The sequence below is a fragment of the Electrona antarctica genome (genome assembly GCF_951216825.1).
Source record: "Electrona antarctica genome assembly, chromosome: 15".
NCBI lineage: Eukaryota > Metazoa > Chordata > Actinopteri > Myctophiformes > Myctophidae > Electrona > Electrona antarctica.
In genome coordinates, this window is record NC_136796.1 from 37,550,203 (window position 1) to 37,622,291 (window position 72,089).

The 72,089-nt window shown below is 42.4% G+C and overlaps 5 protein-coding genes across 11 annotated transcripts in view; 3 read left to right on the top strand and 2 right to left on the bottom strand.

Annotated features, from left to right (window-relative positions):
* Nucleotides 1-1,558: 1,558 nt before the first annotated feature.
* On the top strand, nt 1,559-3,637 carry bet1 (Bet1 golgi vesicular membrane trafficking protein). Its single transcript, XM_079522153.1, has 4 exons — nt 1,559-1,753; nt 2,411-2,517; nt 2,626-2,682; nt 2,833-3,637. Exons 1-4 carry the CDS (start codon nt 1,735-1,737, stop codon nt 2,986-2,988), a joined length of 339 nt encoding a protein of 112 aa, XP_079378279.1. The 5' UTR covers nt 1,559-1,734; the 3' UTR covers nt 2,989-3,637.
* A 192-nt stretch (nt 3,638-3,829) lies between these two features.
* Nucleotides 3,830-52,512, bottom strand: LOC306938383 (putative acyl-CoA dehydrogenase 6). The gene is made up of 9 exons (XM_079522547.1): nt 51,368-52,512; nt 39,081-39,201; nt 17,953-18,082; nt 15,276-15,382; nt 13,277-13,444; nt 12,486-12,659; nt 6,409-6,570; nt 4,955-5,105; nt 3,830-4,410 (listed from the first exon to the last, which is right to left on the bottom strand). Exons 1-9 carry the CDS (start codon nt 51,617-51,619, stop codon nt 4,320-4,322), a joined length of 1,356 nt encoding a protein of 451 aa, XP_079378673.1. The 5' UTR covers nt 51,620-52,512; the 3' UTR covers nt 3,830-4,319.
* Nucleotides 51,533-59,767, top strand: tfpi2 (tissue factor pathway inhibitor 2). Of its 2 annotated transcripts, XM_079522548.1 has the most exons (6): nt 51,533-51,667; nt 53,760-53,873; nt 57,221-57,391; nt 57,773-57,952; nt 58,438-58,608; nt 59,257-59,767. In XM_079522548.1, exons 1-6 carry the CDS (start codon nt 51,610-51,612, stop codon nt 59,343-59,345), a joined length of 783 nt encoding a protein of 260 aa, XP_079378674.1. In that variant the 5' UTR covers nt 51,533-51,609; the 3' UTR covers nt 59,346-59,767. The 2 variants fall into 2 exon arrangements, with proteins under 2 accessions (XP_079378674.1, XP_079378675.1); XM_079522549.1 differs by lacking the exons at nt 51,533-51,667; nt 53,760-53,873 and adding an exon at nt 56,916-57,087.
* gngt1 (guanine nucleotide binding protein (G protein), gamma transducing activity polypeptide 1) lies at nt 52,565-54,636 on the bottom strand. The gene is made up of 3 exons (XM_079522550.1): nt 54,526-54,636; nt 54,191-54,292; nt 52,565-52,796 (listed from the first exon to the last, which is right to left on the bottom strand). Exons 2-3 carry the CDS (start codon nt 54,287-54,289, stop codon nt 52,668-52,670), a joined length of 228 nt encoding a protein of 75 aa, XP_079378676.1. The 5' UTR covers nt 54,290-54,292; nt 54,526-54,636; the 3' UTR covers nt 52,565-52,667.
* Nucleotides 59,768-63,131: 3,364 nt separating the features above from the next.
* Nucleotides 63,132-72,089, top strand: part of LOC306938961 (uncharacterized protein) — a 9,598-nt gene continuing 640 nt past the window's right edge. For 2 of the 6 annotated variants that reach the window (XM_079523369.1, XM_079523368.1), the window contains exons 1-13: nt 63,132-63,360; nt 64,746-64,883; nt 65,079-65,177; nt 65,285-65,356; nt 65,449-65,568; nt 65,746-65,814; nt 65,966-66,013; nt 66,126-66,197; nt 66,425-66,472; nt 66,585-66,656; nt 66,880-71,282; nt 71,460-71,620; nt 71,779-71,939. In XM_079523369.1, coding sequence (XP_079379495.1) covers nt 64,760-64,883; nt 65,079-65,177; nt 65,285-65,356; nt 65,449-65,568; nt 65,746-65,814; nt 65,966-66,013; nt 66,126-66,197; nt 66,425-66,472; nt 66,585-66,656; nt 66,880-71,282; nt 71,460-71,471 — 5,139 coding nt within the window. In that variant the 5' untranslated portion in view covers nt 63,132-63,360; nt 64,746-64,759 and the 3' untranslated portion in view covers nt 71,472-71,620; nt 71,779-71,939. Of the gene's footprint in view, nt 63,361-64,745; nt 64,884-65,078; nt 65,178-65,284; nt 65,357-65,448; nt 65,569-65,745; nt 65,815-65,965; nt 66,014-66,125; nt 66,274-66,424; nt 66,473-66,584; nt 66,657-66,879; nt 71,283-71,459; nt 71,621-71,778; nt 71,940-72,089 lie in introns of those variants that run through there. The other 4 variants (XM_079523370.1, XM_079523371.1, XM_079523372.1 and 1 more) reach the window with 4 other exon arrangements.

The window sequence follows — 72,089 nt, forward strand, 5'->3', positions numbered from 1 at the left end:
CCAAAATCTCTAGCTTGAACTTAAAAGGAAATAGCAGACTGACTAAGAGCCACACAAACATAGACTGTACTCTGTCACACCTCGCATCAGCATTGACCCAGAGCCACAGTCAATGACCATGTTTGGCACCCAGTGGGTCCCAAAATGACAGCAATACAGATTGAACCACATTAGTATACAAACACAGCAAAAAGGTTCCTACCTTGAGCAGTGTTCTACTTCACTTGATCAGTTGAAGTGATGGCCAGGGTCAAACTTTGGAACTCATCATAGAGAGATAGAGTACCCCTCTTTCTAGTCTAGTTCATCCTCGGACAAGCTCTCAAGCGGTGTCTCCTGTCATCGCCATCTTCCATGTATCTAGTTTTGCCAGTACATTTCCTCCCCGGCAGGGAGTCAATGGCGGTGACTGACCAGCCTCATTCTCCTGGCCACAATCTTCTCACTCACCCTTGGTAGCCACCTATCGCATACACATGCTTGTTGGTAACATGTTCATCCTGTATGAGGTTTAGTATTGCACATAGGCTAGCATTCTGGTGTAGCACAGTGGCCATTCTGGCCAAGGACTGGCAACCATGTGACGGACATAGTAATTAATAGTATAAAAATGCGACCTTCGGTCACAATAAAGAGGGTGCCCTCCTGTCAAACTCTGCAATGTTGTCTGGATAGTCATCATCTTGGCCCTTACCCATATGGCTCCCAGAGTCGGTTGTGAGGCACCTTCATAAACTTGAAGGTGGAATGGTGGATATCTGAATGAATGAAAGAAAGACATTTCAACCAAAGAGCTACTTAGGGGCTGTCAACAATGTTATCAACATTATGTTTATTGAAAGAAACTATTGAAAATACTAATGACTAAATCCTAATACTAAATTATACACAAATAGGCTATACAAATGATATAACCTACACACACACACACGCACGCACGCACGCACGCACGCACGCACGCACACACACACACACACACACACACACACACACACACACACACACACACACACACACACACACCACCTTATTTATGAACATCAATCAATCAATCAGACCTGCATGTGGTTGTTGTTAAGTTGGTATCTGTTGAATCCAATCATGTCCCTTTTGTCACAGATCTCTTTAGCAGTTTTAAGTAGCCTAACTCCTGACAATGCTAACAATTACTCAACTTCCATTTGGTGGAATGTTACTTATTACTTATTGTGTATTTATTTTTTAATTACTGCTAATATTTGTCAACCTGATTGTATATTCATTTCTGCAGGGCAGGGAACTATTGTGGACCCCTGAACAATTTAGTGGTTCCTAAAAATGTCAAAATTGTTTGTGAACCAAACACATTTTTTGTGTCTTTTCAAATTATTCGAGTCATGACTGAACATGGTGGACCCTATTGGAAACAAGTGTAATGCTTAATAATTGGGTCGTCCACTCACAGTTAACAGCCTTTGTATTGAGTTTGTGCTTGAAATGTACTGTAATTCTGCAAACTGTTAATACATTTTTCAATCAATCAAAAGTTTACCGTAATCGAGAAGTGGGCGTAGTAAACCGGAGTGCACTTTGCCCTGATCGGCCACCGTATGGTGTCGTGGCGTTTGCTGATGTACACACTGTGCAACCGTTAGCTGGCTGTGTTGTGTTTACTTTCGATTCACCATAGCCTATATAACATCACATTCTCACAAATAACGTCAAGCCGAGTTTGAGTATCTTTTAGAAGGCAAGATGAGGCGCGCCGGTTTGGGTAAGAGACGAGCTTCTATACTGTATTTATTATAGTCCTTTGTTTTCAAGTTTATAGCTTGCTAAAGAGAAATACCATTTAGCTAACTTCTGTTAGCTACAGAATATACAGACACAGTGGTTTTAAACCTTTTTCATATCCGGCCCATTCTTTTTTCCGCATTTAAGCCGCGGACCACTGATTTTGTCTCGCAGACCCCAAACTGAAGAATATTTTCTTGTCGTTGGATACCTTTTGTACACAATTCCATGCTGTATTGGTACCATAGATGAAGACATATGACATAACAGGCTAACGTTGATCAAAATGACAATTATTTTACATTATCTAATTGTGTAAACTTCTTGTAAATGAAGTAGCCTAATGCAGGTGTTTAACAATAATGTAACTCTAGCCCAAATTTTAAACTCTCGTAGATGTATTTATCGATTCTGACATTTTCTATCTACAAATGTCAGAATCGATAAATACATCTACGAGAGTTCAAACCAACTATCATAGTAACCACCTAAAAGTTGGAACCCCCTGTCCCCTCAAGGACCACTGGTTAAACCACTGTGTTGAGTGCTGACAGATTGTTTAGTTCAGCCACACTGCCTAGGGTTAGAAGTGTAATAATGTCAAGCAACGTTTATTGACACTGTAATTTTACTCTAGCTGAAGGAGGCCCTGGGCAATATACAGCAAGTGGCTACAGCGTGTACGAAGAGGAAAATGAACACCTACAAGAAGGTCTCAGGGCCAAAGTTACCGCTTTGAGAAGTGTAAGCATCCCTTCCAGCAATTATCCAGTGGTAAACCTCAATGGCAAACAATTATTTATGTCTACGATTATACTATTGTTGATCGTCAAACTGTCATGTGTTTTATAGCTGACGATTGATATCGGAACGGAAGTCAAATACCAGAACAAGATGTTAGATGACATGGTGAGTTTCACTTATACAAAACACTAATCATGTTAATGTAAGACACTATGTAAACAACATTCTTGTACTGTGTATTTATTGATGCGGTATTGACAATTTGACATCGGGCATTGTTTTTTAAGTCTTTAATCCCTCTTTCTCCACCTATAGGACTCGGACTTTGACTCTACGGGGGGCCTGCTGGGAGCCACCATTGGCAGAGTGAAACATCTCTCCAGAGGCAGCCAGACCAAACTGCTGTGTTATATGCTCCTGTTTTGCTGTTTTGTCTTTTTCGTGCTGTATTGGTTCATCAAGCTGAGGTGATCGGAGGAACCCGTTTGACGACCCACACATCTCCCTGCTGCTCAGTCTGTGACATGGATGTCTGGATGAGGCGACGATGATACTAAAAATACGGCTTTCTATGAACTATCTACAGAACAGGAATTAAAGTAATTTAGCAATCTCTACAATAACTTATAATGCCGGTTTGACAAAAGTACATTGTCAATAAATGGCTGTTTTCAGCCCATTGTCCTCTATCGATCCACAAATTAGCAGAGGTATGGACATTGATATCAAGTCACGGAATAGCAGAAACTTAAAGGACCACACTGGGGGCGAAATGGCATGTTTAGCCTATCTATACTCATGGTATATAGTTTGAGTTTGGAGAAAGCCAATTTGGAATACATTTAAGTACAGTATGAAAATGTACATTGTGGTCCTTTGGCTTCTGTTAGGCATGCCAATGATTTGACTATAATTCGGCCATTTGGTCAGTGTTGTGTACGGTAATATTGCTGTCCAGACTTTAATGATCTGATCCCCAGTATTAATGTATGTTTTATAGAATGAATGGAAATAATCATTCTAGCATCTGTAGGAACTGTTCGCCACATGTACTCAACTTTGATGTACATTATTAAATTTTTATGTAAATATTAATAAAGATGTTCTAATCTAGATTTAATATTAAGTCTGTTACAATTATTCAAGGAGTCTGACAAGGATGGTATGTCTTCAGCATTTATTTATTTTTTTTAATGGAGGGGCTGACAGGAAATGCAGTGAAGGCCGTCTGGATCGGGAGTCGAACCCGCAGCACACTGCCAGACTGGGTTACCAGCCAAGGTGCCTGGACCGCTGAGCCATGGCCCAGGCCCTTCAGCATTATTTTATACACACATTTCACATTAGTTTCCTATGCCCTATACTTTTATAATACGGTCATCAACTGAACAGTATCAAAATGTAGTTACAAATGTAATCAAATCTACTAGGGCACATGGAGAGATTGGATAAGGCCATGAAGAGAAAATACATACTGAAATCTCCATAAGGCCATGAAGAGAAAATAAGTACTGAAATCGCCAGTTGAATATTTACATTCACTCATTTAAGAAAACAAGCAAGGTCCAACAAAAATATATAAATGCACAAAACAACAAATACATACTCTATAGGACATGACAATTTGAAAAGGCATCTGAAAATACGTTTGGATGAGTTTTTTAAATCTAATGTTAAATACTGTACATTTGTTAGCTAATGTGCTACAGTTCTGATTTCTTCAATATCACTGAACTGCACTTGAGGTGATCCATTTAATACATTAATTATATTAAACGAGTAATCGTTCAAGTGATGGAAAATCACTTCTTGGGTAGGGTATCCATGAACTTGCAGATGATTCCCAGCATGACTTCATCAGCCCCTCCACCAATTGATATCAATCTGGCATCTCTGTGGGGAAAAAAAAAAAGATACAAAATATCAGCTAGGTTATTATTTTTTTACCCTCCCAATAACAGTTACTATATAATAATGCTAATAATTGCAGTAAATCCTTTTTAAAGAAATATACAATAACGAAAATTGGTTTATTTTTCTGAGTGAAATCAATTTTGTTATCTATATATATTTTGAGGGACGATAGCCGCTCCTATGTCCAGCGTTTAGTGTATGTGCCAACACAAACATGAAATGCCATTGACAATGAATGGACACTTTTGAGTGTTTGTGTAAACACAAACATTGATGACGAAGGTGAGGATGCAAATTCTGATTGGCCGGAATGAGATGATGTACGATCGCCCCTCACTTCACACGGGTGTGATTTTTTTTTTGCAATGCAGATACTTTTCTGTTGTTTGATTTACCCCATCACTAGAGGTCAGTGTTGTGTTAAATAAGCCTATATTACATGTTTTCTTTTAATCTGTATTACTTAAATAACCGTTGGACTTATTTACATTGTATTACAGTATATTGCTGTGGCCCTTCTTACCTGTAGAACCTGCTGATCAGTACATCATTGGTGAAGCCCATTCCTCCCCAAAACTGGAGACAGCTGTCACCCACTTCCCTGGACAGACGGCCTACCTTCAGCTTAGCCATAGATGCCAGCTTGGTCACATCGTTTCCTCTGATGTACAACACTACAGCAAGAACAGGCCAAATAGAGAGGAAGGGAAAGAGTAAGAAAAAAACAAAATGGAAAAAAGAAATAAAACAGACATGGTTTGAAACCTCTGTGAATCAGATGTGATGGCAACTTAACTAAAAGTAGGAACCACTGAATTCAGAGTGAGTAGAATAGAATAGAATAAATTGGGTGAATGAGGAGCAGGCAAACCAAAGCAAACAGTTTGATGTGTCTGTGGCAAGGCATGATTCTAAACTACGTCCGTCTATAGACAAAGACCCGGCCATGGTAACGCCCCGCCTGCCTCTGGTCTTCATCAGGTCTCAGAGACCTGATACATTTTGCACAAAGTTCTTAATTTGTCACTGCTGTTTGATCTGCAGCACTTATTTGTATGTGTAAACTTGGAAAAAAGGTCTCTTTTTCCCTTCATCTTTATCCTTTTCAGTATAATAATATTAGTTTACTATAATTAGGTTAATAAACGATAATCAACACAAACACCTTATTTAGAACACACCTAAATCAAATCATTTGATTTAGGTTTGCCTCTTCTACAAAAATAAAAGTTACAAGGGTGAATTCTGGTCTGTCGTGCGTGCCAAGCTGTCATTCTCTGTCCCTTTAAGTACGGCATTATACCGTACTCTACTTGTATAAGTTGTATTATTTCCCACCACGGAGTAACCTCGGTGTCACCAGACTATCGAAGGTCTGGTAAGATGGGCAGTGTTGGTAGGCCAATCAGAGGCAGGCGGAGCGTTACCATGTCTATAGACGGACATAGTTTAGAATCATGCTGTGGCAAGCAGGTCTTACTAAGTACATTTATACAAGTACGTACAATTTTTAGGTATTTGTACATTTTCAGTACTTTTACTTCTACTCCACTACATTTCAGAGGCCAATATTGTACATTTACTCCACTGCATGTATTTGACAACTTTAGTTACTTTGTAGATTTTCATTATCATTACAAAACATACATTAACCACTTCAGCCCTATAACATTTCGGCCATTTGAAAATATCAGATCTACAAGCTCACAATGTGCCGCATCACAACGCATTGTGAGCTTGTAGATGTGCTATTTTCGAAATATTTATGCATTTGAAAACATAATTTTAGTACTTTGAGTACATTTTTATGCCAATATTTTGTACTTTTACAGTACAAAAGTACTGTAAAGTACATTTTGAATTCCGGACCTTTACTTGTAACGGAGCATTTCTACATTGCACTATTTATACTTTTACTTATATACTTTTTCCACCACTGACTGGCGACAGGCCGGGTGATAGGACTCTGTCACTCACTTGTGGCGCGGTGGAGGAGGGAGCGCAGTAACTCCACCTCCGTTTGCAGCTCGGCCAGCCGGAAGTGGACCGATTGGTGGTGGAGGACAGGCATCTTGAAGATCTTCCTCTGCCTGGTGTACTGAATGGTCTCGTCTATGATGTTGTCCATCATGGTCACCGCTGTAAAAGACAGAGAAACAATGGTTAATATTGTTCCAATTTGAGCCGCTGGTTATTTTTTTGATTTGTCTGGAGGCCGTAACAATTATTCATTTTATGAGAAACAAAAATGGAAATCGTTATTTGTACAATAGTTATTATTATTATTATTGTCTCCACCAGGCCGAAGGCATGGGGAGAGAGTATGTTTTGCACTCCGTCCGTCCGTGTGTGTGTGTGTCCGTCCTTCCGTCCGTCCGTTACCAGCTAATCTCCGGCACCGTTAACCCGGTCGATGCCAAACTTTGCACACACACTCCCTGGATGCCAACGATGAACCTCTGCCCCACATTTTCCAGAACGGCCTGTTATAGCGCCACCATGAGGCAGCTTTTCACATATTTTACCTAAAACTGCACCGATCTGCGTGAAACGTTGCATGCACACTCCCTAGAGGCCAAGGACAAACCTTTGACCTGCATTTTCCGCATCTGCCTTTTATAGCGCCACCAGGAGGCCGACTTTTGTAAAATAGTCCGGGAGCCGTGGGGCTGAACGTGGTTTCGTCAGATAAAGTTTCTTTCTCAACTGATTCTTGTAGCTTGGGGTCACCTCTCACGAATTCAAAAGGGTGCCCAGTGATATCCCTTGGGCAAATTTAGTTATTAACCCCTTAATGCCTGAAATACTAACAAATCCCTGAAAATAAAGTTTTATGGTATTTCATGCGAATTACTTGGTCTATTACTTGGTCTAAATGCATCAAATTTCTTTCTACATGCATTTGTGGATGTGGATAGGCACAATGTAGTAGATTTATGATGAATGCATTATTAACTAGAACTGCACTCTGTCGAGTGCCTACTTGCTTGTTGCACACAAGTAGGCCTGGCCTACTAGTGCGCAAGCAGAGCGTGCAAGTATTGTAGACCGCTACAAACTTTCAAATCTCAGCCTTTCTGTGAAAGAACGTTTGCAATATTTAATTATTAGGTTTAGCTATTTGCTACGTACCTTGCTTTTGGAGGAAGAAAAGTAGTATTTTGAAGTATGGTAATGATTACTTGTGCCTGTTATGGCAGTGGTGTCAGATTACATACATGTATACATAGGGGCATTACCTTTAGTCCACCCGACACTGTAACATGTCATCGTTACGTCACCATCAATAACCATGAATTACACCCTGGCATTGGTACATATATTCATCACGTCATATGCTCATATGTCTATATATGTACATGTCTATATGTATGTATATGTAATTTCTGAGTTGATTAGTGGTATAATGTGGTTACTCGGGTGGTCTGATGCGTATGTCCCTTTAATCCACCCGACACTGAAACATATCATTATGTCACCATCGTAAACCAATTATACCCTGGCATTGGTACATATCTTCATCACGTCATGGGACATACGCTTCGTAGCATGACGGAAAACATACCTGCACGGTCTGCTTCCGTATGACCCGTGCCAGCATATGACGTCATATCATATGCTGCTAAGGGACATTGGTACATATCTTCATCACGTCATGGGACATACACTTCGTAGCATGACGGAGAACATACCTGCACGGTCTGCTTCGTGCCAGCATATGACGTCATATCATGTACTGCTAAGGGACATACGCATCGTAGCACCTGACTGATAACATTACTTGCACGCTCTGCTTGCGCAAGTAATTAATGCATATTAACCCCTTCATGCCTCAAACCCCCAAATCCCATAAAATATATCGTTTAAATGCATCAAATTAGCTTTCTAGAGTGTTTATCCGCATGAATGTGGATATGTACAATATATTTGATTTCAGAATAGGGCATTTTTAGATATTAACCCCGCCATGCTTAACACAGCAAAAGCCCATAAAATAGGCCTACAATAATTAATGCAAAAGCAACAAATTTGCATTCCAAAATAAATGCTTATTTGGAAGTGGTCATGTCCACCACACCTCCTTTCCTATGAATTAACTCGATCACTTATTACTTTATTACACTTATTACTTTTATAGTTTATTACACTTATTACTGCAGGTCTTTAGGTAGATTGGTAGGGCTCAGTGGCCTGATAGATCTGTCTTTTTCCATCCGAACTACTCTCGGTCTTATGCTGGTGTAAGATGGCCATCAACATTTTGCCACAAAGATGTTTAAAAGTGGGGGATCTATACATTCTCAATTAATCTGTTGGTGGTAGTGCAGCTGGTTTGAAGTACATGCATGACCTTTCCCATTCTTTTCTCCCAGACTAGTAGTCTAGTTTCCTCCATAGTTTCGGAACAGGACCTGAAGGTCCAGAATGCACTTGCTGAAATGCCTATAGCACAAGATGAGTGTGGAAATCAGACCTGTTTGTAGCTACAGTGATTGGAGGAGATATATCATGATAGGACATGGTATTTCTAGCTGACCCCCGTCTCCCTGGCATCTCTGCTGACTGACCTGATATTGTAATCAGTAAACCTATCTCGAAGATTAGGTAGACATCACCGTCAGACAGGTATGTGGTTGACATCAGCTGGATGGTCCAAAGGTCTGATCCATCAATGACAGTGACATCTGCATCAGCAGCATTCCTCCCGAAGTGACGTCTTCAATGTGGACAATCACTTCTTTTCAATGTACAGTATTTAAAGAATCGATTTTCACTCATCTTCTAACACTGTGCTCATGCTTCTAATCTTTTTTTTTTTTTTTGGGACTTGTCTTTCTACAACAAACAAAGTGCTGCCTCTTTTCCAATATGCATGTTCATATGTATACCTTGCTTATTCGATGATGCTGTTTATTATTACTGTTCATCGGTGTTGAGGACCTCCTCTAAAATGAGATGATGCATCTCAAGGGGCTTATCCTTTCAATAAAAGGTATATACATTTGCATTCCATCCTCTGTGAACATGGCAGTTAAGACTGGTGCCAGCTCATAGGCAAGGGCATCCTCCACATGAACATCACAGTCACTAGACAGGAGTACGATGACCATTGAATAGATATAATTTAGGTCATACACTTTGGAGTGTATCATTTCAATTGGATTTGGCTGTTGTTGCCACCATCTTCAACCTGAAAAGAAATATGCTACAGTTTCACTAATACAGATGGTAGAAAGCAGATTTGATACATTTGACTTGATTATTGTCTCATTCTCAAACTAGAAAAAGTGCCCTTCTGGGCACAGGTCTCCACCAGGAGGATAGGACTGTGTGAGATGTTTGGCAAAATGTTTAGTAGTAATATAAACATGTTTGCCTTGTATGGCAATTGGATGATTTGAGGCATTTTGTTCCAATCAACCTGTTGGTGGCGCTATAACAGGCCAATGTGAAAAGGGTGGGATATATTCCTCAGCCTAGTAAGAAAATGTGTGAAAGATTTCACGTAAATTGCATGCTGTGTTCATGATTTGAGGCTTTTGTTCAAAACGGGGCAATCGGACACACGGACGGACACACACACACACGGACGGAGTGCAAAACATACTCCCTCACCATGCCTTCGGCCTGGTGGAGACAAATATATTTTATGGCATGTTGGGGTTTTCAGGCATGAAGGGGTTAATAATATGCATTAATAAATAATGCATTAATCATAAATGTTATACATTTATACAATGTGGATTGCATATCCACATTCATAAACACTGTAGAAATCAAAGTTTATGCATTTAGACCAAGTATTTTGCATGAAATACCATAAAACTCTATTTTGGGTGGATTCTTTTGTGTTTCGGGCATTAAGGGGCTAATAACAAAAAATGCCCAAGGGATATCACTGGGCACCCTCTTGAATTATTAAGAGGTGACCCCATGCTACAAGAATCGGTTGACAAAAAAACGTTATCTGACGAAACCACGTTCAGCCAAAAATCACCCTTCGGTTTCCGGACTAAAACACATTTTTGGATATTACTCCTCCAGATTCTGTCCACAAATCGTTACACAGTATCTCTATGGTCATGTGCTCAAGTCGGATCTGTCCGATATTTCATATTCCATCCAATTGGCTATAATTGGCTTTCACAGTTTGCAAGATTGCCCCATTTTGAACAAAAGCCTAAAATCATGAACGCAGCATGCAATTTACGTGAAATCTTTCACACATTTTCTTACTAGGCTGAGGAATATATCCCACCCTTTTCACATTGGCCTGTTATAGCGCCACCAACAGGTTGATTTTTGCAAAACACATCCAATTGCCATCAAAGGCGTATGAAGAAATGGCACCCTTTTCACATTGGCCTATTATAGCGCCACCAGGAGGCCACAACCCGACCTGCCCTGGTGGAGACCTGTGCCCCGAGGGGCACTTTTTCTAGTTTATATATATTTCTTTAGATATTTTTGGGGGTATTTTGCCTTTATTGATAGATATACAGTAGCTTGACAGGAAACGGCGAGAAAGATGGGTGAGGGGAAGACAGGCAGCAAAGGTCGTCGGGATCGGGACTCAAACCCGCAACACGATGTCAGGTTTAGGATTAGCAGCCTAGGTGCCCGGACCGCTAGGCCGGCCCGGGCCATCACTATTATTCTTAAATCCCTGACTGCCATATGTTTCAGATACAATTGCCGTATTGTTATTTGAAATTAAGCCAAATTCTTAAAAAAGATCTATGACATATGTTTTACCATTATTCATAGATATGATCTTACAGTATATGACTCCATATCATCATTCAAGTGACATGGAGTCAATCATGAGGTACCACTGTTGATACCCAGCCCATCCTGTAGAAATGAGCTGGGTGCAGCTTACCTACGGTCTGTCTCAACGAAAAAGAAAAAAAAGGCGAGGAGTTTTGTGATGTCATGTACATACAGTACGTAGCAGCACGAGCTGTGATTTGTCTATTATTGACAGGACAGACATACGATACATACAGTACAACTCCATTCAGGATGTCTTGGCCTAAAAAAGGCAGGAGGATATAAATACATGACATTTACTGGCATAAATATGCTACATAGGTACACGCGCCTGGTTTGTGACAGTGTATGTGTGCTAGCCATCGGCCCCTCATTCGTTTGTGTCTGGACAAAATTAAATGAAAATCCGGCCAGACAGCCAGAATAACATATCATCTAGGGCAGACTTGGGGAATTGGTACATGACTGCAAAGGGAGTGAGAATTTCCCTGGTTGTACTCATCCTAAAACTTTTCTCATTAGCTTCCCGAAGAGGCTATATGACCCACGTTCTCTCTTCAATCAGGGACAGATAACTCATTTGGAGGAGTAATGGCTCGAGCAACATGACCCATGCCCCAGTTCTTTGGAAAAATGAGGATTTACCAGAAACGCGAGAATGAAGCCGCAACACCAAGCGGTAGCTTTTCCAATGATCTCAGCAGGGGGTAAACTAAATGAAAGGGCGGGGGGGTGGTTCTGGTTGAACAGAAAAGCTGCATGTGGGAGGATACAAGTGAAAGGAACATGATAGATAGAGCCTGGAGAGGGAGCTAGGGACGAGAAAGAGAAGGAAGATTAACCTATTTTGGGCGGGAACCCCTTTTGGTGTTAGCATTATGTTATGCTTTAGCTATTGAAAAATAGCAGATCTACAAGCTCATAGCGCTACGAGCTTGTAGGTCTGCTATTTTTGAAAAATCGAAGAACGACAGAAAACTGTCATTTTCTTCTTCTTTTTTTATATATTTTTTTTTTGCGGCTTACGCCTTTTATTGGTTTTTGAAGGGACAGACAGTAGGCTGACAGGAAACGGGAGAGAGATGGGGGAAGACATGCAGCAAAGGCCGTGTCGGGCTCGGTAGTCGAACCCGCGGCACACTGCGACTGGATTACCAGTCGGGTGCCCAGACGGTTACGCCACCGCCTGGGCCAGAAAACTGTCATTTTCAAACAGACATTTTTAGATGTGATCTCAGGTCAGAATGGGTTAAGGGAGCCACGGTACGAAGCTCACTCACCATTGGCCACAGCCCAGAGCCTCTCTTCCTGGAACTGAAGCATCTGATAAGTGAAGCCCATTCCCTCCTGGCCAATGACGTTCTCGCAGGGCACGCGGACGTCATCGAAGAACACTTCTGCCGTGTCCGATGACCTCATCCCCATTTTATCAATCGTGCGGGCGATGTGAATTCCTGCGGTATGAAAGTATAAGGAGGTCGAAAGAGAAAGCATCGTCATGCAGGGAACATTACAGTATTAGCAACATATTGCATAATGAAAACGGGGCTTTGACATTAAAGGACCACTTCACCACTTTTCCACCTACCTTCATATAATTGGTCCTCACTAATGTTCATGATAAAATACCACCATGTTGTTTCTACTCGGTCTGTGTCTCATAGGAGGGCTGTGGGCAGTTCAGAAACCCGTCCACCAGTGACATCAGATTTTTTTTAAAACAAGATAAAAAAATAAAACGATGGCTTCCATTATCGCATTGCAACTTTTCAAGAATAGAAAGCCTGCAGTTTCTATTAGCTTGAATTCCCCATCGATGATGTCACTGGTGGACGGGTTTCTGAACTGCCCACAGCCCTCCTAATGACACACAGACTGAGTAGAAACAAATGGTGGTATTTTATCATGAACATTAGTGAGGACCAATTATATGAAGGTAGGTTGAAAAGTGGTGAAGTGGTCCTTTAAAAGGGTATTGCAGTGACACATAAACAGAGAACAGTACACCATGTTGTACTGTGAGCAGGAATTATCAAGAAAATACTAAAAAAAAAGAGGACTTTGGTCTTACCAGGCAGGTTCATGGGGAGGCAGATGAGAGACTTGTTCCTGTGAGGGGCTCCGTCACTGGTGTTGGCCAGGAGACACATCCAGTCAGCCTGGGCACCATTGGTAGTCCACATCTTCCCCCCGTTGATCACAAATTCATCCCCCTTCCTCACTGCCTTGGTCATTATGCCTGGGAGGATGGAGGAATAGATGAGCGATTAGATGGATTAACCACCTAAGCCCTATATACTTCATTGTACAATGGACTGCGAAAATAGCCTCACTACATTACAAGATCACGAGTCGCGAAGCGTTGTGAGCATGTAGATCAGCTATTTCAGCTATTCCTTTTGTAAAATGTTTTGGAAAACCTTGGAAAATGTTCACCTATAGAGGGCATGCGCATGCATAAAGTGAATGGCAAATCGAGTGGCAAAGTGAGTTTAACATTGTTTAACGTCGTTTAATGCAATCAGATCGATCGTGTACACGTAAAAACGGCCAAAACCCCCGTATGCACGCACGCCGTCTTTATTTGCATTATGGCTCAAGACTAGATCAAATGGGCATGATTGGCGTGTAATAAATCATTAATCCAGCGTCGCACTTATGAAAACAGTGATGGAAACGTCACTAGGCCTCGGCCAGTCACCCTCTCCATCCTTAACGTCACTAGGCCTCGGCCAGTCACCCTCTCCATCCTTAACGTCACTAGGCCTCGGCCAGTCACCCTCTCCATCCTTAACGTCACTAGGCCTCGGCCAGTCACCCTCTCCATCCTTAACGTCACTAGGCCTCGGCCAGTCACCCTCTCCATCCTTAACGTCACTAGGCCTCGGCCAGTCACCCTCTCCATCCTTAACGTCACTAGGCCTCGGCCAGTCACCCTCTCGTCACTAGGCCTCGGCCAGTCACCCTCTCGTCACTAGGCCTCGGCCAGTCACCCTCTCGTCACTAGGCCTCGGCCAGTCACCCTCTCGTCACTAGGCCTCGGCCAGTCACCCTCTCCATCCTTTACGGGCGTCCGGAAAAAAACAAAGACAGCCCACGCTCAGGTCCCAAAATGCTCTGGCCCTTTCTAGGGTAGAGCTCTGCCTTCCTCTGGCGGTCAAGGAGTTAATCAATTAAAGAAATATTCGAAAAAACCTTTTTCACTGGGGTATTGTGTGTAGATTGATGAGAAAAAAAACGAATTTAATGAGGCTGTAACAAAACAAAATGTGATAAAAGTGAAGAATTGTGAATACTTTCCGGATGCACTGTATACTGTGTGAGACAAGCACAAGGCTCATATTGTTGGGCGAATACCAACAAAGTCGCCTTTTTACCAACTCGCTCCGGGCGTACAGCCGGCGGAACTGCTCATCCTGGTATTCCTAAAGTAACCTAAGTAAATGCTTAACGGTTAAACCTAACCTTATTCCGAACCTTAACCTCAGTAAAATGGTGCCAAAACCTAACCCTATTCCTAAACTTAACGCCAGTAAAACTATGCCTAACCCTAAACTTATTTCTAACCGTATTGTCAGTAAAACAAAACAAAGAATAGAAGAACCGCCGCACCGAGCGGTCGCCATAAGGTCGGCGGAAACAAACGAGGGCGAGATGGATTAGGGGCGACGGTACCCGTTACCATTTGGGCCAGAAGCCATGGCTTGTCTCAACGGTACCCGTTACCATTTGGGCCAGAAGCCATGGCTTGTCTCAACGGTACCTGTTACCATTTGGGCCATAAGCCATGGCTTGTCTCAACGGTACCCGTTACCATTTGGGCCAGAAGCTATTAAAGACAAGTCAGACTTAATCATGCGGAACATGATGATACTTATTTCAAATGGGCATCAGGGGGTCTAAAGGACAAGGACATGGTAATAACAGGGAACAGATGAGAGAGTGTGTGTGTGTGTGTGTGTGTGTGTGTGTGTGTGTGTGTGTGTGCAGCTGGTGAAATATGACTGTGTTTTGTTGTATGTGCTGGTGTAATTTCGGGGAGGAAAAGCCTGCTCGCAGGAGAGACCTACTGGAGACGTCCGAGCCAGCCCCGATTTCACTCACTCCCAGACAGGCCACCTTGTCTCCCATCACGGAGGGAAGGAGGAACTCTTTCTTCAGCTTGTCTGATCCAAATCTGCATGGACACACGCACGCACACACACAGTCAAGATGCGCACACATGCACAGAACTGCAATATAGAAATACTCTGTTACAAGTAAAAGTCAGAAATTAAACATTTACTTGCGTACAAAAGTATTGGTATCAAAATGTACTTAAAATACCAAAAGTACTCTTTATGCAGAATGTCCCATCTCAAGTTTTCAAATGTGAAAATAGCCGTTCTACAAGCTCACAATGCGTCGCGACTTTTAAAATGGTCAAAATGTATAGGGCTGAACTGGTTAATGCATGTTTTGTAATAATAATCAAGTAACTCAAGTTTTCAAATAATTGTAGTGGAGTAAAAGTGCAATATTTGCCTCTGAAATGTAATGGAGTAGAAGTTTTGAAATGTTTAAATACTCCAGTAAAGTAAAAGTACCTCAACAGTACATTACCAACCCACTCTGGGCGGGAACCACTTTTGGTGTTTTACCCCCTCAGGCCGGGAACCCATTTTGGGGTTCTGTACAGTATTCAAAAATGTAAAAAGGATTTAGAGGCGTTTTTAGAATCGGCCTTAGGCCTAAATGGGTTAAGTAAATGTACTTAGTTACTTTCCACCACCTGCAGAAAACACATTCCTGTGCCCCTGGCAGGTGTGAGGTTGAGCAACAGCAGCAAAGTGACTGTTGATGTCGAGTGTTGCAAGTTGCAACAAGGCTAAACAAAGCATCGTGTGTTTCAAATGGTTTGAGGGAATACAAGGACACCTATCTTGGAACCCCGCCGCCTATTTTTATATCCTTATTTTGACTTATTGGCCTGGTTGGTTGCAGAACATTACTGTACAGTACGAAGTTGTACAGAAAGCAATGTGGTTGGTGTATAATAATATGCCCGTTAGTATTATTTATATATTATTAATATACCAAGATCATATGCATGTGTAAATACACTGACGTTATCTTTTTGGCACTCATTTCTCTCATTTAAAAAATAAATAAATTATTACTGTGTTTTGAGGGGCGCTAGCCCCTCCTATATTCAGCTAGTGTAGATTTTTGTCCTAACAAACATTAAATGTCATTGACAATGCATGGAGAATTTACGTCATATGTAGACGAGCAAATCGGCTAATTTTGTCCTACACAAATTCCCATTGACAATGAATGGATGATGTACGATGATAAGAGCACCCCTCACTTCACACGGGAGTGATTTTTATTATTATTAGTAGTACTAGTAGTAGTATTATTGGTATTATTCTACCACCAATGCTGCTGCATTGTCTGAAGGAAGCCAAACTAAAATAAGATTTACTCAGTCATGCAATAACGCACAACCTTGGACCTTGAATACTTCCAGACTAAATGGCAGCTAGATGGCAATGATGAGTGAGATAAGATTTGATCGTCTGTGTGCCAGCTAGCTCAGTTTCATGAAAGAATAGCCCATGGTGTTCATCGCACAGATACAAAGTTGGAAAGGGAGTGATTTCTGGGGCACAGGAAGAGGGGAAATTACTTGTATTGCTTCACCCAGTAGATGGCTGCTCAGATGGCTCAGATGATCGCATGCAGGGGAGCTGTTACGAGATAAGTCTATTGCTGAGAGATACTTGTAACTTCTACACAGACTGGTTGAGGCGAGAGTCGAACCGACGACCTTCCGATTCCCAGATGGCATAGTATCATAATATCACAATATCAATATTATTGAGTGGTGTAAACCACTCCTACAACTGGCTTTGTTAGTGCAGAAAAAATGAGCATGGTTGCTATGTTCACCCTGTTCACCCGGGTGTGATTTCATTACGTCAGACATGATTTTGAGTGGTGTAAACCACTCCTACAACTGGCTTTGTTAGTCTGTGAAGAAAAAATGAGCATGGTTGCTATGTTCACCCTGTTCACCCGGGTGTGATTTCATTACGTCAGACATGATTTCATTACGTCAGACAGGTTATATAAGACCTTACACCACTCAGTTCACACGGGTGTGATTTTATTATTAATGCCCAGTATGGTGAAAGTGTCATGTACAGCAGTGGTTAGAAAACATGTTCATGTCAAGGACCCCCAAATTGACACTAATTAACCCGCGGACCCCCATTTGAAAACATATATGCCAGGGGGGATGCGCACTAAGATTAGACACACTAACAGTCCGACACGCGGAAACAATGGTCGGACTAGCGCTCGAACTGCGCTGCTCCCGTGCTCGCGTTTATGTTTAGGTTAGGGTAGAGAATTGTCAAGGTCGGACTAATGACTTGACCAATGACTAGTTTAGTAGATTTTACATCTCTAGCTGTGATTCTCAACCAGTTTAATTTTAAGGACCCCCAGTTTAACATGAATTAGGCTAAACAGACCACCATTTAATGGCATCTCCATCTATGGGACCCCGATTTAAATTGTAAAATCAATGTTAATTTAACTCAGAGAGTCTACAGGGTCCATTTGGTTCCATTTGTACACTCTCAGAGTTACAGACCCATTTGGTTCCAAACTATCATCTAGCTGGGGACCCCCTGGAACTCCCTCAAGGACCCCTGGGGGTCCCCAGACCCCACTTTGAGAACCACTGATGCACAGTACCTGGCCAGAGCAGGAGTGGCCATGTCAGTCTGAACGCCAATAGCCATTGGGATGCCTCCGCAGCGGATGTTACCCAGTTCTTCTGACACTGCCACACTGTAGCTGAAGTCTAGGCCCAGTCCTCCATAGTCTGTAAAGGATGGGCGCACACACACGCACGCACACACACACACGCGCACACACACACACTTTACTTTTGCTATGTTGTAATACAACAAAACATAAGTATTAAAGGTGCTTTGATCTTTACAGGAAATGTGAAATAATGGGTGTCTGAAAATGCCATTATACGTCCCATTTCAGCACAGTCCATACTGTGCATCAGGTCCATAATGGAGTTTAACAATGCATTAACAACCGTGTACAAATCTCCACTTCCCACATGCCATTGTCTCACACACACTCTGGCGTCGTACCACCTGACCTTTCTTTTGGTCTTTCATCATCCGTTACAGCATTAGCTGTGAACTGGCACAGCCCACATCCCATAGAGAAATGCACTACGCAGGCTACTAAGTATAAGTGTAATGACGCGAGCTTACCTTACACCCATTTTTGCATTGAATCTCAGACCTTCTCTAAAGTCCTCGGCGATAAACACAGACCCTGCAAGTTGCTAGCATAAAACCTTGAGAAAAACTAAATCACTTGACATACAAAGACAAATAATGATGTGTGGGAACAACTCCAGTGGATGAAAGGAATGACGCGTCAGAAAACTGTATATAAAAATAAAATGTCACTGTAATCATGTCTAGCCTCCCTAAGTCTCTGACACAGTATAAATGGCGTGCAGGAAGATTGGCCTCAAGCTTAAAAGGGACGGGAACCCCTTTTGGAGTTTTAACTAAGCATTATGTTATACTTTAGCTGTTGAAAAATAGCAGATCTACAAGCTCATAGCGCGCCACTTGGTGGCACACTATGAGCTTGTAGATCTGCTATTTTTGAAAAATCGTGAAAATGTGCCTCAAACCACTGATATAGAAACATGAGTTTTTTCAGAAAAAAGACATTTAAAAAAATATATTTTTTTTAATTTGACGTCAGGCCTAAATGGGTTAATGCAAAAATGTAACCCATTTAGACCCGAGGTCGAAATCTCAAAATGCCTTCTGTGGGCGGGGCTACACTGGGGGCGGAATTGGCTCTGCAACGGTACACTGCCACTATAATCAATGGAACCTGGCTGCAGGTGTGCATGGTTGAGCGGACGAAGCTCTGCGCGTGAATCATGTTTTTACACAAGTGCTCTATTTTCCACCAGTGTGTCCGCGGGGGTTACGCAGCCCTTCACCTCGCCTTCAGAGGGGGGGGGGGGGACAAATTCCACAGGACGGAACAAATTCACCATTTGTCAGCCTTCTGATTGGTCCCTGACTGACTAACCAGCAGGCTCTTTCTGCCTCGTTCCGCCCTGGTTCTGCCTGGTTTATGTAGAATTAGCTAAAACATAATTTTTTGGAAAAAACTCAAAACAAACATGACATGCCCTGTCACCATGCTGCACCTGTGATGTTCCTGTTTACTGACACCAAGTTTAAAATAAGAATTGAGTGCACAGAATCTCAATACGAAGCAACTGAAAAACATGTTATTTCAATGGTAGTGGATGGAGAGAAAGGATTTTTGTCCAACCATGAAACGGCAACCAATGGGTGCGAAGAGGGTCACAACCACGGGCGGGACTTGTTAAAAGGTGAACTGTCGGTGAAGCCACCTAGCTACATACGGGTCCGTTCCGTCCCCAAGTGTTGCTGCTCCCCCGTAAGTTTTCTGAAAAACGTAGAAACAACTAACCCAAAAGCAATTTTGCACGTCTTGAAATGTAAAAGAAAAAAAACCCAAAGGGGTTCCCGTCCTAAATGGATTAACATGGAGGACAAAACCACTGCCACCATCATGACGTTACTCAAAGTACTTCAAATATCTCGGTGCCCCGACTTGCCTCTGACAAGGGGGAGATGGCTTCAATAGGCAGCTGTCCGTAGCTACAGTGGAGTGAGTACTGCTGCACGTGTACAGGGCCGAGATGTGGCTGCTCATAGCACAGCAGGAACAGGGCCTGGATGGCACTTGATGTCACGTGGGTCAGACCACATCAGAAACGTGAACCTCAGTGGAGGCCTCCCACAGGTCACAGACGAGGTCAGAGAGAGAAGGATGAGGCTGGCAGGACACTGTCAGGCACCCGGAAGCGGTAGCAAGCAAACACACAACGGGCCTCATTCACTAACCTGGTCGTAAACGTAGTGTACAGTATATTGCAAAAGTCAATACACAGGTGTATGCATCTAATGTTTGTTTGAAAGTCACGAGCGCGCTCCTGTTCAGATCATTTTGCATTGTTCCACGGCCCATTTAACACCATGAAAAACAGACCGGCAAAGTTACAACGCATTGAGTCGCCCTGCCTTGTACATCCGTTTCGTCTGGAAGCGAGTCTCTCTAACGTGCGTTGATCTGATCAACACATTTGTTGTGACATAATATTGTTTTTTGGCTGTTTATGTCTGTGGTGCCAATCCAGGATTTAGTTTATTGTAATAAGATACTACTAAAAGTATAAACCACAACCACAGAATCTCTTCAAAGCAGGCTACTGTGTCTATGCTAAGATGGCAAATTTATGGACCTCTAGTATAGTGCCCGTTTTGAATGGGGACGCAGTACCTGACATTTAAGATGACAGGTCGTCATTTAACGTTACGAAATATGCCCCCCCCCCCCCCCCCCCATGAACATGCATAATGGAAAAGAGGCAGCAGAAAGTTGTATAAAGACAAAGTCCAAGAAAAAAATAAAAAAGATTAGAAGCATGAGCACAGTGCTAGAAGATGAGTGAAAATCGATTATTTAAATACATTGAAATAAGTGATTGATCTGAGTCGAAGTAATTCAGAAAGCCATGTCCACATTGAAGACGTCACCTGAGGTCGGGAGGAATGCTGCTGATGCAGATGTCACTGTCATTGATGGATCAGACCTTTGGACCATCCAGCTGATGTCAACCACATACCTGTCAGACAGTGATGTCTATCTAATCTTCGAGATAGGTCTACTGTGATTACAATATCAGGTCAGTCAGCAGAGATGCCAGGGAGACGGGGGTCAGCTAGAAATACCATGTCCTATCATGATATATCTCTTCCAATCAACAATGTTTCTAGCCCAGAAGGCTGTGTTCTCATTTCATTGGAAACAGACTCCATCCAGGTCCCTTTCCAGCTGTACTATGAGGGTCAATGTATTGTCCCCATATGGCAACACTGACTCCACTCACTGTAGCTACAAACAGCCGCCTTTTGAGGTCTGATTTCCACACTCTCCTCATCTTGTGCTAGGCATTCCAGGCAAGTGCCATCTGGACCTTCAGGTCTTGTTCCGTTAAGGAAACTATGGAGGAAACTAGCCTACTAGTCTGGGAGAAAAGAATGGGAAAGGTCATGCATGTACTTCAAACCAGCTGCACCACCACCAACAGAGTTATTGAGAATGTATAGATCCCCCACTTTTAAACATCTTTGTGGCAAAATGTTGATGGGCATCTTACACCAGCATGAGACCGAGAGTAGTTTGGATGGAAAAAGACAGATCTATCAGGCCACTGAGCCCTACCAATCTACCTAAAGACCTGCAGTAATAAGTGTAATAAAGTAATACAAGTAATAAGTGTAATAAAGTAATAAGTGATCGAGTTAATTCATAGGAAAGGAGGTGTGGTGGACATGACCACTTCCATAAAGCATTTATTTTGGAATGCAAATTTGTTGCTTTTGCATTAATTATTGTAGGCTTATTTTATGGGCTTTTGCTGTGTTAAGCATGACAGGGTTAATATCTAAAAATGCCCTATTCTGAAATCAAATATATTGTACATATCCACATTCATGCGGATAAACACTCTAGAAAGCTAATTTGATGCATTTAAATGATATATTTTATGGGATTTGGGGGTTTGAAGCATGAAGGGGTTAATATGCATTAATTAATAATGCATTAATCATAAATCTACTACATTGTGCCTATCCACATCCACAAACGCATGTAGAAAGCAAATTTGATGCATTTAGACCAAGTAATTCGCATGAAATACCATAAAACTTTATTTTCAGGGATTTGTTAGTATTTCAGGCATTAAGGGGTTAATAACTAAATTTGCCCAAGGGATATCACCGGGCACCCTCTTGAATTCGTGAGAGGTGACCCCAAGCTACAAGAATCAGTTGAGAAATAAACTTTATCTGACGAAACCACGTTCAGCCCCACGGCTCCCGGACTATAACCCAAAAGCAGTTTTGCACGTCTTGAAATGTAAAAAAAACAAAACAAAGGGGTTCCCGTCCTAAATGGATTAACATGGAGGACAAAACCACTGCCACCATCATGACGTTACTCAAAGTACTTCAAATATCTCGGTGCCCCGACTTGCCTCTGACAAGGGGGAGATGGCTTCAATAGGCAGCTGTCCGTAGCTACAGTGGAGTGAGTACTGCTGCACGTGTACAGGGCCGAGATGTGGATGCTCATAGCACAGCAGGAACAGGGCCTGGATGGCACTTGATGTCACGTGGGCAGACCACATCAGAAACGTGAACCTCAGTGGAGGCCTCCCACAGGTCACAGACGAGGTCAGAGAGAGAAGGATGAGGCTGGCAGGACACTGTGTCAGGCACCCGGAAGTGGTAGCAAGCAAACAGACACAACGGGCCTCATTCACTAACCTGGTCGTAAACGTAGTGTACAGTATATATTGCAAAAGTCAATACACAGGTGTATGCATCTCATTTTTGTTTGAAAGTCACGAGCGCGCTCCTGTCCAGATCATTTTGCATTGTTCCACAGCCCATTTAACACCATGAAAAACAGACCGGCAAAGTTACAACGCATTGAGTCGCCCTGCCTTGTACATCCGTTTCGTCTGGAAGCGAGTCTCTCTAACGTGCGTTGATCTGATCAACACATTTGTTGTGACATAATATTGTTTTTTGGCTGTTTATGTCTGTGGTGCCAGACAGTCCAGGATTTAGTTTATTGTAATAAGATACTACTAAAAGTATAAACCACAACCACAGAATCTCTTCAAAGCAGGCTACTGTGTCTATGCTAAGATGGCAAATTTATGGACCTCTAGTATAGTGCCCGTTTTGAAAATCACTCATGAATGGGGAATGGGGACGCAGTACCTGACATTTAAGATGACAGGTCGTCATTTAACCTTACGAAATAGGTCAGCCGCCGTATAATGAAAACGGTCAACTCAACTTGGCAATGAAAAAGTACAAGGTAACAACACATGGGGCCCTGCACTTCCAGCCGACAGGGACAACGCCACCTGTCAGCGTACCTATCAGATGATGGATCGAACAGGGAGAGATACAGAGACAGACAGAGTGAGACAGAGGGAAAGAGACATGTTGTAAAAGCAAACAAGGGAGAGGAGGGAGCCAAAAAAAGAGAGGAAGCAGCTGTGCCGTGATAAGTCTGTGACAGCCCTGGAAACCCCTGTGGTTGACGATGTGGACAAAGGGAAGTGCAGTGCTTTCACCCACTTTTTACAAAACAGCTGGCTCTGTAGGTGAACAAGTAGGGAAAATAATCCATTGAGACCTGGAACGCATCCATGTCACGTTAGCGTTTAACCACATTAACCATTAACCCATTTTGGGCGGGAACCCCTTTTGGTGTTTTAAACATTGTTATAATTTAGCTATTGAAAAATAGCAGATCTACAAGCTCATAGCGCGCCACCGAGTGGCGCGCTATGAACTTGTAGGTCTGCTATTTTTGAAAAATCGTTAAAATGTGCCTCAAATCTTTCCGAAAATTGTCATGATTTAGAAAACTTTTTTTTTTAAATTTCGACGTCAGTCCTGAATGGGTTAAGCAACGCAGACGGACTGGGGCACGGACAAGCGAATAAAACATATGGGCTGCTGAGATCGATATGGAGCATATATTGTGTTCCTGTGCTTGGAACAGCAGCTGTTCCCTTGCGTATGTCACTGTTGTCACAGTGACATTTCTGTGTGCAACAAATAAGAGATGGGATATTTTTACTTTAAAACACTTCTGGTGTCATTTTAAATCAGGTTTAATTGGGTTTTAGTGTGTTCACCACAGACCGTTTTTATGTTGCTTGATTCAATATTTACTATTTAGATATATTTTTAGACACCCCTTCCTATATAAACCCATTGCAACTGATATTGTCCTGCCACACACACACTATCAATTCCCTGCTTTTATCTGAATTAGTGAATGACAAACTATTGAATTGCATCCTTTTCTTTGTTTTACACATTTTGTCCTAGAGAGAGAGAGAGAATGAGAGACATATACAGTATACACGCATGTAGTTTGATGTTACTTCATAAGACATACAGTTGGAGGCCATCGATATTGTCCTTTTCTTTTTGCTGAGGTTTGCGTAATCTGCACAAAAGGACAGTTAACCCATTTTGGGCGGGAACCCCTTTTGGTGTTTTAAACATTATAATTTAGCTATTGAAAAATAGCAGATCTACAAGCTCATAGCGCGCCACCGAGTGGCGCGCTATGAGCTTTGTAGGTCTGCTATTTTTGAAAAATCGTGAAAATATTTATATCCTCCAGTTTTAGAAAACTGGAGGATTTAGAAGGATTTTTTTTTAATTTTGAGGTCAGGCCTAAATGGGTCAAATGATAAGGGACAATATCGGTGGCACCCAACTGTAGTGAAGTGTATTCATGCCTCTTGATGGAGATTTGCACTTTACCGAGCGCACTCTTTTTTTTTAACGTGCATGCCAACACGTACTGTGTGTAAATAAGATGACACTACTAAAGGTTGTTGGGATGGCATCATGACTCAAAGGCTTGTGATAATTTATTAGACCACATTTCCTTAAAAAGGGTGACAACATGGCAACATGGGACCAGTGAATCACTGGTCCCTCACTCTCCAAGACAACCCTTAGCAACAATTAAAATGGATACACGTGTCTAACTGGTTTCTTACTGACGTCTTTTCATTGGGACATTGTGTTAAGTTAGCCCTGATGGGCCTCATGGCTCGGCAAGGCTTACTTGCAGATGAGCTTGCAGGTCTGCTATTTCTTTTTTTATTTGTTAAGATGTGTGCAAATCTTTGAATGTATACATACAAAATATTTTTAGAGCAAACATTTTTAACTCAAATCTTGGCTTCTCGGGGTGCCTGGAACAACATATTTTGAACAACATACACAACGACTCTTATTTCCTTGCTTGCTTGTGTGTAAGTGTCGTGCTGCGGCTGGCCAGCTGCAGCACAGTCGGAAAACGAGGAAGTGAGTTGATCAAATAGATCAACTCACTGGTACGGGTACTGGTTCGTCTATTTCTCGCTCAAATGTTTTCAAAAACATTTTTGAGTGCAATGTTTTGCTGTAAATGACACTGTGTGTGTTTACATGGCTGTCATGTTGGAAACAGCAGTAAATCAGCGGAGCACAGCAGTGGGTGCTCCAAGGGTTTGATTTGGCATCGGTCTGTTATAGAGCAGAGCGGTCATTATCCAGAAATAACAGACAGATTAATTTGGCGATTGACCAATCAGAATCAAGATGGGGTTCCAAATACATTTTCCAATGTTGAGGGTCCTTGACATGAGCACCACTGATATAGCAACATAAGTTTGTCTGAAAACTGTTGAGAAGTCTTAATGGGTTAATATTGTACAATTTAGAAACCAGGTTTGTTACATTTATTACAGAAATAAATGAGATTCAAAATGTGTCAATCTTGACATTATAGAAATCTTTGGAGATGATGGTATGATCTTCACTACTGTAACATTAAATATCCCAAACATTCCTCTCAGTGGAAACATGGTGTGGAATGCCAGGTTCGGTCCAGAAGGGAGGAGACGAGGCCAACGTCAGAGTGTGAACTGTGGATGTGAGTAGTGTGTTCCAGAGTTGTTTTTGACAGCAAAATTTTGATTTTAGTTTTAGTCATAGTCTCTTGAATAGTTTTAGTCACTTTTTTGTCACCTGGAGTGTTTTAGCGTTAGTCTAGTTTTAGTCAACTAAATCTACAGTTAATTTAGTAGACTAAAATGTATTTTGGCGGTGCCTTGATGCCGTCGTAATGGCTGATTTTACACTTGCTGAAAACAGCCGATCTACAAGCTCACGTGTGAGCTTGTAGATCAGCTGTTTTCAGCATGCAACCAAGTGTAAAATGACTTGTCTTTTACTTACACTGGATCTCTTCTCCACTAGTCCCTTCCTTTTTTTATCCCACGATTTTGCAACCCATTTTTTTTACCCAGTGTCAATTATCTAATGTCCTTGGCTCTACACTTCCTCTGCCAACCTTCTATGCTTCCTTCTATGCATGAGGAGTCCAAGCAGCTTCTTTTCACCTGACAGGGGGGAATTTCCCCGGCTGGACGTAGCATGTGGAAGGAACACGTTATTCCGACCAGTTCCTTTCCCCTCCATCAGGCGCCCCGGCTGGCCAGGGGGAGGTTGTTTTACCACTAGTCCCTTCCTAACATTTTAGTCTAGTTTTTATTTTTTTTTACAAAATGGTCAATATATTTAGTCTTAGTTTTAGTCATCATAGCTTAGCATTTAGTTTCCATGTACTTTTCGTCAGTGAACAAAGGTAGTCGACGGACATTTTTCGTCATAGTTTTAGTCGACGAAATCAACACTGGTGTGTTCACAGTTCAGCAGAGGAAACAGGCAGAGAGCCAAGGGTCATGCATGTCTTCTCCCATAAACTTTGTTGCTCGGCAAAACTGAACGTTCTGTGTTTTTAAAAGCCTTTCCTCACAGAGGGGAAGGATGGAGGGTGAGGGCGACCTTTCTGGCCTGTCACAGTGAGGGAGCAATGTTGCTTCAAAGGTTGTTCATTCTCAACGTTTTGCGCGAGTCTGCATCCTGCACTCAATCGACAAAGCATAATAGGTAGTTGAGGAAAGACAATGTAAGAGGAAGATATTTCGGTGTGTATGTTGTTAAGAAGCAAGCTGTGAACGAGTACCACCATTACAGTACAGTTGGGTGCCACCGATATTGTCCCTTATCATTTGACCCATTTAGGCCTGACCTCAAAATTTTAAAAAATCCTTCTAAATCCTCCAGTTTTCTGAAATAAATATTTTCACGACTTTTCAAAAATAGCAGACCTACAAGCTCGTAGCGCGCCACTCGGTGGCGCGCTATGAGCTTGTAGATCTGCTATTTTTCAATAGCTAAATTGCTCATGACATGCATGTATGATTTTGGTTTTATTTGAATGGATGTTACAAAAAGGGGAAGTCTTAAATGGTAAATTTATATAGCGCCTTTATCCAAGGCACTTTACATAGATTGTGCATTACATTCACCCATTCACACACCGATGCCGGAGGAAACCATGCAAGGCACCAACCTGCACATGCGCTGTCCCTCTGTTATACTTGTTCCTGATCCTATCCATCCTTGTTACTCCCAGACTTTCCGATCACACATCACACCTGACACTTTTCTCCACCCATTCCAACCTGCTTGACCTCGTTTCCTCACCTCTTTTCCACACTCTCCATTGCTCTGAAATGTTGACCCTAAATACTTGTAAGTCCTCCAGCTTCTTCACGTCTCCTCCCTGTAACCTCCAGTGTTGATTTCGTCAACTAAAACGAAGACGAAAAATGTTCGTCGACTACCTTTTTTCACTGACGAAATGGAAGCTAAATGAAAATAAGCTATGATGACTAAAACTAAGACTATATATATTGACAATTTTGTCAACAAATAAAAACTTGACTAAAATGTTAGATAGGGATAGTGGAACAAACAAAAAGGTAGGAGCGCACACCAGTAGTGGGGAGGTGCTGACCGCAGGAGATAAAACTTTGACTAAGAAAGGAAAGAGGCCGCACAGCTCGTGATGCCAAAAACTTTATTTTACCCATCTGGTAAAATAAAGTGTTTGGCATCGTGATTACGAGCTGTGTGGCCTCTTTCCTTTCTTAGTCAAAGATAGGGACTAGTGGACAAGAGATCCAGTACTAGTAAAAGTGCCCTTCTGGGCACAGGTCTCCACCAGGAGGATAGGACTGTGTGAGATGTTTGGCAAAATGTTTAGTAGTAATATAAACATGTTTGCCTTGTATGGCAATTGGATGATTTGAGGCATTTTGTTCCAATCAACCTGTTTTGCAAAAATCAACCTGTTGGTGGCGCTATAACAGGCCAATGTGAAAAGGGTGGGATATATTCCTCAGCCTAGTAAGAAAATGTGTGAAAGATTTCACGTAAATTGCATGCTGTGTTCATGATTTGAGGCTTTTGTTCAAAACGGGGCAATCTTGCAAACTGTGAAAGGCAATTATAGTCAATTAGGGTGGAATATGAAATATGGGACAGATCCGACTTGAGCACATGACCATAGAGATACTGTGTAACGATTTGTGAGATTTTTGGACAGAATCTGGAGGAGTAATATCCAAAAATGTGTTTTACAAAAGTCGGCCTCCTGGTGGCGCTATAAAAGGCAGATGCGGAAAATGCAGGTCAAAGGTTTGTCCTTGGCCTCTAGGGAGTGTGCATGCAACGTTTCACGCAGATCGGTGCAGTTTTAGGTAACAAATGTGAAAAGCTGCCTCATGGTGGCGCTATAACAGGCCGTTCTGGAAAATGCGGGGCAGAGGATCATCGTTGGCATCTAGGGAGTGTGTGTGCAAAGTTTGGCATCGACCGGGTTAGCGGTGCCGGAGATTAGCTGGTAACGGACGGACGGAAGGACACACGGACACACACACGGACGGACACACACACACACACACGGACGGAGTGCAAAACATACTCTCTCACCATGCCTTCGGCCTGGTGGAGACAATAAGTAATTTTACACTTGGTTGCATGCTGAAAATAGCAGATCTACAAGCTCACAACGCGTCGCTCAGCATGTGTAAAATTACGTCATTACGACGGCATCAAGGCCCGCCAAAATACATTTTAGTCGACTAAATCAACTGTAGATTTAGTCGACTAAAATCTTATGATATTTAGTGGACTAAAACTAGACTAACACTAAAACATTCCAGGTGACTAAAATGTGACTAAAACAAAATTCGCTGCCAAAAACAACACTGGTAACCTCACTGTTCCACTTGGGTTCCTCTCACGAGAGGTCGGACCAAAAACTGCCTAAAAATCGGCACCACCAGCACACTTCACCATTCCTCAGGCATCCTCTCATTCTCTAAGATCCTGTTGAACGACCTAGACAAAAATGTGACTGCCACCTCTCCTAGACACTTCCATACCTCTACGCCGGGTATATCATAACCAACTGCTTTTCCACACTTCATTCTCTTCACTTCAATGCCTTCCTCACTTCGTCTATGTAACTTACTGGTTCACCACGGTTACCTCTTCTACTCTTTGTTCTCTCTCATTTTCCTCGTTCATTAACTCTTCATCTTAAAAAGGTTATCTTTGAAAAACAAAGAAAGGGTCCCGCACACTGTCAGACACTTGCCAAAATGTTGCTCTTTATTGGGTCTTAACCAACTCTTCATCTTGACATCACACTTCCGGCACCTGTCATTTCCACATTTCCATCTCTATCCTTAATCACCCTAACCTGTTGTATGTCCTTCCCATCTCCATCTCTCTGTCTTGCCTACCTGTATAAATCAGTCTCTCCCTCCTTGCTGTCCAGCCTAGCATATATAACTCATGGCTTCCGCTCTCACCATGGCAAGACGTGTTTTTTCTAGCTCCTGCGCGTCTGACTCAAAGTCACGGTTATTTCCACATTTTTTCTTTCTCCTCCTATGGTGTACGGATTCCTATCTTAATATACCAAGGGGATTACATCGAGGTGAAATGGAGAAAAACAAAACCGTAAAAGAGGATTTTAAACCGGATTCTCACAGCGACTTTTACCTGGTCAATGACGAAGTCAACGGGATCATTGGAAAGCGGCCTGGATACGGTTTAGCAGCTATTCAATCCCTACTAGCACAAAGAGACAAACTCCAGATTAACAAAGGGAAGAGATCTTTCTTTCTCATTATTTTGTTACTGTCTGGCGACATCGAGAGTAACCCTGGTCCCGTGAACACACGACAAATGGCAAGACGGCTCCGGAGTGGACAAGTAACCGGAGAGAACAAAGGAATCGACACAACAACACCAATGCCGACCAGCCAGGCGACGACCAACAACAACAACACCGCTGGCATCCTTCATCACCACCAGCCAACCTGCACACCCATGCTGGATATACACGCTGATGTCCCGGCTGTGGATGCTACATTCGCAAGAGCCGAGCGCGTCCCAGACAACAGCAGGCGGAGTGATCTTACATCGACGGCAGTCGAGGCAAAAGACACGGACAACACCACCATCTACAGGCATGAAGAGTCTCCACATCCAACCAAGGGGGACAACGCGGCTGGAGACAGACACCGTGATACTTTACCTGCTATTTCTGCTGTTTCTCCGGTCGACACCATGGCTCAATCGGCCCCACCAGAGCCCTCAACAAACCTGGACGAGGGACCCCATCCCCCACTCCCGCCACCCCACGACGACCCCCACGCACCCCCCACCCTCCCCCCACGGCAACCTGCGGCTTCCACAGACATCAACAATGGCCCTCCGCTTCCCTACTTCACCACGGAGGAAATAAGCACCATAGTCAGAGCCAACGGACTTCATATCTTTCACCTGAACGTCAACAGCCTTGGACCCAAAATGGCTGAAATCAGGCATATGTTTCAATGCGGTAAGGCGAACATCATTAGCTTCTCTGAAACCAAACTTGATGAGTCAACCAAAGACCCAGAAGTTGAAATAGAGAACTATTCTTTGATCAGAAACGACAGAAACAGGCATGGTGGCGGCGTGTGTATGTATATTCACAAAGACACTGAATATGTTACTCGTACTGACTTACAGCATGATGAAATTTAAACTGTGTGGGTTGAATTAGATTTCAAAAAGGCTAAATCAGTATTAGTGGGCACCGTCTACAGACCGCCTGACCAACATGGGTTCTATGATATACTTGAGGGGTGCTTAGCTGAGGAGGAATGTGTAGAGAAAATCCTGATTGGCGACTACAATACAGACATGCAACGTAAGGAAGCACCTGTGTTTAAGTCATTCAGTAAGTTCTGTGATCTACATAGTGTCAGTCAGCTAATTACCCAACCCACTAGAGTGTGTGATTCTACTCAAACTGTCATTGATCTCATTCTGTCCTCGGACAAATCCAGAATCTCCAAGAAAGGGGTTATTGTATGTGGGCTTAGTGATCATTTTATGATATTCTGTACCCGCAAAATACAAAAACTTAAGACCGGCTGCCACAAAACAGTCATATCAAGGGACCTCAAAACCTACTCTAGTGAGGTCTTTAACCAAGTATTGGAGAGTCTGGATTGGTCCGATGAGCTTAAAAGCACACTTGTCGAAGAAGCTTGGCTTGGCTTCAAAACCAAATTTACATCAGTACTGAACAACATGGCTCCTTTGAGAACCACCAGGGGCAAAACCCGCTCGGAACCATGGATGAATTCGGACATACTGGCTGCAATGAAAGCCAGAGACAAAAAATGCTCTGAAGTTCTAAAATGCAAGTCAAAGCTAGCCAAGCGCTTCGACAGTGTTCGCCAAGCTCGTTTGAACAACCTAAATACACAACGAATCAAACTACGAAACAGTGTAACTGCCATGACCAAATCAGCTAAAAGTAACTTCATTAATGATAAAGCTCAGGAAAACAAAAACAATCCTCATGAGCTCTGGAAGCTACTAAACAATCAACTAAGCTATGGTCAGAAACTAAAAACCAGATTTTCGAACATAAACATCAAATCTGACAACACTCTCATCACTGACAACCTTGATGTGGCCAACTACTTGAATATCTTCTTTACAAACATAGCAACAACTCTGGTTAACAAACTGCCCTCCCACTCTGGGCTCTTTGGTGTAGAGCACATTACAACCTTCTACAAAAACCTAGGTGTTTGTAAAGACGATTTTAAACTAGTTATGGTAACAACTGATGAGATAATTAAGAAACTGAGTGCCCTCCAACCCCCCAAGGCCACAGGCCATGACAACATTCCCTCCAAATTTCTCAGAGACTCAGCCATCTCTATAGCTCCAATCATCACCCACATAGTAAACCTCTCCATCAAACAGGGACAGGTCCCCCAAGATTTCAAACTGGCCAAAGTAACCCCCTTGCACAAGAAAGGGAGTAAATTAGACCCCGGCAACTACCGCCCTATTTCTATTCTTAGTTCCATCTCGAAAGTGATGGAAAAAATAGTCTATGAACAGGTTGAAAAGTATCTTGCCACTAATAAATTATTGTACGAGTTCCAATCTGGCTTCAGAACATCCCACTCCACTGACACATGCCTTCTCTATTTGAGCGACCACATCAAACAAGAGGTGGACGCTGGCAAATACTGCGGCATGGTCATGCTGGACCTCCAAAAGGCTTTTGACACCGTGAACCACTCCATACTGGTTAACAAGCTAAAAGCAATTGGTTTCGATAGCACATCAGTGAGCTGGATGCAATCCTACCTGGAGGGGAGAGAACAGATGGTGGAAGTGAACGGAACACTGTCCCCCCCCCTCCCAGTGAGCTGTGGCGTTCCACAAGGAAGCATACTAGGGCCTCTACTGTTCCTAATATATGTAAACGACATGACTTCAGCCTGTGACTGCAACTTGTTCCTGTTCGCAGATGACTCAGCACTGCTGGTCTCGGACAGGGACAAACTGCAGGTTGAAAATGCCCTCAGCTCTGAACTCGGTAGAATCTGCACCTGGCTCGCTGATAACAAACTATCTTTACACCTGGGAAAAACTGAATCCATTCTCTTTGGCTCTATTAGTAATCTCAGCAAGGCAAATGGCTTCTTGGTTAGAGTGGGTGACAATGTTATCACACGTAAAGATGAAATTACCTACCTAGGTTCCATCCTGGAGGCTAATCTTTCCGGTGATAAAATGGCCACCAACGTAATCAAAAAAGTCAACCATAGAACAAGATTCCTCTACAGGATCTCCTCACTGGTCAACAAAAACACCTTGAAGACCTTAACAGGAGCCCTTGTACAGGGTTTCTTTGACTATGCATGCACCTCCTGGTACCACAGCACCTCAAAGGCCCTTAAAACCAGGCTCCAGACTTCCCAAAACAAACTGGTCAGGCTCCTACTTGATCTAGCCCCCCGAACCCACCTCACCCCTGCCCACTTCGACAGGCTGGAATGGCTTAGGGTCGACGACAGAGTACAGCAACTTGCAATGGGTCTGGTCCACAAGATTCGATACACCACCAAGATACCCATGTACCTGTCTAGATACTTCCTTAATGTTAACGAAGTCCACACCCACAACACCAGAGGGAGTGCAACGAACCATGTACAACCCAGATTCGGCACAAACAAGGGACTAAATTCTTTTCGCTCCTATGCCACCAAAATGTGGAACGCCCTACCAACTGTCATTAAGACATGCGAATCCCTTGACTCCTTCAAAACCGCTCTCAAAGGGCACCTACGGATGGCTGCAATTCGAAACTGGCCCCCGTAAAATCTGAATCCCCCCCCCCCCGCCCCCCCCCCTTTTTTCCCCTCACTGTATATATTTCTTTTCCCTTTTTACCTCCTTTTTGATGAATTCCTGTTCTGTCTATAGAAGTGTCTATTTGTACGTCTCTAAATGTTTTGATGATTTGAACATGGTGGACCCTGTTGGAAACAAGTGTAATGCTTAATTGGGTCGTCCACTCACAGTTAACAGCCTTTGTATTGAGTTTGTGCTTGAAATGTACTGTAATTCTGCAAACTGTTAATAAATTCTTCAATCAATCAATCAATCGTATGCCCTTTGTTTGGCCTTTGCCACATGACCTACCTTCACCTTACGCTGCATCTCCCTGTACTCTAAACTCTTGTCTACTCTCTTCAGTCCTCTCAGCGTTCCACCTCTTCATAGGTAACCCCATTTCTCTGTACACTATCCTGCACTTCCTCATTCCATCACCAATTCTCCTTATCTACTTTCCTTCCAAATAGGCCTTGCAAACCTCGCACCTTTGGTATGCAAATTCGGGGGGTGTGCCATTTTGGCTGTGATGAGTCACTACTATACCTGGCCAACGGATAGGCATACAGTGGTGGAAAAAGTACTTAAGTAGTAAAAGTACCAATACTGTCTGCAATTTAGAACTACTCCGTTACAAGTAAAAGCACACCAAGTACTCTCCTACCTGTAGAACGTGTATTATGTAACGTGTTATTGTGGAACGTGTATTATGAATATGAATATCTGAAATAATCACTTTCTGTTCTGTGTCTTGGGAACACATTTGCATAAGCTGGCGGAGGTGTTTCAGTGCACAGAGAGCGAGTAGACAGTTGGAAGTCAGCACAAACAATGCAATGGGAAGAGTTGTCAGATTAACACAGCCACATCACAAGAGAATGATAGGATTCAAATCAAACTAGAAAAAGTGCCCTTCTGGGCACAGGTCTCCACCAGGAGGATAGGACTGTGTGAGATGTTTGGCAAAATGTTTAGGAGTAATATAAACATGTTTTTTTGTTTGTTAGTTTTTTGCAACAATTTTCTTCATTTTGTTGAGGAAATGCAGAGTGCCTGGTGGCACTATAATAGGCCAATGTGAAAAGGGTGCCATTTCTTCATACGCCTTTAATGGCAATTGGATGATTTGAGGCATTTTGTTCCAAAAATGTGTTTTACAAAAATCAACCTATTGGTGGCGCTATAACAAGCCAATGTGAAAAGGGTTCCTCAGCCTAGTAAGAAAATGTGAAAGATTTCACGTAAATTGCATGCTGCGTTCATGATTTGAGGCTTTTGTTCAAAACGGGGCAATCTTGCAAACTGTGAAAGCCAATTATAGCCAATTATGATGGAATATGAAATATCGGACAGATCCGACTTGAGCACATGACCATAGAGATACTGTGTAACGATTTGTGAGATTTTTGGACAGAATCTGGAGGAGTAATATCAAAAAATGTGTTTTACAAAAGTCGGCCTCCTGGTGGCGCTATAAAAGGCAGATGCGGAAAATGCAGGTCAAAGATTTGTCCTTGGCCTCTAGGGAGTGTGCATGCAACGTTTCACGCAGATCGGTGCAGTTTTAGGTAAAACATGTGAAAAGCTGCCTCATGGTGGCGCTATAACAGGCCGTTCTGGAAAATGTGGGGCAGAGGTTCATAATTGGCATCCAGGGAGTGTGTGTGCAAAGTTTGGCATCGACCGGGTTAACGGTGCCGGAGATTAGCTGGTAACAGACGGACGGAAGGACGGACGGACGGACACACACACACACGGACGGAGTGCAAAACATACTCTCTCCCCATGCCTTCGGCCTGGTGGAGACAATAACTTGTACGTTAAGTCACGTTTAAGAATTCTAACCAAGTGCCAATTTCCCCTGTAAAAAAAATTAGTCTGCATTATATTACAGATAGGTGGGAGACAATTCATCTCCCTCCATCTGATGAGTCATATGGCAATCAACCAGATTAACTAAGTCCTAAATCCCAGTACTCAGTGAGTGAGTCTGAGCCTTCTAATTCAAATGAAGTCCAGACTTCTCAAAGCTTGCATTAGTCAGTGTTTCAGCACGGAAACGTTTCCAGTTGTAATACAATTATACGATACCATGACCATTTCAGAGCATATTAAACCCATTTAGGCCTGATGTCGAAATTTAAAAAATGTCTTCAAAATCCTCCAAAAACCTTATGTTTCTGTATCAGTGGTGCTCAATATTTCATGTCAAGGACCCCAAAAATGATATGTAATATGCCTCCGCCCCCCATCTGAAAATATGTTGTTCCAGGGACCTCCCCAGAAGCAAAGATTTGAGTTAAAATGTTCACTCTGTAATAATATATATTCAAAGATTTGAGGCACATTTTCATGATTTTTCAAAAATAGCAGACCTTCAAGTTCATAGTGCGGCACTCGGTGCCGCGCTATGAGCTTGTAGATCTGCTATTTTTCAATAGCTAAAGTACAACATAATGCTTAAAACACCAAAAGGGGTTCCCGCCCAAAATGTTAATGACAAGTGCTGCACACTTAACATGCGTATAAAAAAAAGAAGCAATTCATTTGATACTGACCTCTTTGTTAGAAAATCTCTATGATTTCCATGTGTCTCACTCTCATACTGTATCTCAGTTAAGGGTTATAACGAAACATCTACTCAGTTAAGGGTTATAATGAAACATCTAAAGTCAGTAAACTAAAGTATGATGTTACTTTGACTACCTGTATCGTCCTCTGGAGTGGGTTCTTAGAAAAAAGAATACGGTATAACACAACAAGCAGTGCCATGTATAATGTATTCATGTCACATAAGACAAAATATGTAGGTCAAGATACACTGAGAAATTTGGTTATAAGAAAACAGCTCCACAATGGGCCTGTTACAGCAAGTTGCCTTGAAGTCTATTTTTCCCAGTAGTGCACTTACTGCACTATCCTGCTTATATACCTGTACATACCACAGCTAAAGGAGTGTCTGTTGTTTACACTGTTGGTGCAAATTGCAAATAGTTCTGCCATATTAACTTTTTTTAATCTAAGCTCAACTAAGTTCCCATGCTCGTTCCCTTGGGCATCGTGCCAACATGCCTGGTATGTGTGCATCAGTGAGGATGGAAAAGTGGAGCAGTATATTTTTCTTTGGAAGAGGGAGTGGCAGCAATTGTATCTCGCCTTGCTGTGAGCTGCCTTGTTGAGCGGCACTGAGAATATTAAACATTATTTCACGTGATCTAACCTGTCACTTATGCATTTTCTTTGTATATATTTATATACCTAAATAATGCGCAACTGGGACCATAATAGCAAACATATGCTATATGTTATGCTATATGAATGTGTCAATAGTAAATACCTCTGCTAAGCAGGGGAGGATTATCCAACGGGCCTGTTGGGCCCAGGCCCAGGGGCCTCTGAGCTAAGGGGGGGGGGGGCCCTGAGCTTCAGCCTCCAGCTCAAGCTTAGGGGCCGATTCATACTCCTATTTTAGAGCCGAATAAAAGTCGGTTCGGCTGTAGAGCCTACAATGTGACGTCATTTGAGGTTCGGGGGGCGGGTACCGTCCTAAAGTCGGCTCTACGGTGCTACTGAAAATTTCTGACGAGCCGAAATCATTTCGGCACTACAGCGCCGAAACAGCGGTAAAATGAATCGGCCCTTAGGGGCCCCCAAAAAGTGCAAAGTTACAGTAATAACAGTTATTACCTTTGAACTTTTTGCCAGTAATGGGCTTATCATGTCAATAAAATAATCCCAAATGTCCTAAACCAGTGGTTTTCAACTGATTGTGAATGAAGGACCACCACCCTGACTTAGAATCAACCTGGGGACCACTGTTGTGTTGGGTGGGGATAATAATTCCCTAGTGACTCATCCAGACATTCCGGTGAACTTCTACAGAAAAGGGGAGTTAAAATCTCAAGAAGGGGAACATTCTTGAGATTTCAAGTTACTCCCTTGTCTGTAGAATTTCTTGACCTCCCACTTGTCCACTGCATCGACGGTCATCAATGTCACCAGGTCATTCAGGTCACTGTTTCTCAACTAGTAGAAAGAAAATGTAAAAAAAAAACTATCCTACAGTACTAAATGCATGGTCAGGGACCACATGCAATACCTCCACGGACGACCAGTTGAAAACCCGTCCTAAACTATCATATGATACATGTTACTGCAAGTGTTTAAACCCTCAGTTTATCCATAAGGGAGGTCTCCAAAAACAATGTTATGTTATCATATATTTATCCTGTATACATTTATACATTTTTCATTTATAGACAATAAAAACCTTGCTATGTTTGAAATAATGCCAATTTATTGTAGTAATAAGACGATCGCTTAACCCATTAGGCACTGGAACGCATCTGTGTCACCTTAGCTTTTAACCACTTTAACCCTTACTTTAAACTTACCTATTGAAAAATAGCAGATCTACAAGCTCATAGCGCGGCACCGAGTGCCGCGCGCTGAGCTTGTAAATCTGCTATTTTTGAAAAGTCATGAAAATGTGTGCAATTCTTTGAATATATATATTCTTTCACAGCAAACATTTTTAACTCGTATCTTTGCTTCTGGGGGGCCTGGAACAAAAAATAATCAGATGGGGGTCGGCGGCCAATTACATATCATTTTTGGGTTCCTTGACATTAAATAGTTTGAGAACCACCGATATAGAAACAGGTTTTACAGAAAACTGTCAGGATTTAGAAGATTTTTTTTTAAATCTGGTATTAGTTCTAAATGGGTTAATTTATATTCCATCATACTAGACACGACAGTAAAAAAAAAAAAGAAAAAGAAAACAGGCAATCTGTGTCAGCATGTCGCGACAGGGTTAAGCGGTTAGCCATCAGGTAATCTACCGGGTCTTAGTCCACTAATGCTGAAGGACTGTTTACTCAGCAGACTTTATGTCTCTGCCCTCCTCCTTCTCCAACCTGCAGACTGTGTGAATTTCCAATGTTCAACAAACACCCATATTGAAAGGCAACCTATTTAAAGATATCATACGATTCAAATCATACAATTGGCACACAGTATATTTGACATAATACTGTATATTAGCCAATTCATCTCCCTTTCATTTTCACTGAAATAGTATATTTATTGTATTATTTTTAAAACAATCGTATAACGTATAGTACTTCTTATGAGCCAATAGACAGATATATTTTATTCAAAATGTGTCTGCAAAATGTCTCAGATTCTACAGCTCAACATCTGGAACTGGAATGTAACAGGCAATTATTGCTGGATCTGGATGTGACAAACGCACATAATTACAGCGTAAAAAATAGACTACCCACAATATAATATACAGCATAAGATGAAGGGAATGATGTAAACAATGCATACTCGATCATCAAATGATGACAGGAAACACAATTCTTACGTTTCCTTTTTATGCCCTGTGTCAATATCGCCTTGATGCACCTTAACCGATTCAGGACGGGAACCCCTTTTGGTGTTTTAAGCATTATGTTATACTTTAGCTATAGAAAGATATTGTTTTACGTTAGACAAGTTAGATAATGATGTTACCTAGTGGTTTGGTGACTCCAAGAAAGCCAGCACTCCCCAGGATCTTGAAGACTTTGTGAGCAGGAAACTGTCCCTCTGCTTCCCACTGGTCAACATAGGGGTTGATATCCTGGTCAATAATCTATGGAGCAGGTACAGGAGAGGAAATGGAAATGTATAAGTAGGGACATACTGTAACATAACGACATACCGAAAAGTTGGTTAAGACCCTCAGTAAAGACATATGTATATTGTATAACTTGCATATAGTGTGTGTGTGTGTGCACAGATTAAAATAGGGTGCATTTTGCATCCCAAAACACAGTTTATAGTTAAGGGACGCAATAAAACAAAGACCTACTGTACTGTTTTTATTCTAGTTTATTTTACTAGCTTTAGTTATAATAATCATTTCTTCTTCTGTTTTCTACATGAATATAACCACATTATAACAATATAAAATGAAATGGGAGTTAAATGATGCAATTTGCAAAAATGGCAAAATGTGACTCCTAACGTGTGAGTGTGAGAGAGTGTGAGTGTGAGTGTGAGTGTGAGTGTGAGTGTGAGTGTGTGTGTGTGTGTATTCCAGTCAAGGTTCAGGGAGTTGTATTGTCATTCTATACAAGTACAGAACGGAACTTAGGATTCTCTAAGTCTAAAATCATAAAATTCATAAAAAGACGACACAGAGCCTAAAGTAAAACAAAAAAAAAGAAATTGCACAAGCCACTGATATTGTGTCAAATCATAATTGTGAGTGTATGTGTGAGTGAATGAGTATGTGTACAACTGCGTATCCCCAAGTGTAGCTTGTAGCTTTGCGGTATGAGTAATGTTTCTTAGCAGACCACCAAATGTGTTACAAAATTATTTACAGTAAGTCTATTGTGCACACATGTACATTTTGGGTGTGTATAAGCATACTTTAATAGCATGCTAACAATAAAATATAGAAGCAAAGGGCTATTTCAAACAGATAGGAAACTGACTCACTACTGGGCAGGTCCTAGTGGAAGTAGTAGTGAATGGAGGTAAAAAAAAAAGAAAAATATATTTTTAGACAATGCTTTCCTGCTGCACTCCAGCCTATGCATATGCAATCAGTGTCTGGCAGACTAGACTTTGTTTTGTTTTTTTTGCAACCGAATGGCTGGAAAATAGAACTTTAGAGTTTACGTAGTGCACATACTACTCTCCTTAATGATTATATGTGGTTTCAGTATTTATTTATGATGTATTATCTCTATTATTAAGGTAATTGTAGCGGCCAATTTATATTGGTGGTGGGGAAGGGGGGCAGGGCGGGGCAGGGGTCGCGAGACATGGTTAAAGCATTTTCGGGGGTCCCCAGCCAAATATCAATGAAGCAGACTGGGAACTGAGAGAAGAACCGTAGAAAAGCAGACGACGTTCTTAATTCAGAGCGTTTTACGGTAAGCAAGAACACCACAAGGTACAGTAATACATATAGGAGAAAACAGTACAATCAGATGGAGCAGTGTGGCTGCCGACAACTCGACAAGGCATCAAGGCCACCTCAGGTGACATTTCTACCGCACACGCACACACACACACACACGCACACGCACACACACACGCACACGCACACGTGCGTCATATTAGAAACATTTCACGAGGAGTGAAAAGGCGTCTGTGAGCTGGAGGCTTTGGGATGAATGGACCGTCGCTCTGGTAAAGGAAATGAGTGAGCCTCGATAGTTACCATGACTCACTGGATGCGTTCCTGGAACTGGTCCACAGCTGTGAAAGCACTTATTGGACTGACCATTCTGCTAGACACGAATGCACTAACATGCAATTATTGTTGTTGGAATTCAAGCTGATTCAAAGAGAATATAGAATACAACATTAATACATGATTATGAGATCTTTTTCAGTCTACTGACTTTGCAGCAAACAACCATATTAAGGTCAGCTTAGAGGATAAATGCTAATAACACCTTCCACCTATGAAATGTGCCAAGTCAACAACCTAGTTACTGTAGCTGGCATATAAAGCCACCCTGGCCTGCATATTGTAGCTTAATAGCTTTACAATTTAGGCTATTCAGCAAAATAATAATGTTCCTACTGTAGTACTAGGTATTACTATTGTTCATTTTTCTATGCGGTAGATTGACACACCCGTGTGAACTGAGTGGTGCAGATCCCCCCCCCCCCCCCCCCATTAGCAGGCAACAGTGCAGCACTATCTCTCTCTCTCTGTTTCTGGCACAACAGCGCCACTTTTGGTACTCATTGGTACTGGTGCTCATAGTCACACAAAGACATGAACACACAGTTGAACACAGACATTGCTGTTCCTTGGAGTGGTTGCACCACTCAAAAATTAGATCATAGCACAACACAAACACAAACGTGTTCATGGGCTATGAACCATGTGCAATGTCATTTAATTTAAGCATTGTTATGTTTTAGCTGTTGAAAAATAGCAGATCTACAAGCTCATAGCGCTCATGCCACGCTACGAGCTTGTAGATCTGCTATGTTTGAAAAATCATGAAAAAGTGGCGCAAATCTTTGAATATATATTCTTTCAGAGCAAACGCTTTACAAATATAACGGGGGTTGGCGGCCTATTACATTTTTGGGGTCCTTGACATGAAATATTGAGCACCACTGATACAGAAACATAGGTATTTCAGAAAACCGTCAGGACATTTTCTAAATTTCGAAGTCAGGTCAAAATGGGTTAAATACGTTTGCTACGGAGCAGAACTAGACACGTCGTACTAGTCTAGCTAGCTCTGGTCCAGGAGTTCCTCTAACGATATGGACCAGAGCTACGACAGGTCCATATAGACCCAGGCAGGGATGCATGCATGCAAAGTTCAAACTATGTGCAAACTTGGGAGCAACTGTAGAAGTCATAGCCCATTGCAAAAATGCTATTAAACTAAAGTTAAAAAGGTACTTGTCTTTCACCACTGCACTACCAAAAACAAAAAATTGTTTTCCATTATATTTCACCTTTAACGCCAAAAGGCGCCCTTGGCGCCAATTTGCACCAGCCCGTTGAGACAAATCGTCTGAGACAAGTCTGCCTCCCAGTGTATACAATACACTATACAGTATTGAATACAGTATAGCCAAGGTCAGGTTCAGCCACAGGCATTCCCACCCACAGCAGTCTTCGAGAGTTCCCAAAAAAGGTAATTCACAACTCAACTTTTATAAAAGTTTTAAAAAACTATTACCTCACTCTCTAATATGGCATGATCAATAACCATGCACAAGTTCAGATCGATTGGTCAATCCACTGAAGAGAATGGATGGCAGACAGAAACATGGCTGGGCAGTTTTCTTCATTTTATATTTTTATGGTAGGGTTTATGAATTGATTGCTGCTGTGTAATTTTGTAACAAACAAATCACATAAGTGCCTTTATTAATGAGTGACTACTCGTCTACCTGTCTCGAGTTCCGAGGTAGTTAATGGACAAGACAATAAAGACATCACTAATAGCATCGTTAATGGCCAAAAGTTACAGCAAGGGCAAGGGCACCCCAAGTACTATAGACAATTAAAAGCAATCATTTAAAATCATGGCCAATTAAGCAATTAATCGAACATTTTCCAAAGTAGAGGAATCTGAATGAGTCATTGTCATAATAGAGCTATCAAAATGCACCCCATCAAAATAACAAGAAAATAAATCCAGCTACACTAATCCAAGACGATGGCCATGGAGTTCGAGACAGCTTTGTTCTCATGTCTCATAGCACACGCAAGCTCAAATGACTCAACATTTTACACAACAATTGCTAAGTATTATGCGAAGGACGATAGCTGCTTTCCTCACCGTTAATGCACTTGCACAATCTACAGTTAATATAAAGCTGTTATTGCGCAACATTTCAACCGCAAAATACATGACTTCGATTTTTCTTTTTTAATTAATCATATGCATTTATTTTCCTGCCGTGGCGCTAGTGCTCGACCGGCCTTTGGTATATTCAACTTGACACCAAGCTATGGGCGGCGGTGGTTCAGGGGTAGAGTGGCCGGATGGTAACCGCAAGGTTGCCAGTTCGAACCCAGGCTCCCCCAGATTTAGTGTCGAAGTGTCCTTGAGCAAGACACTGAACCCCTAATTGCTCCTGATGTGCTGGTTGGTGCCTTGCATGGTTTCCGTCGCCATCGGTGTATGAATGCGTGTGTGAATGGGTGAATGTAATGTACAATCTATGTAAAGCGCCTTGGATAAAGGCGCTATATAAATGCACCATTTAAGCTAAATTTGGAAAGTGGCAGCACTCCAAGAGTTATGCAGGAAAAGACTGGTATTGTATTATTTACCTTCAAAGCAAAGCTTGGAAGTGCTGGAAGAGTTACGTGTTTTTTCCAGGATTGCAAAAAGAACATTATCTCTTTCCAAAACACACAGACCAAACGCCTCTTCTAGCCAAGAAATATGAACAAGACTGAAAGTCTCAGACAGAAAGGTTTGGACTTTCCCCCCCTGTGTACTGCCCTGGAGTCCTGGACACAAAATAAATCAATTCACTTTGGGTCACAAGCCAAGTCCTTAGCCTTTTAAAAGATGCTGCATTGGCAGTTCACAACTTTGTGTTACTGCTTTAAAGCTGCTAAAAGCAATATGTAAAAATATTAATGACCTTTTTATTTTTTTGGTATTCAGACAGCCAGCAATTGGTAGAACGCTCAAAAAGTCTGTGACACATCTAGGGGCCGTAATCTGCATTCAAAGATGTTCCTAGAAGCTTTGTCATTGGTCGAAAAAAACCCGGTCGCCGTGACTAACCAATCAGGAAGCAGATCGACCAATGACAAAAGCTTCTAGAAAAATCTTTGAATGCAGATTGTGTCCCCTAGAAAGGCCTAGATGTGTCACAGAGACTACATTGTTTGGGAGCATTCTACCCATTGCTGGCTGTCTGAATACCAAAATAACAAGGTCATTAAAATGTTGACATATTATTGCTTATAGCAGCTTTAATGGTTTGGTAACATTTGCAATCTTCTGCACATTGCACATGTCCAGTTAAGTAGAAAGTTAAACAATGCAATCTCTGAAGCTCTCGCCACATTCATAAGAATAATTATTCTAGCTTTACAGTCAGAGAGCTCTATCCAAATCTCTGGTTTCACCTTCTTTTCAACATTAGATTCAACTGGCGACACAGGAGCAGGTCTTTGGCCACCATGCACTGTGCTCAACATCTATGTGATAGTGAAACATACTGCAAGTAGGTCGGGAGAGGCTTATTGTCACGTTGGTCTGTCCCCAACAGTTACAATGAGCTAAAACCCTGGGAGATGGAATGCTGAGGTACAGCACAAGACCTACCATCAGCTCCCAGTACTTACAGGCAGCACGACTTGCCACACCCAAGCCGTGCTACTCACTCATACACCAAGTTGGCGGCGCCCGGGATCGAAACCATGACGTCACACGGAGAGAGAGAGCCCAAAAGTTCGCTCCGATGTGGTTTTGTCAACATTATTCAAGTGAAATGATTTGGTTATGGTTTATTTAACAGCAACATTGGGCTAATGCTACCATGTACGACACAGGTCATTTACCCAAGGAATAATGGTTATATATTATCATCTGATCATCTATCGAATCGATACAGGCGACACGACAGACAGACAGACAGACAGACAGCAGTGCTGTGAGCAGTGTGCTCTCATTGGTCCTCATTCACAACGGCGTTTACGCTCATACCGTTACGTAACGTGAGCGGAGCGTGAGCGGACAGGCATTTACGTGGATTCCCACATTACGTGGGAATTCATGAACTTGAACGTGAACTTGACGGTGACGTCGGATGGTCGGAATCTCCGCTAAAAGCTGCGCCAGCTCAGAGGGTCGTGTACTGCTTGCGTAGATTTATTCAGAAGGCTTTAGTCTTCATTCTGAATCAATTAAAAGTCCCCAAATCTCAGATAAAATATGTAGGAATGTGTCCAAAACATTGGTCAGCACATAAAAAAATTATAGCTTATATAAAAGCCAAGTATCACTTGGATGCCTAAATGCATGCATTCTAGAGGCAGGTTAGCCTAGAGTCCCATACAGAAACTGCCCCTGCAAACCCGACACCTTTTTATTTATTTATTAGGATATTTCTAGCATGCGCGATTGCGCTGCACTTGACAGCTTTCTACTCGCAGTGCAACGCGTTGTGAGCTTGTAGATCGGCTCTCGCGGACTCGCGCTGCATGTTAAAAAACAAACTCACAATTATAATAAGAACATACACTTATCTGCATTCTGCACTGTACGAATTCATTGGAAAATGAATTAGCCCTATAAAAAAATAGAAGTCCACATTATTGCATCAGCGCGTGCAATTCGGCCAGTCATAGTTTTAAGCCAGTGCACCTTAATTAATTATAATATGGGGAACTTATAGCTGGGCTGTAGGCTACTACATTGATGAGATCAATCAAGTTTGGTGCCAAATGTCCCGCGAAATTCGCGAATCATTTTAATATGACATCATCATAAATGAACCTGCACTTAGATCTGACAAAGAGGAGGCTATACCCGCCGTATATGGTTGAAATTTTAAATAGCTATATAGGCCTATGCCTACGTGTCCATGATCAGAACAAATCCATTCTCCACATGGCATTCAGACAGATGACAGTGAGATGATATTAATCTATTCCCCGCATGAATCAATGCAGCTCTGATAAAAATATCGGATATATGTTTTACCTCTGCAAAGGTGTGAGTGAGCAATTGTTTAATAGAAAAGAAAAGGCTTTATAATATAATTGCCAAGTATACGCTAGCTTGCTGCCTTGGTCCCGAACTTAAATAAATAAATAAAAAAGCTGCATTTTATACCGTAAGTCAGCTTGACATTGCTGCAGCGGTGCGGAGCAGCGTTCACCGTTTTGTAAGCTTGGGAAAATGATTTATATAGTTTAATGGTAGGCTATAGACAATATAAAGAATCACGCACAAATGTATATATGGATGTAAAAAAAGAGACTGCAGGTGGTGGTCGTCGCTCCGGCGCTTGACATGGTCAGATCATTTTCTTTTAATTTCCTAATATAGCCTAATTTCTTTCCAGCAATCATTTTTATTTTAATTTGTGAAGCCACTATACTGGAAAATATCATTATTTTGTTGCATTCCGTCAGGAGGACCTCTATTTCGTTTGAGCTGTAAGGCCTATAGTTCTTTTTTGTTTTTTTTTACTGCTGTCTGCTGAGTCATGCTTGACGCCTTTTATGGTGTGAAATGGGGCGTGGATCAATGCAAATTAAGTTATCCGCTGATTTTCCGATCATTTGGCACCCGTTCGCATTCACCTGCGTACCTCACAACATACACCTGCGTACCTGTGGTACACACCGCTCTTTGAATTGCACGGCAAAACAACGTAGCGTGATCGGACGGAATTTCCCGCATCTGTTTACGCTTCCGTTAAGCTTCCGTTACACTCTTGCGTATTTCTCCTTTGTGAATGAGGACCATTGGCTGTAATACAGGCCTTATCGGGGTGCAGTCGCAACCCAGTTCATACTGTATGATATCCAGTCGGCGACAGAATCAAATATCAAACGTGCTAGATGTTCAGAAATGGTCAGGGAGGCGTCGGCAAGCGCTTTTATCGGCGCTGGATCTTCTCGCAGCTCCTTTCACACACAGCGAGCAAAACCTCTGGGTTTTTTGTCGGCGAGTGCCAAAAATGCTCCCGACAAAGCAAATATCGGGCAGTGTGTACGAGCCATAAGGCAGGAGCTCTAGCGACTGATCAAGTATGAACTATGAATATTAAAAAAGTATGACTAAGAATATCTGTGTAGTGTGTACTGTGTATGACACTAATCAAGGTCAAAGTTCATCAGTATAGTATTGTATCTAACCAGGACATATTGTACACAATATTAACTGGCGACGGTCTCTTCAAAGTTCTACTATGGTTCTGGGGACTTGGTTTTAACCCATTTAGGCCTGAGGCCGATTCTAAAAACGCCTCTAAATCCTGACCAAAGTTTTCTGAAAAACTTAAAATATTTATATAGCTAGCAGCATCAAAATGTTTACATTTTTGAATACTGTACAGAACCCAGTTACCTTTGCTGTGTGTCTGTGTCATTCGCCATCTCTTTCTCCCCATTTCCTGTCAGACTACTCTGTATCTATCAATAAAGGCAGAAAAAAGCCCCCAAAATACATTTATATTATATTATTTATATTAATGCACATATTATTGACACAGAAGACAGAACTAACTCCTATAAAGTGTTCTGTTCAGAGAGAGCGAAAGAGCAATGTTTTGGTCCCATTTATTTAACCTGCCATGAACCTATTTCTGTATGAATTGCCAATTATTTTGGCGGGAAACTAAGGGAAGTTGGAAAAGACTGTGTGATAGAAAGAAACCTGTAAGGGTCACAGGTCTCTTCACAAATATTATGGTTTGTTTAAGTATCATTGGTGTGTGCGGCCACCTTCTTGTTTTTTCAAGATTTACACTATTGTCTAAGTATCATATCATGAGGCCTTCACAGCACCAAAGGTTGTGAGATGGGTCAAGAACATTGTGTTGGCCAGGGCTTACAAAATATCCTCTCTACAGGGCGTATGCGTTCTGCTTTTCCCTGGCATGGCTGAGTCACACCATTGCTCTTGTTAAAAATATATTACTAAAAAGAGACAAGAAGGAAAAAAAATAGCTTTTGTGTAAGGCCGTGAGAGCTCTCTCTCTCTCCCTCTCTCTCCCCAAAGGAGCTTTATTGGCATGAGAAAACGTACGTTTACATTGCCAAAGCAGAAGTGGAACAAGACAATCAAAATAAAACAATGTATTTACAAATAAATATTGGATATAAATATGAATTAAATAAAGGTGTAAACAGACTAGAGCTGTGTTACACTTTGGGTAATACTATCTTTTTGTGCCTTTTCTGTCAGAGATAGTTATACAATATACGTCCATATAGGACACACACACACACCCACACACACACACACACACACACACACTTTAACCTAGAGATAATACACACACACTTTAACCTAGAGATAATACACACACACTTTAACCTAGCGATAATATACTGTATGAAAGAACCGTTTTTGTTAAGAGTGATGGGTACTGTAGGTAGGCACAGGACTGGGCTAGTACTCTGTAGTAGTCTATGAGAATTCTGCCAAATTAAATCTATTAATATGCATTTCCATTTTCCAATATTCCAATTATGGCACCGACACTACAACCCATGACCTTGGTCAGTCACTGAAGGATGTCCTATCGCCCCACTAGTATGCCAAGTTTTATTCTCCAATGAGTTCTTTTAATAAACTCTACTCCCTCATGTTCCCTTTACATTGTTATACATTTCCTTTTCACATATTCATCCTTCCCATTATTCCCAATGTCAATTATTTTGGACCAGTGGGCATCCTTTGAGGGTTTAGTCACAACATCGGTTTCCTTCTATTAACACAACGTCTTTGTTTCCTTCCCTGAATTGGGCCCTTGGGGGTGTTTATTCTGAGATCTGTCTCCGATGACAGTGAAGCAATATACAGTAAAGTCAAACAGAGAAGCCTTCAAGGCGCCTACGGTGATTTAGCAACAATATTTACACTGATATGGCATACAAAATTGGTCAAATGCTGCCGGTTCACCACCATTTACTGTGAATTGTATTCCCATAATTCAAAAGTCGCTGGGTATGACTGAGGTGCGGTTTGTCTAAATTGAATCAGTGTTTAATGGACTCGTAAAAGACATGGGGACTGGGGAAGGTTCAGGCAATGCATCAAATGTACTCGATGTGATGTTTTTTCAATGCTGTCGTACAGAATTCAGAACAGTTGTAAATCGCAGTCAAACCGTTCAATCTTATCTCCACTTCTGCTTGGTATAGAAAAGGAATTAGGCTATATATTGTGAAGATCTTACTTCTTTGCATCTATCATGTCTGCTGTGCAGTCTATTCTGTGCACTTTTTTTTTTGTACTATGCCCCTAGTCTCACGTTGTCATTCCAGATAATCAGAGATCTCCCGAGTCCAACTACCGATACATCTGGTGACATCTAAATCCTATCAGCAGAGAGAAAGCACCTCTGCTGACAAATCTACACATTATTGCTTTGAAAAATCACATCAACATCCCAAAATGAAATACTGCTCTAATGTATTTTCGCTTTGGTTCTGCAATGCAGTTGTTTCCACCAGTCGTTTTAGCCCCTACATTGAATTTAGACAACGCATCAAGGTGCTTAGGTCGGTTGAGAGATCGCTGTTCGTCTGGCTACACATGTCTTATGCCTTAATCATGCTTAATGTTTTGTGTAAAGCTCTTTTGAAATTGCCGTGGAATGTGCCTTATACAAAAAAAAATTACTTGCTTATTAAATGCATATTTAAAAATCTAAGTGAGGAAGAGAGGAAGGAAAGTGTTCTAAATCTTCTAAACGTCATTGACATGTATTTTTTTGCAAAAAGGGTGAAGTGTCCCTTTAAGGTAGCCAAATACCTAGTCATCAAATTAGCTTGAGTGGATTAATGAGATTCCCGCAGTTCTTACCTGCGATCTAGCAAAACCACAGCCAAGAAAGGGAACGGGCTTGGCAGAATCTGCGGGGAGTGTGGGTCGTCACTATTGATCATTATAATATGGTACCATTTCTTTCTTGTTATTTCAAACAAGAAAAATAATTGTACCATTTTATCTTGAGCATTAGTCAGGAGTCTGGGCCAATTACATGAAGATGGGTTGAAAATGGGTGAAATTGTCGACTCCTAAGTGCACTTCTCCAAGGCAACACAAAGGCAGACGGTGCATGATGAACAGGCTGAGTCACCGATTTAATCCTGGATTTAAGAAGACGCACAGGGTTTCACCAAGTACCCATATGCGTTTATCCCTTTAATAACTCTATAATAACTATAACTGTGTAGGAGTTTGAAAGTATGTTGTCTTTGTTTATATTTTCTGAACTTTGTACCTGATCCTAACTTTATGGAGTGTGCTTACACTTTATTGTCTTAGTACAAGAATATTGCCGTTTATTGGAGGGAGGAGTCTTGAATAGTGCAGGATAGTTCATTAAAACAGGCCATAAGGCCCACATCCTTGTTTACATTAGCTGTGTTTACATGAACACCTTTCTTCCAATCTGATTAAAATAAACCCGATTGAAGGATTTGGATCAAGTGTTGTGGGGAGAACAATCTGACCTGGTGTTTGTTATAATCATGATCGCCCATGTCTGTGTACTCCAACTTGAGATACAGTGTACTTGATATGTATTGTGTACTGCCTGTACTGTAGCATACTTTATAGATAGGCTACGAGAGACATCTCGGCGGCAGCAAGGTCAGCCTTGCTGCAGTAGGCACGTTATTCTGTCTCATATTATTGTCAATGTCATTATGATCCAGCACTATATATGTTCCTGTTTGTGTAATAAACTTTGTGAACCTTTAGCGTGATACTGTCTCGTGTCGCATTATTGTTCTCCCGGGCCCGCCGCCGCAGTCGCCGTACCAAAGGAATACTTCAACTGGATTGTCACACACCACCCAGCCTGCACACACTACCTGTCTGTCAGAACCAGACGAGGGTCCAGTACTTAGAGATTACAACAGTGTTTACAATGTGCCCACTTTTAATCAGGTTAGCTGTGTGTATAATAAAATCAGACCTATCTGAACACAGTGGTGATGTACTACTGTACTCGTACTCGCCTCTAGTTCTGGGTGCCTGACAGTGCCCTGCCAGCCTCATCCTTTTATTTCTGACTTTGTCTGTGACCCGTGGTAGGTCCCAATAGAGGTCCACATTGCTGATGGGGTCCTTGACCGTCCAAAGAAAATTACTGATTGATTGATTGATTGATTGATTGATTACTTAACAGTTTGCAAAGACACGCCCAGGAGAGTACACTATAGTACAGAAGAGATCAATACAAGGTCTGTTAATTTAAAAGGATTTGAATCCAAGAAAGCACTGGCTTGTTTCCATCTGAGTGTGTAGTTATTGGATCCTTTGGTTACATTTCTGTTCTCTCTTGGATTACTAGTATGCAGCATCATTTCAGAACAGGAGCAGCTGAAGAAAGCAAGCAGAGCTAGCATTGACCCCTCACCTACTTTGTTTTATGAAACCTTCAGGTCAGCTGCCTATGCTTACATAAAGTCAAACGAGCTGTATTCTAGCACCCACACACATATTAACACGTCTCCGTTTATTTTCCAACCACACCACGCTCAAAACCAACGAGCGTTAAATTATTTCCAACTCCCTCCTCTATCCATCCATGCTATCTTGCATTACCTTTCTGAGGGATTCCTTTAATGCCAAGTGCTCGTGTGTGTAGAGTAAATGATCACCCAACGTCGTCTCCGGGGGGGAAGAAGAAGTGGCGGCGGAGGCGGGTTTAGATGACACATTTTCAGAAAACGACCGAACGCCACCGAATGACAATAATTTGAAGCTATTTCGACTGGCTGCCAAGTTGTTGAAGCGCCGTGCTCCTTCTCTGCACAGAGCCATTGTTGTTGACATGCTGCTGCTGGATGTGCGCATGCGCGCATGGTTCTGGAAGGAGGTCAGGCAAGGCCACCTGGCTGCAAGGTAGAATCTATGGAACTATGTTCTTAATTAAGCAGGTTAATGCATAAGTAATTAAGTCAATTTACTTAAGTTCAGTTTTTTTGTGTAATAGGTAGGTAGGCTACTTTCAGGTTGAGGTACTTTTACATAAGTGATTTTTTTTTAATGCTTTCTACTAGAGGCTTTTATTTTAGTTTTCATATTGACCATTGACCGGTTTATTTGTGTTACAAACATACTTTTATGATCAATTATGAAATATTACTATAGGTTAAACATAAAGTAATTAAAATCAGCCCCACCTTTACCAACTGGACAATGTAAGTGTACATTAAAAGTGAACACATTACAATTTCCAACAATGTGAAAGGGCCCATTCTGCACTTACATTTACTTTATGCTGTAACTAAGTATTAATAAGTAATGTACTTATTTTGAAATGCAGAACTTTTAACACATTACATTGTGGAATATGCTCATTTTAAATGAAAAAAAGAAAAAGGAGAGAAAAAACAATTCTTCCCCCACATTACCTGTTTGATCTGTTTTGCCATCCTGGGTGCATTCGGAAATGCGCACCGGGAGCGCACTCGCCTATTAGTTTGCATTGCACAGTGCGCTCAGTGCGCTATTTCCGAACGCGCCCTCTGTCATTACAACACATTTAATGGCAGTGGCTTGATTCTGTGTTTAAACAACAGATAACTAGGGACCCATTTCACTCAGACTGCAGATCCCACGAGACAGAAGCACTGTGTATGTCACATAGCAAAGTTCACGACAAAGATTTCCCTTGCACAGCAACTCACATTTATTCCACATTGTAAAAGAATATCACAAGGCCACAAACGTGGCCTGAAGAGGAAGGAGCATTTACATGGAAGCTCATCAAATGTATATATACATTTTCATAATTGTACTCCACTAGTCTTCTACTCTTCTTCTACAGTCTGCGAAAGGATCATCCATTGTACGTCTGCAGGGAGATTGACCTTGGAGATTGACCTGTATCAGGTCCAGATTAGCAGATGACACAGCCACCCTTTATCTCCTTGAAGGGATTCTTGTCTTCAGCGACTCCTTTTAACATGGTGTCCTCTTCCTCAAGGCTGACAATCCATGCCATTATCTCATTACAGCCTTCAGATACCTGCAAGTGAAGAGGCAGAGATTGACTTATTATTATTATTGTTGTTGTTTAATTTAATTGTCTCCACCAGCCGAAGGCATGGCGAGAGTGTGTTTTGCACTACGCCTGTGCGTGCATGCGTGTGTTGCATGCACACTCCTAGAGGACAAAGGAAAAACCTTTGACCTGCATTTTTCACATCTGCCTTTCATAGTGCCACCAGGAGACCGACTTTTGTAAAACACATTTTTTATATTACTCCTCCAGATTCTGTCCAAAATCTCTATAGTCATGTGCTCAAGACAGATTTGTCCGATATTTCATATTCCATCCTAATTGGCTAACATTGGCTTCTAAATCATGAACGCAGCGTGCAATTTACGTGAACATTGGATTTTTGGTGAATTTTTGCAAAACACATTTTTTAAACAAAACGCCATCAAAGGTGTAAGAAGAAATGGCACCCTTTTCACATTGGCGTATTATAGCGCCACCACATTAGACCTGTGCAATTACACCATGAAACAGGCCACACATTAAATTCCTATAACTGTGTACAAATGGAACCAGAACTAAATAGAGAGCACAAATAGCACTCTCACTCTCTTCTGAGTTAAATTAACACATGAGTATTTTAATGTGTGCTATAGCTCACGGGTAGGCAACCTTCCAACATTGACACAGTGTAGGGTGATCGCTGGCATAAGTGTGAGAGAGAGGATTTTAGAAGATTCTTTCTCAGTATAATGATCATTACATCCTCCTGATGTGAAATAACATATTTCAAAAGGAGAAGAGAAATCTGACCCATCTGAACTGAGGGGTGCTGTTCTGTATTTGTGTGTGTGTGTGTGTGTGTGTGTGTGTGTGTGTGTGTGTGTGTGTGTGTGTGTGTGTGTGTGTGTGTGTGTGTGTGTGTGTGTGTGTGTGTGTGTGTGTGTGTGTGTGTGTGTGTGTGTGTGTGTGTGTGTGTGTGTGTGTTAGGCTGCGCATCAGTGACACTTGGTGGTGAAAAAACACGATTATTCCGGACGGACCCAACCAGCCAGGGACCCAGCCAGCCACCCAATGGAGTGGCTGCACCACTCAAACATAAAGGTTGTTATTTGATTATCTTTATTTTGAACCTTATGCATATGATCAATGAAAATATATATTTGAATGTGGTGTCGTAATTAATCTTAATGTTAAATTAGCACACTTACTACCAAGAAAATAAAAAAACATGGCACTCATGTCAAAAAGGTTGCCGACCCCTGCTATAGCTAATAGTCAAGTAGAAGTAGTAGTCAACTTGTAGAGTTTAAATATAGTCTTAGTCAGCAGCTTATTTCTGAGCAATTGATGCCAGGTATCTTCAACAAAAACAAAGGACTGTATTCATCGCTAAATAGAACCAATCACTTGGCACGTACCTTCCGCCTCGTTAGCTTGACCTCTATTCTCTTTTGCACTGCTTCCATCGTCCATTTGTCCAGGTCTGTTAGATGCTCTACATCGACGATTCCTGGCATTCTCTGTAACAAGGAAACAATATCACTGTCATTTTCGTTCACATCATTTAACTTTTAAAGGTCCATATGGTTAAACTCATAATACTCACTGTCACTAATTCCTTAGGCTAATACATCTTCTAATGTAATTTATGTACTTGTGTAATAAATCCCTACCATAGCTAATATTACCCAACTGTTCATTAATTTAATGACAGCTATTGATTGTATTATTAATTGAAAAGAAGTGCACTTACGGACTCTCAACGGCAGCTGTCCTCTTCCCCTGCAGAAGCTGTGTGAGAACCTTCTCCTCTCACTCAATCTGGGTTATAAAGTAATCTCCATAAACAATCCTAATCCACTAATCTGATTAAAACAAGATCCTTTATATGATCCCACAACCAGTTGAAGCCTGCATGCGCTTAGTTAGAAAGGAGAAGGAATCACTCAGGTGTCTGTTTTCGTACATATATGAGTTATTTAGAGACAATGCACTTTTATTTCCATTGGCTGTATTTTGTGGACTAGATTCCAAGGCCAGTGGTTCCCAAATGTTTTAGCCCGCGACACAAACTAGTGAAAATAGCAGATCTTCAAGCTCACAACGTCGTGCGAAGCGACACGTTGTGAGCAAATGGGTCCCGACCCAGTGGTTGGGAACCAGTATCCCAGACTATATGGACTGAGGATCATGGACTGTATTTCTTATTCAGATTTGGGTCAAGGGGACATACCATGTAATTCCGGTCTATTTGATAAGACGGCTTATCTGTATTAGCCTCAACCTGTCTGTCATGTAGGGTAATGACAACCACAGCAGGATTCAATTCATTTCATCAGATGTAGCAAAGCAATCTACAAATAATTAGGTCTTATTTGTGAATAATGAAATATTTATTTGTGTGCCGAATTTTGTAACTGTTTGTAAATTAATTGCAATCCTCCATGGATTTGTCAATAGAGAGAGTTGAGTATATTGAGGTTTTATATGGGCTGACTGACTGAATGGTGATGACGTGTGTGTGTGTGTGTGTGTGTGTGTGGTGTGTGTGTGTGTGTGTGTGTGTGTGTGTGTGTGTGTGTGTGTGTGTGTGTGTGTGTGTGTGTGTGTGTGTGTGTGTGTGTGTGTGTGTGTGTGTGTGTGTGTGTGTGTGTGTGTGTGTGTGTGTGTGTGTGTGTGTGTGTTTGGTATTGGTATTGCTGGATTCAGTAGAACCTCACCATTCCTACAAGCCCTCATATGTGTTGCTATGACAATCCATGTCAGAGTCACTACAAAGTAAAGAAAACATTCTACATAGATTTACAATTCCGCCTACTGTAGGTATGTGTTCAAATTACTATATCTCATATTGACATTCAGTCTTTTCTAGAATGTAGAGGTATGTCCTGGCTTCAAGTATGCCAAGTTATGAACCTCTCAGACCTTCCATTGTGAATCTACATGAGTTTATATATATGCATCAACCCCCAGACGGACAGGCTTTATTTTTAGTTTGGGGTGTATAACTTTATTTATCAATTTCATCACTTTTGCAGTAAAATATTTTGACACAAGAATCCATTTCATGTATGGGAGGCCTTAGAGATGAGGAAAAACTATGTTGTGTTTGGTTCTACCTCCGGTAGGGGTATCTCAAAAACAGGCAGGCAGGCAGGCATGCCAGGCAGGCAGGCAGGCAGCCATGCAGGCAGGCAGGCAATGAGAGGAACTTGGCATACGGGCACAAGGACATGTCAGAGTGAGACAGACAAACTGGCTGTAGGCCATTGTAGGCCTACTATATTTATGTTTAACAACAGTGTCATATTCCCTTGGAGACCAATCAATATTTTGTATTGCATAGAAAGTACTACTAAACTGAGAAGTTTCATTCATCATCTTCGCTTCAAGCTATTTGGCAGTGAGACATAATATTGCTGCAAGAATCTTGGAAGGGACTACAGCTCTGGCATAGGCTATTGGTCATGACAGACCGTCTTGTGATCCAATGACTGAGGTCTATGACTATATTATGATACATCGATCGTTTACATTGTTTTAGTCTTCATCATCTTCAAGTTCATCATCATTATCATCATCATCAACATGCCTGTCATCATTCACAATGATCACATATCGATCATTATCAATATTATCGTCGGATACGACTGATGTTTCCCAGTGTGATCCTGGTGTGGTGTCAGTGTGACAGACTAGTCTGCTTTGAACTTTATAAGGCTCAAACTTTGTAGCCGACTAGACACTTTCAAAGTCTGCAGAGTGCAGACCAGACGGCAGAGCTACACCGGGCTTCTCGGCCTACTTTCAAAGCGCGTGTGCACACTCACACACTCACTTTTAGTTAGATCCAGTCTTATTTTAAAGTTACGCGCACACGCGCTTTGGTGTAGGCAGCTCCCCCCGGCCGTTAGTTGACACTAATTACTTTAGCGCTCATCATGTCGGCTATTCCCACACCCATTTCATCTGAAGATATGATGTAAAATATTACTACTACTGCTAACGTAAGTATAGTACGTAATGAGTGTGGCGCAATTATGTCACTCCAATCCATGGGAATAATATGGAAATGAGTCATCCCGCCCCTCATGTTCCCCCTCTGGGAAAACTCCACTCAACTATAAAAGTGTTCGGATATGGTCGGAGGGGAGCATACATTCTGGAGTTAGAACAACGAACAACAAACCCTTTAAAATGGAGCTTTACGCATTTGCGGTTCTTACATTCTTCTCCGCGTTCTACAGTGTTTTCGCAAATTTCGCACTTAAGCCATCGGCGTTTAACAGTGTTTTCTCACGTAAAACATCGACAGGTATAAACACCACGGATCATTTACTTTTTTATTCTGATACGAAGCAACCCGGATGTACACAATGTAATCCCTGGTTGTGTGTGGAAAACTTGGTATCACTTGTCATTATAACTTTATTTCTCTGTACTTTTAGGGGAGTGCCTGCTTCAAGTGGACGAGGGACCCTGCAGAGGACAGATAGAGCGCTATTATTACAACACTATCACTCAGAAATGCGAAGAGTTTTACTATGGAGGGTGCCAGGGGAACGCCAATAACTTTAAAGGTTACCAGGAGTGCCAGAAATCATGCTTTAGAATACCAAGTAAGTATTGCATTTGGCCATTAACTATGCTTTTCTCTTTTGGGATCCTAGCTAATTTCTGAATGATATAATATTGATTGGGGGCTATTTTGTATGTTGAATTGTTGATTGATAGGGGCTTTGTTCTTAATTCCTGCATTCAGTGTTTTTGCATTTATTAATAATGTCCACACTGCAAGTGACTACCATAATAATGCATTTCGTTTTTGATTTAAATTTATTTTGATTGATTGATTGATTGATTGATTGAAAAATCAATGTTGAATGCAATCAGACTATAATCCGCACATGCATGCAGAAATCACAACGTCAAGAACATTTCATATAAGGTCTCCAACTCCAAAGCATTCCTCAACGAGTTTTATTTCCTTGTCCCTATAGAAATTCCGCAGATCTGCAGGTTCCCAAAGGAGGAAGGTCCCTGTCGGGCCCTTCACACGAAATACTTCTTCAACATGACCACAATGCAGTGCGAGTCATTTTACTATGGCGGCTGCCAGGGCAATGTCAACCGCTTCTCTGACATCACCTCCTGCAAGGAGTACTGCAGCCCACACAAATGTGAGTAGGCCTATCTATTTTTAATAATGGCCTTGTATTTGCATGTTTGGGATGCACTGTTGCAAGCAAAGCATAGTAAAACACAACACAGACAAACAAAAGGTGGAACAAGGATTGGAATAGATATGTTATTCCTGGTATGAAGTCATAAATGTTGTACAGTATATACCTGTTGTACGTTATACTTGATTCTGATGCTAATAAATACTCAGACTGTTATGTAGTGAGGAAATAGGATAACACTGTTAAGCCAGTGACAGGATGCACAATGCTTGAAGGAAGTGATAAGAACCAGTGCAGGATGAAAGTTGTTAGAACCATGGGCTATTGTCAGTTTCTTGGAAAATAACACAGTTGGCTTCCAGCACTTCTCAAAAGGAAGAATTGAAACGCTCAGTCCATGTTTACTCTGATAAGCCTCTTGTGAATATTGATACCCTTTTTATGAATTACATTTTTGTTATGTGATGTTTGTTTATCTATAGCTGTCCCTGTGATCTGCCTGGAGCCTGTGGATAAAGGGAGGTGTGCAGCCTCCATACCACGGTATTACTACAACACTGTCACAAAGGAGTGTGAGGAGTTCCTGTACTCGGGCTGCGGTGGAAGCAGCAACAACTTTGTCTCGAGGCAGAGCTGCACGGATGTCTGTGCAGGTATTGGATGGGAATGTATTCAGATCAACCACACAAACACCCATGTGTCTCTCTCTCTGCTTAGGTTCATGTCATAATTGGCAGACATTTAGTAGAAAATAGCAGCTATAGCAGTAGCATCTACAAGGAAGGTCACAACGTGTTGCAATGCGACACGTTATTGATTGATTGATTGAAGTATTTATTGACAGTTTGCAGAATTACAGTACATTCCAAGCACAATGATGCAAGCACAATGACAATTCTCAAAGTAGGCCTACTGAAAATAGTTTGATGAAGACTATTCAACCCCCAAGGTTGAGGATTTGCATTTAGAAAACCAAGCATAATACATAATCACGCCTGCATTTCAACATTAACTGTAGAACATGTGTTTTTTTTATAGCTACCAACATTATGGTTTTAAAGGGACAATTTAGGACCATTTATTAACAGCAAAGCAAATAATAACCTAATGTTATAACCGAAAGGAAAACAAATTCCTACATTTCTGTACAGTCAAATGACTATAAACTGATTTGGAATGTGGCAATCAGCAGAACAACTTTCTTCGCCTAGAAAAAAAAAAAGCATTTGACCATTTGATCTGAGATACGAAATAGAGCTAGCACACTAACGAGTGCATTATTTCCTTTTTCTTCTTCTCAGGAAGGAAAAAGCACCAAAGCCCAGGAAGGCACCGTCGTCGGCTCAGAAGGAACAGAAATGCAAGGAATTTCACTGTCTTGCAGGCTTAGACATGTGGCTCATGGTCCTTGGTCTCAGGACTTTTGACTTGGACAAACATAATGAAACTGTACATTACTGAAGTAGGCATTTTGTTTCATATGCTGCAGTATTGAATGGACATCCAAAACTAGATACTTGCACAGTTTTCATAATATGGCGCACAGACAATGGTCATCCATTCAGATAAATGTGAATGTTGGTATTTTGGCACATGCATTTGTATTATAATGGCAACTACAGTATATATTATACAGTATTTTTAAGATGAAGCTTCTTTTTTTTTTAACTATTCTGTTGATGAAGTTTGTTACTTTTGCACTAATGTTTGTATTGTGTATTTTGATATGATATCATGTCTTTTATTGTAGTATATTTTATACTGTGTCCTGTATCATAGGCCTAATCACTTTTGGTAATAATAAATAAATAAATAAACCCAAACATTGGGCTAGTGTAGCCTATTTCTTCTACTAATTACTGTGTAATACGCTAGCATCTATTCTAGACTACTCTTGCTTGATTTCCCACCTTGTTCAATAACCTTCAAGGCAGCGTTCAACTTAGCCGATCAACCGTCTGTAAAAAAAAATAACTTGCACAGTCGTTTCACTTTCTCCGTCACATTCACTTCACTTCCAAATATTTTCATTGCTAGTCTATTACATGATTATTTACCTCCTTATCAGGCATTTGAACCGATCTTGATCGTTCCACTGCAGATTTAATTCAGCAGGAAAATTATTACACAATGGCCATGAAACCAAATCATACACCTACAGTATTCAGGGAATATACTATGGCATAAACACATACTGTACACATTTGGCCCCCACCATCACTTAACGCAGCCTGCAGGTTAATATCAGAATACTAATATATTATTGATTTCAGCTGTTACAATTTCAAACATGCAAATATGACCCGCTTTAATAACTTTTTATGTCCAAATTCCAATGTATTTGCATTTAGTTCATAAAGTTAACAAAACTATAACTAAATGCATTTGAAATTAAATAAAAGGGTTACTTTTCAGGATTCCAATTCAAAATAGCAACAAATAATTCAGGATTTCAATTCAAATATAGCAAAAATAGCTGCTCAAAACATGTCGCACTGTGACGTGTTTTGAACTTGCAGATCGGCTATTTTTGCTACGACAGTAACATGCAATGTGGCCCTCTGGAGTGAGTGTGGAAATATAGTGGCCCTCTCCATCGTCAAAGTTGCCCACCCATGTCGTAGCCTACATACGCACACACCTGCACACACCTGCATGAATACATGTAATGTGCACACACTATTAAAATGATTTTGCATCATATGACACGTTCAAAATATTGAACGAATATTGAAGAGGAAAGCGATGAAGCCTGACTTTAGGGTGGCTGCCCAGTCCTAAAACTGATGTGTCCGATTTCCCATAATAGCATAATGTAGCAGTAGCACTGTGAGTTTTGAAGCAATAAATATTTATGGAAGACATGGAAGAGGCATAAGACAGGAAACTGCTATCAGCTATAAATAGGAAGTTAGGTCTGGCTAGGCATGCAGCCTGTATTAGGAGCCCAAAAGCTAAAGCTAAATCATCCATTAGAAAGCAGTATGAGAGGGGATGTTGTGATAACAGTGTGGGCACAGCATCTCCAAAGCAAGTTAGCACTGACATCAATCATTCAACTGGTCCATTATAAGACAAGATGGTCTTGGGTGGAAGTGGCCTTTCTAAATGAGGACCTGAGAGCATATAGGTCACCTAAGGTAAACTTTCTACACTATATAACTCCAAACACACACACACAAGCTGATTTCACTAATTACCCTAATACCCATTGGGCCTGCAGGGGGGAGGGGCCGGGGGGTTCATCTAATTAGTGAAACCAGCTTATGTAGTGTTTGTTTTAACGAAAATGTTTTTTCAATTTTAGTTTTAGCAACTATAATAACCTTGCTGCAGGGCACATGATACGACACCAAATGTCCATATAGTCATGATGATATTAATGCATGTGAGTCTGCACCGGTAACATCTCTTGATTGATTGATTGATTGAAGAATTTATTAACAGTTTGCAGAATTACAGTACATTTCAAGCACAAACTCAATACAAAGGCTGTTAACTGTGAGTGGACGACCCAATTAAGCATTACACTTGTTTCCAATAGGGTCCACCATGTTCAAATCATCAAAACATTTAGAGACGTACAAATAGACACTTCTATAGACAGGAATTCATCATAAAGGAGGTAAAAAGGGAAAAGAAACATATACAGTGAGGGAAAAAAAGGGGTGGGCGGTGGGGGGGATTCACGTTCAGCTCTATGGTGATAAATAGCAAAGTGGAAACAAAGCCTCGTTCTGTGAGAAAGGTTCAGAGGTCACTTTGGACCATATCGTACCAGACATGGGAAAAGGGAAGAGAAGGCATGACTGGACATCTGAAAGCAGAGCCCTGCGTGAAAAGAAAACATGTGTGATTTATAATCTGTATAAGCCACTGAAACCAGCATGGGTATTTTAGCATTTCTCTCCAAAATACCCAGAATGCCAGGATCTGGCTCCTAATATCATACTAATTACTAAACGTTCAATTTGAGTTTAATTACAGGAAAAGTGCATCCATCTGTCTTGTCCAACTTTATTGTGGTTCATATTAATTCTCAAAAGCCATAACAAATATTGCAAATATATGCAGCAGTACGTGGTTAATTTTCAATTATAATAAAGCTCTGGCATGGAACTTGTTTGGTCTTATTACTGATTCTTAACGATTTGGACCAGACTCTGAGCTGGGTGAACTGATCCTGCTCTCACTAGCTATTGCATTAGTCTCACTACATTAAACAAATTAATTTAGCCCTCGTTCACCATGAAATGAACGTACTTTCATATCGAATATTATGGATTCTATGCAGGAGATCAGTGCCTATATGTTTACAAGTTGTGTGCAAAATGCAGTGGTGGAAAGTAACTAAATGCACTTACTTAAGTACTGTACGTAAGTACTTAAGTCATTGTGTAGATCTGCTATTTTCAAAATATCTATTATACATTTGAAAAGGTGTGCCCAAAACGCTGTTCCCAGGACAGGAACAAAAGGCACCAGCTACTACGTCACTCCAAGAGTGTCTGACACACTGCAACACACACTGCAATAACCACTAAACACACTAACACGTCACAGACTTACCCTCCGCGTCGATCCACGGCTATCTCCTCATGTCGCGCAGCACGTCCACACTCCACACCACAAGCCTAAACATTGTCATCGCACTGCCATTACAGCCGCCTCCCGTCCACACTCACAAACAATATCAATATCAATAATAAACACAAACACGCCACAAGCACCGACACCCCCGCCTAATTTGTTGCCACGTCTATGAAAACAAGCACAGAAACAATGCCATTCAACACGCTACTTACACACACTACCACTCGCTTACAATACGCGGACCTGGCAACACTACATCCCCTCTCCCATTGGCTCAAAGCCAACCACGTGACCCACGAGAGCTTTTAGGTTTCTGCAACACCGGAAGTTACACGCTGCACACACACACATTAGAAGAACAACACGAACACAACACTACACACACACACACACACACGGCCCACTGTTGCCAGGTCTATGAAAACAGGCCCAGAAACAAGCAAACAGACCCAGAAACAAAGCCTTTCACCACGCTACTTACACACACTACAACTCGCTTACAATTCACGACCCTGGCAACATTGTTCCCCGTCTTCCACAACACACACAGTCCCACACACACACACACACACTCATTCGGACTTGGATGGACAGCGGCGCGAGCGCACACACACACCGATTCTAACTTGGCTGGAGATCGGCGCGATTACATACACAGTTTAATTCATGAAAACACGACCATTGCGCGCGGGCCGGACTCTCGCATTGCATTGAATTGCGTATCGCTGTCCCCCTCGACCACGACACCCTTCTTCACAGCACTTTCACTACTCACTTGGACACGACCACTACGCCTCTTTCCACCATTACAGGTAAGTTAACTACAATTTAAGGGTGCGTGCGCGTGTGTGTGTATTGTGTGTGCTTGCTACGTGTGTCGATACTGAAACACAGCTGCTAATGCTATTATTAATAGCATAACAACAACATAAACAGCTGCTAATGCTATTATTAATAGCATCATAACCATAGATATAGATATATATCAACTCTACATAGCTCACCCGCGCTGTTAAACAATGGCGAGCGACGTCGTTACGTGGCGCCCACCCATTGTGTCTATGATGTACTCTTAAATGACCATAACTTGCTCAATTTACAACCGAATTTCAAACGGTTTGGTTTGTTATAAACCTCAGAGACGTCCGCATACTTATATGCTTTTATACGACCTTAAAAAAAAAAAAAAAGAGCGACGTCGTCACGTGGCGGCCATCTTACCTCGGCCCACATAACATTGTGTCTATGATGTACTCTTACATGACCATAACTTGCTCAATTTACAACCGAATTTCAAACGGTTTGGTTTGTTATAAACCTCAGACACGTCCGCATACTTATATGCTTTTATACGACGTTAAAAACAAACACAAAAAAGCAGATAAGCTTCCTGAATCAGCCACGTTATGATTCTGTTGATGCATCAACAGCATCAACAGCTGATAATGCCATGTCTCATGTACAACAGCTATTGCCACACAATTCTCCATTTATGTTGGCAATGCTGAAAATAACGCCTGCTAACAATACAGGCTGCTAACAATTGGGCTGTTGCCAATTATGCTCTTACAAATAGCATGACAATAACAATATTAATAATAACACTAGCATCATTACAAGCATAATAACACGCCGCCATGTCTCATGTACAACAGCTATAGAGCGTCGCAGTCCCGCCTCCTACCCGGGCCCAGGAAATGAAAGCCAATGCATTATTCTCATAGACATTTCGTAAAGTATTTATTTAAAGACGGTTACGCCGCGGACAAAGCCAACTCGAGTCGTGACAACTCATGACAACACAAACAATATTTTGGACCAAACAAATAATTAGAAAGAAGAAAAAAACGGCAGGTTACGACACTTTCTAATTATTTGTTTGGTCCAAAATATTGTTTGTGTTGTCATGAGTTGTCACGACTCGAGTTGGCTTTGTCCGCGGCGTAACCGTCTTTAAATAAATACTTTACGAAATGTCTATGAGAATAATGCATTGGATTTCATTTCCTGGTCCCGGGTAGGAGGCGGGACTGCGACGCTCTATTGCCACCCAATTCTGTCTTCATGTTGTCAATGCTGAAAATGAGGGCTGCTAACAATTCCGCTGTTGCCAAAAATGCCATTATTTGCCTCATACCATAACTATAATTTCATAATTTGTCGTCAATGCATAAAACACTTCTTTCAACCACTTCAGCTACATACAAAGCCATGCCGAAGAAACGCACATCATCCCTTGGATACCGAACGGCAAACGCCACCCAAATACGCTTGCACACAGCTGCCAGACAACACCACGCACCATCCGCACAAGGTACAGCACCATCCGCACAAGGTACATGTGCTCTAACAACCTTCCACAAACACTTGCACTGCACAATACATGTGTGCGTCTGTGCACACTGTGCACACACGTACTCCTTCACTGTGTGTGTACCACCATTTACTAACATCGTACCACACGTAACCAGTTTCCCACACGTGACCAGTTGACACTAACTCATGCATGCTGTCCAATCACACTCCACAGAACAACGCAATGAGGATCCAAACTTCCACCACAACCCTGCTCGCGACACTCTACGTGGCCACACACACACCCGCTCATTGGAAGACACCCAGCCCACAGGTACCCAGTACACTGACACCTTTCTATTTACTGTGTGGCGGCAGGGACCCATCACACAGCACCATGTCATAGCAGCACAACTTGATGATGATTGTCTCACTTCACAGCAGAACGCCTTGATGACGCGACTACACCGCGACTGCTCCACACCCCTACTTTGCACCTGCATGACACCAGAGGTAATGCATTCACATATGTTGCACTCAAATTTACCCCTACTGCATTGTGTCCACTACACTCACATACTGTGCAAAACATCCATCGCCAACAGCTACACGCAAATGCATGCATCAAGCAGCTGAACTACTACATGGACCCTCCCACGCCACTCACACGCCAACAGCCCCAACACAACGCTTGGTTCCAGCAGCTGCAGCACAACATGTACCAGGTAAACTTGCTCAAAACTACACTTTGCACAGCACATTGCACAATGCAATACACTGCTGTTTCTTTCTCCACAGATACTGCAGTATCTTCATCACATAACCTACATTAATTGTGTACACTACACTCACACCCTGTGCTCTACTTAACTCATACTATCTCTCTACACATCACTTCACAGCTCAACACCAGGGCAGCACTCCTCCACAAATGGCCAACACACCTTCATTGGACGTGGCTGAGGCCAGAGGTACTGACTTCTGTTATTCAGATAACCTTACTGCTTGGTACCGAGCATCCTGACACACTGTATAGAGACATCTATCTACATATCTCTGCATAACATGTCGATAACATTTTGTACCTCTGTGTCTACACACACTACTGACATCCATACCCAGTTCAGCGCAGGCGGGAGCAAACACGTGACAGAATGAGACGGACCAGAGGTAAGGCCTCAGATATGTTGCCCTCTGCCGCAATGCATTACGCATATGTGTGTATGTTATACCTACATGTACTGAATATATAGTCACATACACTCCCATCTTAATTTCTCAGCTCAGCATAACCTGGACAAACAGCAGCACATGATGGCTACAACACAGCCAATGGCCACAGCAGAAACCACAGGTAACCAACGCACTACACTCACATCTACACTTTCAAATGGCCAACACACCTTCATTGGACGTGGCTGAGGCCAGAGGTACTGACTTCTGTTATTCAGATAACCTTACTGCTTGGTACCGAGCATCCTGACACACTGTATAGAGACATCTATCTACATATCTCTGCATAACATGTCGATAACATTTTGTACCTCTGTGTCTACACACACTACTGACATCCATACCCAGTTCAGCGCAGGCGGGAGCAAACACGTGACAGAATGAGACGGACCAGAGGTAAGGCCTCAGATATGTTGCCCTCTGCCTCAATGCATTACGCATATGTGTGTATGTTATACCTACATGTACTGAATATATAGTCACATACACTCCCATCTTAATTTCTCAGCTCAGCATAACCTGGACAAACAGCAGCACATGATGGCTACAACACAGCCAATGGCCACAGCAGAAACCACAGGTAACCAACGCACTACACTCACATCTACACTTTCACCTCAATAACTCTTAATACAACTATCACATTGTCCCACTACACATACACACAGTTCAATTTAATGCCTCCACACATTTCCATTGCCTGCCTCAACAAAAACATCACATTCACATACTGACCACAATCTACTTATTGCATGACTCTCATGAAATTAACTTCACACCATACTTTCCATTTACCTTCACAGGCAGTTCCCATCAGCCAGCAAGACGACAATCACAAGTTGCTGCCAAAATTGCAACTTGCACTGCGCAGATTCTCAGCGGCCAACTAACTATCAACCAACTCTCCGACACACCACAGAGTATTGGCCAGCTCAACTGTGTGTGTGACCACTGTCACGCATTCACATTCAAAAACGAGACCTCCAGTATCTGCTGCTTGAATGGAAAGGTTTGCCTACCAGCCTTCCCTAGGCCCCCACAGGCCATCAATGATCTGTGGTTTGACGATACCCCTCAGGCAAAACTGTTTCGGAAACACAGCCGTGTCATCAACAACGCTGTCTGCCTCTCCAGTATTGCGGTCAAAGAGAAAACATTCACACGCTTCACTCCCACTGTCATTTTCCAAGGAAAGGTAATCCAGCGCATCGGGCCACTCCAACCAGAACCTGGTGCTGTTGCTGTGTTTGCCCAACTTTATGTCCTCGACCCAAGTCTGGAAAACACCACCAGATTTGCAAACATGACACTCCCCGCCAGAACATCCACTGCTGACAAGGACACAATGGCGCAGCTGCTGCACACTGTGCAGCAAGTTATTCACCTGCACAATATATTTGTCCAAGATTTCAAGCAAATCCTTGAAACCCCAGAAGAACAACTACAGCGAGGCACTATTGTCATAAGTGCTGCAGCCAGGCCACAGGGAGGACATTCCGGTGTTTACAATGCCCCCTCCAATCTCCAAGAACTTTGCATTGTCACCAACGAACAGGCACATGATCTGGTCATCCACTTACGTGGTGGAGGTCTGAAAATCATATCTGACTGCCATCCCAAAGCCATGCCCCTCCACTTCACCCTCCTCTTCATTGAAGGGACATCTGGCTGGCACTGTGCTCTCAAGCATGTGGATGATGAAAAAAGGCTCACAGCCCGTGAGTTCTTTGCCTATCACATGAACAGTCGTCACACTGCGAGCGACTACCTTTTCCAGGCAGGCAGACTGTTCCAAGAATGGATCCTCAATGCCTGGATAACATGCGAGAACCAGAGGCTGACTTGGCAGCGCCATAACCAGAAGACATTACGGGCTGACAGCTTCAAACAACTACAACAGGTTGTGGCTGTGCGTAGACGGGAACGGAGTGCTCCATCTCACTCTGTCCACCACAATGAGCAGGAACATGCTGTGGGTAGAGTCATCCTTGCTAGCTCTTTCCATGGCAGTCCACGCTGGTACCACAGCAAGTTCCAGGACGCTATGGCCATAGTCCGCCACATGCGAAAGCCAGACCTTTTCATCACGGTCACCTGCAATCCTCACTGGCCAGAGATCGTAGCTGCCCTCACCCCTGGCCAGACACCCCAAGACCGACCTGACCTGGTGGCCCGGGTATTCAAACTAAAGAAAGATCAGATCATGGATGACCTCATCAAAAGACACATCTTTGGCCTAGCCATTGCCCACCTCTGGGTCATAGAATTTCAAAAACGCGGCTTGCCTCACTCGCACATCCTCCTCATTCTAGCAGAGCAGGACAAACCCAAGACACCAGCCCAAGTGGACCAAATTGTCTGTGCAGAACTTCCCCCTGACCCGCATGAAAATGGGATCTCTGCCCAAGAAAAAGCAAGGCGCCAGCCACTGTGGGACATTGTACTTGCTAACATGATCCACGGTCCCTGTGGACAAGAGCATCCCAACAATCCCTGCATGGAGAAGAAAGCCGGCTCCAACTGCAAAGCCTGCAAGAAGAACTTCCCCAAACCCTTCCAGCCCAGAACAACAGTTGGTGACGAAACAAGTTATCCTATCTACCGCCGTCGCTCTCCAGATAATGGTGGCCGAACTGCACAAAAAAATGGGAACCACATCAACAACAGTTGGGTAGTGCCCTACAACCCCTACCTCAGCCTCCGATACAACTGCCACATCAACGTAGAAGTATGCATCTCTGCACTTGCGGCCAAATATCTCTACAAATATGTGACCAAGGGGCCGGACCGTGCAATGGTTTGTGTTGAAGTTGAGGGCGCCCAGGCTGCCCGTGATGAGATTAGGGACTATGAAGACATGCGTTCTGTTGGCTCAAGTGAGGCCTGCTGGAAACTCTTCGCATTCCCCATATCCGCCAACAAGCCTCCTGTTCAAGTCCTCCGCTTGCATCTGGAACACGAGCAATACGTCGTTTTCGCCGAGGGTGATGAGGAGAATGTGGTGGAGCAGGGCAGACAGACAGAGTTGACTGCTTTCTTCAAACTGAATGCTCAACAGAAGACAGCCAAAGGTCCAGATTACAACCCTATGACCATGCAGCGCTATGTTGACATGCCTCACAAATACACCTACACAAACAACAAGTGGCAACTCAGAAAAAACAACGCTTTCTCCGTTGGCCGTGTCCACACCATCAGCCCCCTAGCTGGAGATGTGTTCTACCTGAGACTGCTCCTCCACAATGACCACTCCAAAGGGAAAACAAGTTTTGAGGACCTCTACTCAGTCAATGGCAGCCGCCTTGGCACCTACCAGGCAGTGTGCAGGGAGCTTGGCCTGTTGGATGATGACCAAGAGTGGTCCACTGTCCTTACTGAGGCTGCTGCCACTCACCTCTGCCCCCAGATTCGTGCCCTATTCGTCATCATCCTCATCTTCTGCCAACCAGCGAACCCTGCAAGCCTGTTTAACGACTTCTGGCCAGACTGGACAGATGACTTCAAGCGGAGAGCACAGCAGAGTGCAACGACCTTCACTGACCAGCAACTCAAAACCATGGTGAGACTGGATCTGCAAGTCCGCCTCCAGTCACATGAACATGACCTCCAAGACTTCCTCCTGGAAAAAATGACAGATGAGGAAAAGGCCACTGTCCATGGGCTGGTCAACATCGAAGAGCCTCTTATCCGTGAGGAGCTGGACTATGATGTGGCCCAGCTGAAAGCCAATGTACAGGCAACAATTCCACAATTCACTGCTGCACAACAACAGATTTACGACACTGTCATGACGGCAGTCCAGCAACAGGCCAACTTACAACTCTTCATATCAGCACGTGGCGGTTGTGGTAAGACCTTCCTACTCAATGCACTACTGGACGCTGTGCGCAGTCTGGAACCTGGTGGCTGTATTGCCCTTGCCATGGCAACTACTGGCATTGCTGCACAACTCCTACACCTAGGCAGAACATTCCATTCGCGGATGAAAGCACCTCTCCACCCAACAGAACACACACCCTTCCACATCACAGCTCAAAGCAGCCTAGCCAAGCTGGTGCGACGGGCACGCCTCCTGCTCATTGATGAGGCAACCATGCTGCACCGCTTCTTGCTAGAGGGACTTGACTACACTCTGAAAGACCTGATGAACAAGCCAGACTGTCCATTTGGTGGGAAAATCATCATCTTGGCCGGCGACTTCCGCCAGTGTCTTCCAGTGGTTCAAGGGGCTAATCCTGCCCAAATTGTCAACAGCTGCCTCAATAACTCAGGCCTCTGGCAACACTTCCAAGTCTCCAGCCTCACAGAGAACATGCGAGTCAGGGCCAGTGAAAACCAAGACCTGAAGGCCTTTGACCAATGGACACTCCGCATTGGTGATGGTACAGCCAACGATGCAAACGACTTCATCTTCATCCCAGATGACAGGTATTTCCACATTCAAAGCAACACAGACAATGACCACACAGCGGAGGAGTGCTCCATGAAGATGTTTTGCCAAACTATATTTCCAGATATGTCCAACAACTTCACTACTACCGGCTGGCTGGATGGCCGATCAGTACTTGCCCCTACCAACAAGGACGTGGACGCCATCAACGACCTAATGGAGACCTGGGTACCAGGTCTGTCAACCAACCTGAGCAGTGCTGACACCCTGGAGAACTACCAAGACAGAATGCGGTTTAACGTGGAATACCTCAACACCCTCTGCCCCAATGGATTTCCCAGGCACCTCATCACCCTCAAGCCAGGAATGCCCTTGATGCTACTGCGCAACATCAGCCCCAAAGACGGACTCTGCAATGGCACCAAACTGTTTTTCCTGAGAACCCTCAACAACAAACTGCTGCTGTGCAAACTTGCAGCCACACAAAAGGAAGTCCTGATCCCTCGAATCAAGTTCATTCCTGATCCTAGACATTCCTACTTTGAGTGGGCCAGACGACAGTTTCCAGTCCGCACCGCTTTTGCCACCACCATCAATAAATCCCAAGGCCAGACACTTACAAGAGTGGGGGTCTGGCTTTCGTCCCCTGTCTTCAGTCACGGACAGCTTTATGTTGCCAGCTCAAGGACAGGTAACCCAGAAGCTCTCACCTATGCCATAAAGCAGAAAGAAGGACAGCCGGAACATCATACTGCCAATGTGGTTTTTCGAGACTTGCTTCGCGCTGTTCTTCCTGGCCCTACAATCCCCATTGAGGTAAGGCTGTTGCATTGCTACATGTCATTTCTACATATGTCTTTTCTGAATAATACATAACTGCTGCTAACACTGATTAACACTTTCCAGAAATATCACTACCTTTCACATGATCTGTGGTGGACATGTCACATTGTGTGGTTGATTCATCCCTTATCTGTGTCTCCTTTTCTGCAGGCTCAACCATGACAATCTCTGGAACCAGAAACACAAACACCCCTTCCACATCACCCCACTCCTCCACGCCCTCCTCTGGATCAGCTGCCAAATACAATTGTTCCTTTGCTAAGTTGGCCTTTCCACGACAACTGCGTCTTCCCCAAACCATCCCCATCAACGTAAGGCTGTTGCATTCTTACAAGTCTCATTGTTGATTAGTCTACATAACTGATAATCAAACATAAACATAGCATTGTCATTCCATTCACAACATACCTGGTGGAGATGTCTCAATGTATACTTTATCCCTACCTTCTCTGTTTCCCCAATTCTGCAGCCTCTGCAATGTATAGTCTGCAAAACATCCATCGCCAACAGCTACACGCAAATGCATGCATCAAGCAGCTGAACTACTACATGGACCCTCCCATGCCACTCACACGCCAACAGCCCCAACACAACGCTTGGTTCCAGCAGCTGCAGCACAACATGTACCAGGTACACTTGCTCAAAACTACACTTTGCACAGCACATTGCACAATGCAATACACTGCTGTTTCTTTCTCCACAGATACTGCAGTATCTTCATCACATAACCTACATTAATTGTGTACACTACACTCACACCCTGTGCTCTACATAACTCTC

Coding starts and splice junctions, on each gene's coding strand:
- gngt1 (XM_079522550.1), bottom strand. CDS start 54,289: ATGCCAGGAATCGTCGATGTAGAGCATCTAACAGACCTGGACAAATGG. Junction 52,797..54,190: donor TCAAGCTAACGAGGCGGAAG/GTACGTGCCAAG, acceptor CTTCACTTGCAG/GTATCTGAAGGCTGTAATGA.
- LOC306938383 (XM_079522547.1), bottom strand. CDS start 51,619: ATGCGCACATCCAGCAGCAGCATGTCAACAACAATGGCTCTGTGCAGA. Junction 13,445..15,275: donor GGCTGGCTCGGACGTCTCCA/GTAGGTCTCTCC, acceptor CCATCCTCCCAG/GCATAATGACCAAGGCAGTG. Junction 5,106..6,408: donor CCTCCTCCACCGCGCCACAA/GTGAGTGACAGA, acceptor TTCTTGCTGTAG/TGTTGTACATCAGAGGAAAC.
- tfpi2 (XM_079522548.1), top strand. CDS start 51,610: ATGTGCGCATGCGCGCATGGTTCTGGAAGGAGGTCAGGCAAGGCCACC. Junction 53,874..57,220: donor TGCACCACTCAAACATAAAG/GTTGTTATTTGA, acceptor CTGTACTTTTAG/GGGAGTGCCTGCTTCAAGTG. Junction 58,609..59,256: donor CTGCACGGATGTCTGTGCAG/GTATTGGATGGG, acceptor TCTTCTTCTCAG/GAAGGAAAAAGCACCAAAGC.
- bet1 (XM_079522153.1), top strand. Junction 2,518..2,625: donor AAGTTACCGCTTTGAGAAGT/GTAAGCATCCCT, acceptor TGTGTTTTATAG/CTGACGATTGATATCGGAAC. Junction 2,683..2,832: donor ACAAGATGTTAGATGACATG/GTGAGTTTCACT, acceptor CTCCACCTATAG/GACTCGGACTTTGACTCTAC.